The following is a 72,089-nucleotide window of genomic DNA, read 5'->3' as shown; positions in this document are numbered from 1 at the left end:
ATGCCAGGTCCAAAAGTTTCCCAGCAGAACATTGTATTGTCACAAGATGGTCAACGTTATTTACTTCTTCTGTCAGTGGTCATAATGTTGCGCCTGATCGGTGTTGAAATTAGCTGAAGAGTCTATTTAAACCACAAGGTGGTGCTGCTGTTTAATTGTTTAATTACTTAGAACATCTACTGCAGATGATGTTACAGCGTCAAGATCATGGTTATGTAGATAATGTCCATGTGGCTTCCTAAGAACTTTAGCTTTGTTTTAGATATACCATGACCTGAATGACCGATATTGATACTGTAACACTGGATGAATTCAGATAAGGAATAAAAGTTATTATGATTTGTTTTTTTTGTTTTTGTTTTTGCACAACAAAGGTCGCGCTTAAACCATTTTAAATACGACTTCTGATAGAACATTTTTATCTGAAATTTGGGGGAAAATGGCTTTTTCAGTAATGGAATAATTCATGATTATAGTGACTTCTTCAAATACTAAGGTTTTTCCCAAAATATGGCTCCTTTGTCCTTTTACTGCTTGAATTACAGCCATCTACTGTACATTTAATTAGGAGATTCAAGTACATAATTGCTGATTTAAATCCAAACGATAAATACAAAAATTAAGTATAACAACTTTGAATAGTGGTGCGTCTGCCAATTAAACAATCATTAATCAGTGTAAAATAACGTATATTTACTGCAATATGAATAAAATATACAATGAAAAAAATCCAATTCCCATTCATAGAATTGCATTGCTCACATTCGTCACATAAGAGAAAGATGGAGACTTTGTCAAGCGAGACGCCTTCATGGCCTTTTCTGCAAGTTTGTGAGCCTCAGTGAGGAGTAAGAAAACACACTGACAATAAGATGAACTGGCAGTTCTCTAACAGCTCTGCGCTAACCCAAACCAGGGCAAAGGAGAGGACATGTTGCTTGCTTCAAACAGCTTAGACCCAAAAATTGATGGAACTTCAAAAGGAATCAGTTTATGTCATCCCAACTCGTCTTGATTAAAGCTGGTCAAGACGAGGTTCAAGCTTTCTAGGATCAATGTAAGACAGCATGAATATGAGCACACACAATACTATGTATATAATATAATGTAATATCCTTTTCAAACAGCAGGAGGAGCAATTGTACCATTTTACAAGAAGGTGACAGACATCTTCCACCTGCAGCTATCACAACTCTAACATGTGCAGCTCCTAAAACTGCTTTAAACTTAGGGGCCATCCACACGGAGACGTTTTTTGGTTTAAACGCAGATGTTTTGCATCGTTTTGGCCGATCGTCCAAACAAATCCTGTAAACCCATTGCCTTAAAACGAACTTTTCTGAAACCTGGTCCCAGGGTGAAAAAATTCGCCAACGCAGCCCTTGAGTGTTCGTGTGGATGCGTGGAGGGGGAAAAGATCGTTATGGTACGTGTGGACTTGGCCTTAAAGCACTGTCTTCGTCTTCGTCTTCTCCTCCTTGAATCGTCACCTTATCGTGGTGGAGGAGTCTGAGTGTCCTAATGACCCTAGGGGCTATGCTGTCTGGGGCAATTTGCCCCTGGTAGGGTCTCCCAAGGCAGACTGGTCTTAGGCGAAGGGCCAGACAAACAACGGTTCAGAAGACCCTTTATGAAGAAAACCACTAAGAGTCCGTGTACCTGGCCGGGAGGGTTGCCGGGGCCCCACCCTGGAGCCAGGCCTGGGGCTGGGGCTCGTTGGCGAACGCCTGGTGGCCTGGCCTTTGCCCACGAGGTCCGGCCACCAGGCCCAGCCCGAATGGGAGACATGGGGTCGCCTCCCTGTAGGCCCACCACCCAAAGGAGGAGCATGAAGGGTCCAATGCATTGTGGATCAGGCAGCAGACCAAGGTGGGGGCCGTGGCGGTCTGATCCTTGGTTATGGAAGCTGGCCTCTCTGGCGGGGAAGGAGCCGGAGCTTGTGGAAGAGGTTGAGCGCTATCGACTAGATATAGTCGGCTTCACCTCGACACATAGCGTCGGGTCTGGAACCCAAGTCCTTGAGAGGGGTTGGACCCTCTTCTTTGCTGGAGTTGCTCCGGGTGAGAGGCGGAAGGCCGGGGTGGGCTTTTTGCTTTCCCCTGGACACTCTGCCTGTACGTAGGGGTTCTCCCGGGTGGACGAAAGGGTTGCATCTCTGCGCCTTCGGGTCGGGGAACGGGTCCTGACTGTTGTCTGCGCATATGCGCCGAACAGCAGTTCAGAGTACCTGCCCTTTTTGGAGGCCCTAGGACGGACGCTGGATGGCGCCCCGACTGGGGACTACATTGTCCTGCTGGGAGACTTAAACACTCATGGGGGCAATGACAGCATGACCTGGAGGGGCGTGATTGGGAGGAGCGGCCTGCCTGTTTGTCCATAACTAACACCACGTTCGAACATAAGGTTGTTCATCAGTGCTCTTGGCACCATGACGGCCTAGGTCGTAGGTCGATGATTGACTTTATAGTCGTATCATCTGACCTGCGACCGTATGTTCTGGACACTCGGGTAAAGAGAGGTGCAGAGCTGTCAACTGTCAAGATGGTCTTCAACTCCCACCTCCGGCAGAGCTTCAACCGCGTCCCGGGGGCGGTGGGGGACAATGAGTCCGAATGGGCCATGTTCCACTTCCACTTGCCTGTGTAGTATTAACATTGTTATTGTGTACATGCTGCTGGCGTAAGTATTTTGGTATGACCACCTTCCTAATATTGTGTAGGTCTGCCTTGTGCCTCCAAAACAGTTGTGACTCATCAGAGAATGGACATGGGTCTTCTGAGGGTGTCCTGTGGTGTCTGGCAACAGAATGTTGTTAGTGGGGGGCCTTTGAGGGGAGGGGCCTTTGTGGATCATCCCACAGATACTTGATCAGTTTGGGATCTAGTGAATTTGGAGGCCAGGTCAAAACCTTGTGCTTTTTTTTTTATGTTTTTTTGAGTTGCTCCTAAAAACACTTTGTGTGTGTGCATCCTGCTGGGGATGGCTGCTGCCATCAAGGAGTGTCATTGCTATGGGGTGGGGGTGCCTGGTCTGGTCTAGGTGGGTGCTACATGTCTGAGTACATCCACACCAATGAATGCCAGGTCCTAACGTTTCCCAGCAGAACACTGAATTGTCACAAGATGGTCAACGGTGTTCACTTCTCCTGTCAGTGGTTATAATGTTGTGGCTGATCAGTGTATAGCCACTAGGCTACCAGGATGATGACAACTGACTTGTTTTTTAGGCATGGATTCGGAGCACGGATGTGTTTAGTTTGCCTTAAACATATAAAGTAAGTTGTAACATTTACATTTTCATTTACACCTGTGAGTGGTCATAATGTTATGCCTGGTCACTTTGTAGTAAACTGCATAGCAACAGTTTGGTGTTCTTTGGTAGCCTAGTTTTTTCCTCTTGTGTGTCGCATTCATTCCACAAATATTATATTATCTGGATATTTAGTCTGTGGTTGTCAGTCTGTTGTGACCTTGTCAAGTTTCCTTTGTGAGTTGTGAGTTAAACATTTCGGTGAAACGGGTGCGCCGGTGCATTTACTTACACTTGGGGAGATTTCTTTTTGTCTTTAGTCGGGTTATTGTCCGGAAACTGATTCTCAAGATGTCCTCTAAAGGATTTCAACCTATCTGCGTGACCCCGGTGCGGCGGCCCACATGGCCCCCTTTGGGTGTTTGTTCTAGCGCCGACCCTGTTGGAGATCAAGATGTACTTTACAGGATAGACCTAATAATAAATGACAGACACACAACATACAGCAATAAGAACATTCAGTCTCAAACAGAACATCACACACACTTAAAATATTATTTTTGCCATCTGACCCCGTAGCCTACTTCCCTACAAGTTGAAGGCTGCAGTGACTGACTTAGTGATTCAGCTCACCTATATAGATTGACAGCAGCGTTGTGAAATGAACACATCATCTCACTCAGCCGCCTCAAGGCTGAGCAGCAACGTGACCTAAATCTAATTAAGCCCGCCAGCAACAGGCGGTCCTCTCGGGCCCTCTTCTCAACGGGACGGGGCGCTTTTAGGCGCATTTGGGCTATTTTACCACGCTCATGTTTGCACGAGCCGCCCCTGACCTACATTCGCCCGGTCCCGGCCAATCTCCGCGCGGTGCTTCGGCTTTCAGCAAACACACACACACAATCTGCGGAGAGAAAGGAAACGTGACGGGGAGGGTGGGAGGGGCGGCGGGAGTCACGGTGAGCACCGCCCTTTCCGCACGTGTTTAGCCCTCTCTGGCAAAGATCGTCTATGTGTCGGGGAAGGCGGCGGCTCCTTAAACCGAAAGCGGCACGAGTTTCCGGTAGGAGAAGGGGCGCCACTCGCTTTTGCGCATGCGCCATTCTCATACACGACCGCATTGAGCAGGGAAGGCACGTGGACTGGCTTTGACACGTTCACCTCAATTTGTAGGCTGGGTCTTTGTCTCGTTATTATTACTGGTGTAATCTGTTGTTTTCGTGCTGCACTGTGTTGTGCGACGCTATAAAAATAGGCGTTTTAATTTCAACCGATGAATGAAATAGTTTGGATAAAAACAACACTGAAACGCCTGCAACTGCTCTTAAAGATTAGATTAGGTTCAACCGTACTGTCATTGCACATGTTCAAGTACAAGGCCAAGAAATGCAGTTGGCATCCAACCAGAAGTGCAGGAGCAGTTGAGTTCACAGTATGTGCATGTGTGCAGATATATAAATAATTCAAATTAAAACAGACTGCATTCCAGTGGACATCAGGATATATTGCAGCAGGATATTTACAGTACAGAACTACAGCAATTACAGCAGGAAACTGCGATTAGTTTATACATCAACTAATCTTCATTCATCTTTACCGCTTGTTATGTGAAGGGTCACAGGGGTCTGCTGGAGCCTGTCCCAGCTGTCACTGGGCGAGAGGCGGGGTACACCCTGGACAGGTCGCTAGTCTATCGCAGGGCTAACACAGAGAGACAGACATCAACTAATGCACAAAGTATATTACCCTCACAGTTTGCTTCATTAAATGTAAATGAATTGCACTTCAGATGAACTGTATTGCCATGAACTGCATCACAAGGCTGCATCTACAGATTGTAAACATAGCTACAGGTATGTTTAATTTTCTGCATTCTTTTATTCCCCATGCAATAGATCTATCTATCTGTCTAATAATGCTCATGATATTTAAAGTAAAGTGCTTTATTTTGTCATTATACAACATACAATGAAATTTCATGGTCAGGTGGAGGGTTATATAGCGTTCTAAGAGTTGCTGTCCCCTTATTTTCTCTTTCCTTATGGACGGTTTATTGGAAATGTGAATGTTGTTTTTGTTACTCGGTTTACTACACCCGATGCATCGTGTTAATTTGAAGCAACAAAATGTGTGAAATTGAAGACAGAAATATTAAAAAAAGTGACGTGGAATATGGAGGCTTAGACACATTTATAAAGATATAGGGGAAAAAATAACAGACGGGTGGGGCTTTACTTCTTTAGCTCAACTGAAGGAAGAATATTTAAAATGTAAAGGCATGTAAGATAAGACAAGATGCCCAACTCAGAGGTTGAACCAGCCACTTTATGACTTTACATCTATTGTCATGTGCCTTAGTTTTTATTTTTATTCTGTTTATACACATTTTAGGTATATAGACATAAAGAGATTAAAAAAAAAGAAGATATATATATATATATCTTCTTTTTTATGTTTAAGTTGCTGCAGCATAGGCCTTTGAGGAGAGAGATTTCAATCCTGTGAATGTGTTGCACATGTCTGAACTGACAACTAAGCTTTGACTTTGACTTTGACTGACTTTGATAACAATATATAAGGACAGTCCACACAAGCCAAGGACAAGTAAACATTAAATAAACACAAATAGCAAATTAAACACAACAGTAGTTCTACATATGTGAGTCTACCGCCTCACATTATTATCCTCAGCCAAAAGATCTTTTCTCTCACGGTATTGAATCTCGTTACTCGCCGTCCGCAACGCAGGTGACTGCAAAAAAAGAAAGTAGGAAAAAAAGATGCCGGAGTGAGACGTCTCGCCTCCGTTTTCCCGCCCTCTCTTCGTCGCTTCCCCCGCTCACCGCCGAGCCCTGCAGCTCATTAGCATAAAATGTGTGTCAGTAGGGCAGCGCGAGCTCACATGCCATGCGCACATGCTGTAAGGCTTTTAACCAGCATTCCAATGTCGAACGAGCCCAATGTGCCATTTCCACGCGGGGACCTCGGCCAATGAAAAAGTGAGAAAGAGTAAAAAATAAAAAAAATAAAAGAGAGAGAAAAAGTGGGGGGGGCGGATGTTTTCAGAGAGAGAGGGGGGAGAGAGAGAGAGAGATCCCTGATACTCGTCCACAAACAAGCCTTTGAGGGACACACACACACACACAAAAAGAGAAGGAGGGGAGGGAGGGAAAAAAACACGGTCACATTTCTCAGGCATCAGAAAACGTGCTGGTTATTTTGGGACGCGTGTTGCCTATTGATGAGCTTTGGAGGGGGGAGTGTTTAAACTACATCCACTCCGATCATGTTTTGGTTGTCACTGTACACGGAGAGCAGCTGAACGCATAAGGGACCTCACCCACACAGCGCAGTGATCCTAGACACGGAGGAGCTCCTCAGAGTCCACTCACCGCGGGGAAATTATCCTAACAGACAAGACAGCTGATCTTATCTGCTGGTTTACTTGTCTCTCTTTTATCTTAAAACGTTTCTATTTTAGATTTTTTTCCGCCTTTTTAGCTTTTCTCTAGAGCAAACCCCAATGCCCTGTGCACCCTCTTTTCCGTCTGAAATTTGGGATATCCTCTATATGCCTTGGCAGTTCATGACTCTTTCACCTGTGTCAACGAAACTCCTCGGTTGCGAGCAGCGGCAGAAGGTCCAGCATTAAACGCCCTCAGTTTAATATTACACAGCCCGGAACAGCAATCAACCAACCAACTATGGAGAACAGCCCCGGTGGTAAGTCTTTTATTTATTTATTTATTTATTTTACTGTATACTGCATATTGCTTGAAACCGATGCGAATATGATGTCTTTTCTGTTTGCGGATATTTGGAAAGGGAGCAGGCAATGGTGCATTTAGGTGCTCATATATATATATATATATATATATATATATATATGAGTGTACCAGTGCACTACTTATAGAATAGAAATATAATATCCTTTTATTGTCACTGCAGAGAACAAGGTGTACGGTGCAATTTGATTTTATACATTTAGAATATTTTATTTTAAACTTTCATATTGTGTGATCACGTGTCCAGACGCTTTTTACTCTGATCAAATGCGTTTTATTTATTAACGTTGCGTCTAATGCCCCTTTATATGGAAGCAAAAAAGAAATCACATTTCAGATAAGCGCAGGTGAACTCTGACTCAGGTTTTTTTCTATTTTACTTTATTTTATTTATATATTTTATTAATTTCCTGGTTCTTAACTGTTGCTCGGCTGTGCAATAGCCTCGTGGCGTCTTGCCAGGTGCCCCTGGGCTGCGGACAGACAAGGTGATGGGCACAGAGAGAGGGAAGTCCTTCGCAGCGGACTTCCGACTGTTTGCATGTAAACAAAACTCACGTGAAGCGCGACCTAAAATGCTCCTCCCTCCCCTCAATTTCCCTTACCGTACACGTTCTTCCTTTTCCTTACACACAGCAGCCTGTCTCACCTAAAAACATAAAACAGATCAATAATCTTTATTTGTTGTTGTCAGATAAGGGAGGCTCACGTGCACGCCCTGATGTTTATTTTGATTCTTGATCTCTTAAATCACTTCCTGCAGTTAAAAAAAAAAAAAAAAAAAAAAAAAACGTGTTCATCGTTGATTCATTTTTTTTTTTTTATTATTCACTTTTGACTGAGTCACCACCAAACACGTGTGAGTAGGTCACACCCACTGGGTCAAACCAAAACTAACTAGAGCCAACTTTTTTTTTTTTTTCTTCTTCCACGACTTGGAGTAAACACGTGTTCCTGCCAGGGCCTGAGTCACCATCTAAACGTGGGCTGTTAAGTGGGAGCTGGTGATGAATGAGCAGCAGATCACATCACAGCCCACTCGTAAAACAATAACGCGGGTAATCAATAACGGGTTTTGAGCCACTTCCGGTGTTGGCAGCGGTGCGTCAGTGGTGTAAAGAGGAATAATGTATATGTTTTCATTTTATTTATTATTATTATTTCTTATTGTAGTTGATTTTGTCCCGAATCCCCTTCTACATCATTTATTTAAATCCATAATTTTGTTCTGCCTTATGACTAAAGGTTAAGTATATAGATGTTTTTTGGACACTAAAATGCGTCTGAGGAATAAAAAATATATGAATATCTTAAAGAATGACGACAGCATTTACATGTACATTATATTCTGTCGTATCTTTTTATCTCAGCCCGGTGCATCCTGGGTAAAAAAAAAAAAAAAAAAAAGACAGCCGTGATGTTGCGTATCATGCGCCTGATATATAAAAAAAAAAAAAAAAAAAAAAAAAAAAAAATACGCAGCTCACCATCACCACGCCTCGAGCTTGAGAACACGTGTATACAGCCTCGGCGTCCACGTGCCGCGCATGAGTCAAAGTCCCTCGCTCGGTCGTTTCCGTCTGTCGCGCGCAATCCCTGCTCGCGCTCTCGGGATTCCTCCTCCTCGCGGATAGATTGGTCAGTGGGTCAGGGAGGTTTAGTTTAGCAGACCCCCCCCCCCCCCATCCCCCGTCCACCACTCGTCCCGGTTTAACTGGTTTAAAATGTTCACTTTGGGTGATATTTTACTCGAGGTGGCCCCGCAGCGTGGGTGGTGTCTGAAAGGACACATTAACCTACATTGGGCTGCATTCAACCGGTTCTTTTGGGTGACATGGCCACCCCACTTCCTACTTCAGAGGATGAATGCCAAATAAACATTATTAACAGGCACTGGACGTGATTATCTTGTTGGTTTACTTTGTTATTTGTGATTTAAACAATGATCAAGCTGTGGATTATTGCGATTTCGTAATATTTCACAGCATATAATGCATTGTGTGTGTAATAATCGGGACTATTTATGAATGGAAAATGAGCTCTAGGTCAGTATTTTACAATCTGCTCTTGCATGGGTTTACTTTTACTTAGAAAATCAGGATTTTGAAGATTTCCCCTTTCTTTAATGCCATTATGGTGCTTTTTATTTATTTTAATTCAAAAATGTTTGCATTAAAAACATTTTTCTTTCACTATTGAGTTGTAGTATTAGTAGTAACTATCAGTCAAGTCATAGATTTATAATCATGTGATGTCTGCCTCTTGTATACGTTCAGCTTTATTGCAGATAAATATGAACAGTGTGTTGGAACAGGATATTGGTGCAGCGGTCTAATTTTAACTTGACCGGTTAAACATCAAACTGCTACTATGAGGAATGTGGGTGTACTAGTTGAATGACTAAACTGTAAGTATAGTCACCACCCCTCTTGTAGTACCTTAATGCTTGGAGTGCTGAACTTAGAGAGCAGTATTAGTCATCGGCCGGTGTAACAGCGACACAGATGCGCCCTCAACCTGCAACGTGTGCAAGCAGATAAATGCATCACATGTTCTGTTGGTTGAGGCCGGAACAGTAGGCCTAATGTTCAGCTCTGATGCCCGTCCTGTAACCAGATCCCTTGTGGTTGTCAGACGATCGCACGGCCAGCGAACTCACATTAAAAGTCCGGCTACGTCTGTTTGATAGGCATAGACTATTTCTCCCCTACAGGGTCGAGTATAAACTAAACGTTTATAAACGTTTCATCTACATATTTTCCCTCAAGCAAAAGTTTTTGGAAGCTCATAGAGAGTAAATTATGCGTGCTGTTGCCTTCAAGGGATCACTGCCTACATAAATAGACACATGTCATGAGGCCAGCTGTTTCACGTGGAACGAGGCTTACCACCCATGCACAGTTGTAAAATGTTCACATGAAGGAGGGCAGACTAGTTCAAGTCAGGAGGCGACGTCCCCCCCCCTCCCTATGCATGGTATGCGCATGGTGTCTATACAGTTCGGTGTCATGCGTGAATGCCCGGAGCGAGGCAACACATGGGAGGGGGTGTCAGAGAGGACCGGCAAAAAAAAAAAAAAAGGATGGGCGGTGGGGCGTATTGTTTATGCTGTTCTTATGGGATGTGTATCCGCAGGTCACATGTTGAAACCTGTGAGCACAGCGGGGCCCGATACATTCCCAGGGCTCGTTCTTTAGCAACCGGTCGAGTCAGATTCCAGGAAGTAGTTACGAGTCTTCAAAATATGGAATGTTTTTTACACCCGAGTGGGGCGGGGATGTGGCTGCGAATGTGGAAAGCGGTTAGGCGTGACCCTTCCCCCTGCGCAGGTGATACACAAGTCCATAAAAGCCTCACCTTTCTAGCACAGGAAATGACACAAGCAACACTAGAGCGTGCGGTGAAGTCACCGCCTGTCTGAGACACAGGCTCTGAGTACCTTGCTCTCAGTGTTGACACGTGTGAGCGGTGGAATTAAGGAGGCACTTAGAGCTACACAGAGAGGCAAGCACGTGTTTTCTCAAGGAGAGAGAGCACAAGAGGCAAGGGAGGCTTTCCTCAGATGGTTCACAGTCCACGAGAGGAAATGCGACAGTGGAGACAATCCAAGGACACCACTATATATCAGATAACTAAGCCCACACAGACATATTTTAATCTTGGTTACAAGTTTCCGTTAGAAACCTGTAAAACAAGTTGTTTGGCAGGTTATCGCCGTCTGTTAGTCACATACAAGGTTCAATCTTGATCAACACGTTTCAAGTAATCTTAGTGTTCCAGATTATGAATCGACTGTGGAGCGTGCAATTTCAGCACATGGGAACTGTGACAGTTGGCAGGCCTTGAGGCATTCAGATACCTGACACAGTAATCTAATATACCAAACTAAGAATTAAACACAAAGATAAAAGGGACCACTAAAAAAAAAAAAACTTCTTTGAATCCTTATCTAATCTAACTGCACAAAAGGTCACCTTGGAAATCATTTCAAAGTGTCAAAACGGGACGGCGGCAACGTGACCGTCGCCCTCCCCACGGTTTCTAGTGGCTCTGTGGAATGCATCAGCCCATTGTGGCAGTGCCCCGCTTGCCTTCCTCTGTGTCACAGCGTTAAAGCCTTCTCTATTCCAAACGTGATCTGCCCTAGCGCTTGTTGTGGTACTGCTGCTGTTGTCTACACGGGACTGCGCAAAGAGCCTTGTGAGCCGGGCGGGAACTGTGTCAAGAGTCCATGTGAGCTCCTGGTCAGGTGGCTGGCGGATAGATGGGTCTGCGGGCCCGGAGCCAAAGCGTAGAGGGAGGGAGGGAGGGAGGGAGGGAGAAGGAGGGGAGGAGGAGGAGGATACAGAAGGAGGGAGGGGGCAGGAGAAGGGAGAGTAGAAAAGATTCAGCTCTGAAAGCAGGCAGGCAGGGAGCTGGCTGGCTCGGGCTGCACGTGAGGGGCAGTCTTTCATCTTGCAGGGGAGGAACACTGTCTGCAAAACAAAGCTGGAAAGGGGGGGGGGAGAGTGGGGGCGTTGTGTTTGGGCGTAATGGGAAATTTCCGAGTCGGTGTGGCATCTATAAACAAAGGCCTGTGTGTGGCCTGTCTGAGACAATCATTGTGAACATATTGTCATCTATGAGGTGTGTTTATCTCCTATTCCACAGGTTCAGTTTGTGTGTGTGTTCTGATTTATTATTATTATTATTAACAGGCTATTGTGTCACTGAAGTGTAGCTTCTGCAAAAAAAAATAATTTATAGCCTCACCAGATTATTTAACCAGTAACATGCTGTGACTTCCTGTCACAGGAACAAATGTTGGCCTCATTTATTCACATAACGCTCTCCAATAGAGCTTCCAAGATGTCAAGGTAGAGCAACACAGCTTTTGAGAGTTTGCACGACACAACAGTTATCACTGTAAACTATCAGGTTAGAAACTGACGAGACCCAACCGCCTTCGTTGGTCTAGCTACAACACATTTTCATCAGATTGCTCATCAGATCAAGTTTCACTTGTCCCAACGTGGCCCGGGTTTTTCTGTGGTTTTCTGAGCGTCAGCCAAGTGAGCTCGCGGCTGTCGAGGCAGAGCATTGCTCAACACCCGCGGCTCTCACCTACATTGTGCGCGTGACGCGGACCCAGATTGAGATCAGTGAACTGAGCTTTCACCCCTCTCTGCTCCTCCAGGTGGTGTTATCTTGTACGCCGGCTCGTCTGGCAGTGCCAGTCCAAGTCCTGGCAGCCCTTCAAGTGGATACCAGACCCAGTCGCCCTCCTCCCACTCGCAGCCTTCGTCCCCAGAGGGTGTCTCCTTTCAGGAGATTGGATCCCTGAAGCAGAGAAGGGAACGAGGGGGCAGAACCGCTTCCCCCAAAATGGTCTTTCAGTTTCCTGAAGTATCCAACGCTCCAGTCGCCCAAATTACGACAGCATCATCAGCAACCTACAACCACCCCACAGTGGCCAAAAGGCCTTGTGGCTTCACAGGCACGTTTACCAGTAAGTATCCCCTCCTTCCTGTTCTCCTCTTTGTTTACCTGCCAGTGATCCGTTATTGGATTTCTGTGTCTGATAACTAATGCGTGCCTCTTTCACAGAGACCGGAGGTATGGTGCTTTTGTGCAAGGTGTGCGGGGACATCGCGTCCGGATTCCATTATGGCGTGCACGCCTGCGAGGGCTGCAAGGTGAGAACAAACAACAGTGCTGTGCCACAGTCTTTGTTTTCTGGCATGTGTGTGTGTTTGTGTGCGTGCGCGGACACAGAGTTATTCTTATTCTCCGTTCGCTTCCTCCAGGGTTTCTTCAGACGCAGCATTCAGCAGAACATCCATTACAAGATGTGCGTGAAGAATGAGAACTGTCTCATCATGCGCATGAACCGGAACCGGTGCCAGCACTGCCGCTTTAAGAAGTGTCTCTCTGTGGGAATGTCCCGAGATGGTGAGTGTCAGCATGATATGTCCTTAGATATAATAATTAGACATATAGTAGTAGCATTAGTGTATAGTATTTAACTGACATACAGGGTTTAGTGCAGGGTTACACAGAAAGCCAGATGTTAAAGCTTTATAAAATGTGTTTTTGAAAAGTCCAAATGAGTTCCTTAAATAGGCCCAGGCTTGCCTCAGTCCCCATCATAAAATCTTCTTTCCATTCCTGTCCTATTGTCTTTTGTTCCCCCCTCTTCCACCTGCCTCCCTCTCTCCGCTCTTGCAGCGCTCTCTGATTTATGGCGAGAGCAGCGTCAGAGTCCCAGTCGTCATCAGTCATCTAGAAACTGTGAAAAATATCATTTATTTTTAGGAAATTGGGCCACAAACTTGTTGATTACCCCTCGCGTCCACCGTATGATGTACAGCCCCCCCCCCCAAACAATCATTCGAGGCGTAATGTTATTCCGTCCTGTTAATCACGAGAACATACGCCCGCTTTGAATTAAGATAATATTGTTTTTTCGGCTAAGCTGCTTCACTGCGTTATTTCAGTCTCTCCGGGGGAGATATGGCTAAACTAGGTGATGATAAATCTTCCTTTTTGACCCAAAAAAAGCCAGAATGCGAGGGCTAAAAATAAAAAATAAAACATCTGCTAATTCATCAGTTTGCAACTGGGAAACTAAAAGAAAGTCGATTCCGCCCGCTTCTTCTACGTCACTCTAAACCAGATTTAAATTTTCTCTAGCAAATTCATTTTGGATCGTCCCGTTTCCCCAGCTCGCGTCTTCACCTGTCCCACCTGCCTCTCTCGCCTTTGACCTTTGCACTTGCCTGTCACTTTGCTAGTGACGTCACGCTCCCCGCTGTTAACCCAGTGACCTACTTCCACGGAAAAAGAGATAGCTAGTGTTCAACTGAAAGGCAGAGAGATAGAGAGAAAGACCGAGGAAGGGTAGGGGTAGGGGTGGTGGGGTTGGCAGAGCGGAATACAGCTGTACTATAAATAGGACTGTCAGTGGAGGTAAGGGAATTGGGAAAGAGGGGGAAGGGAGGATTGTAAAAGGCTGAAGAGGAAGATGAGGAAGGCTTTAGTGTCTGCACTGTGGCGTAACAGCTGGTACGGAGACAGATTAGTCTTGGGATTAGTAATACACAGAGATATTAGAACAAGGGCTAGTATCTCCACATTGTTGGATCTGCGTTTCGTGTATTCATTAAAGTGCTGCCAGTAATAAGTTTGCATGATACCAATGGTTGATTTCAGGAAATGCTAACAGAGGATGCTCCCTTTTTTCTTTCTTAGCTGTGCGTTTTGGGCGTATTCCCAAGCGGGAGAAGCAGAGGCTGTTGGATGAGATGCAGAGCTACATGAACAGCCTCAACGAATCGGCTTCCATGGAGATGGAGGTGTCGTCTCCTCCCGACGCCCCGTGCAGTCCGCAGAACCAGGCGAGCGAAGGGGCCGGCCCCATGCTGCAGTCCTACCGCGTCGACGAGAAGCCACTGAAAATGGCCGCCGGCAACAGCAACCTCAGCACTTCCTCATTCCAGAGCAGTTCGGCGGCGCAGGAGGCCGCCGCGTCCCATCACGCGGCTCAGGCGGAGCAGGCGAACCGGGCGACAAGCTACCACGTCTCCACAAACTTCCATCCCGCCCCCGCCAGCAGCGAAAGCTCCTCAAACGCCAACGTCGACAACGCCAAGTACACCTTCTCCTCCAATCGCAACCAATGCCCCGTCAGCGGAAACGTGTCATCTCAGTCCTACGCGGCCAATCAGAACCATTTCCCAGCCAGTGATTCCCAGAACCAGAACTCCTGTCCCTGGAAGCTGAGCGGAGGAGCCAAAGTGCTGGTGAGTCATTTTCTCCACAGTTTTATGAGTCTTTAAAAGTATATGAAATGAAATTAAATCAATTAAAAAAAAAAAAAAAAAGTCCATAATAATAATCGTCTCTTCCCGTCTTTCTTGCAGGCATGCCCGCTCAACTCGTGTCCCGTGGCTCCAGCCAGTCGCTCCAGTCAGGAGGTGTGGGAGTCATTCTCCCAGTGCTTCACCCCTGCCGTTAAAGAAGTGGTGGAGTTTGCAAAGAGCATCCCAGGCTTCCAGACTCTCAGTCAGCATGATCAGGTCATGCTCCTCAAATCTGGCACCTTCCAGGTACGTCCTTTTAAACTTGGAAGTTTTCTTCCCCCCCCTTTTTGCCTCATTTTCTCTCCAGTCTATTCTTATACTGACTTTGTCTCTTTTTTCTGTCCAGGTTCTCATGGTGAGGTTCTGCTCACTGTTTGACCCCAAGGAGAGGACGGTGACCTTCCTCAACGGACAGACGTACTCGCTGGCGTCACTCCGAGCTCTTGGCATGGGCTCCCTACTGGACGCCATGTTTGATTTCAGTGAGAAGCTGGGATCTCTGGGCCTGGAGCCAGATGAGATGGCACTTTTCATGGCTGTCGTGCTGGTGTCTGCCGGTAAGACTCAGCTGCAGCTGCAGCTACATGCGCACATGGTATACGCAGACACGTTTATGAAAGTCTAACCCTGCCTTGTCCTCCTTTTCTCCTCCAGATCGCTCCGGTATCGTGGAGGTGGGCGCTGTGGAGCAGCTGCAGGAGAATCTAATAAGAGCTATGCGTTCTCTCATCACCAGTCGCCGCCCTGACGACAGCACACTCTTCCCAAAGCTGCTGCTCCGTCTGCCGGACCTGCGCACCCTCAACAACCAGCACTCGGACAAGCTTTTAGCTTTCCGCATAGACCCTTGAGTTCAGATAGCTCACAGCTTAATGAGGCATCTGTTCGCTCATTATGCAAGCCTGACTTGCTACATTCAGTACACTGGCCCGTGCATGATGGACAGCCGATGTGGGGAGGGAGGGGGGGCTGTGCCAAGTCTGACGCTGTGAGAGAGAAGACAGGGAAATTATCAGTGAGCAGCAGCAGGAGGTGGAGGCTCCTGAACTTAAACCAATCTCTCCTCCAGTTGCTTCCAGTTGGGCTGCTAAAAAAACAAAAACACACACACAAAAAAAAAAACTATTAAATACATCAACTGTGTTCTTCCTTGAGTTTTATTCGAGTCATACCACCATCGCTACCTTTTCGTCCAGGAGTTGTTGTTCTGAAGACCAAAATAAAGAGAGAGCCTGTCGCTCCTCGCCGGACTTTGTTCTCCCATCCCAGGTCTCAAAGCCAACAAGAAGGAGGCGCAGACTTTCTCCTCAGAGAAAAAGCAACGGGAAAGATTGCTTACTGTACATTCTCGCTACAAGTGTAAAAGCACTTTCCATGCATTGAGAAACCTCTTTAATCATATATAATATAGCAATAGCCTTGTCTAACACGCCGTTTGTGTTTGCCCAGTTGAAACGACATAAGCTATTTTCACGACATGTTACCATGCGGGAAATCTTTATGAAAAATCACCCATTTGTGATTGAGAAATGTATAACATTTTTTTTTTTAAGAAATGAAACTACATTGCATTTGTATATGGTAATCAGGGAGAAATTATTGGTCATTTTTAGACCGTGTCTGATGGCTCGCGTGTTGTAAATTTTGTACATAACGATTATTCTGGGTTTGAACCGCCCTCGCCGGTTTGAAGATCCTTGGCTGTGTACATGAAGTTAGTATCGAATTATCATCACATGTAATAGATTGCTCTATAGACTGCAAGAGGAAAAAGCAGCAGTTTTTTGTTTTTTTTCAACCATGTGCTCCGAGTATGAACTTTTTACTTGGAGATATACGATTGGAATAAATGTATTTGTCAACCGACTGCATCAGCTTGTGAATATTTTGTAAATGTGTTATGGTAACACCATAGAGTACCGTTATTAAATAATGTTATATAGCATTTTGTTCTTGCCTGTGCTCATCTTTTTTAATCTTCCTCCTCAATATGAACGTCGAGGCCGGCTTGCCTGCCTGCCTGAATGCCTGCCTGCTGTGGATCCGTAACCTAGCAACAGAGGCAATCAGCCAATCGTGCTGCAGGTCTGAGAGCCATCAGGGGTTTTATTAGTAACAAGAGAAATCTCTTGATTTCTCAGTGTGCGTGATAACAAGAAGATGTAATTTCGAGGATTGTCGTGCATCGGTAAATGCAAGGCGGCTTTTCTTTGCCTAGAGCAGCGACTCTCACTGGAACAGAGACGACTGGGAGAGACGTTATGAGCCGAGATGGAGACTGCTGAATGATATATGCAAATATGCCAACGAAGCGACAGTTGTGCCGGAGGTCAAATGGGTTTTGTGTATGAAAATGCTCTTGATTGCGTACACTTAGTACCAGACAGCACAAGGAGAAGCCGTCGCCACAGCAATCAAAGTACAGCCTGTAAACGTCTTATTAATACAAATGTTTGGGAACAGGTTCAACCAACGGCGGTGGCTCTGCCCTTCAGAAGTATTCATAAACATTAGTCACTGGCATCATTTGCTTTAAATAGGCTGACACAGGCAGCACGGGCTGACGATACGGCTGATAGCAAACACTTTTGATTTAGAAGAATAGCACAGATTAGCATTCGCAGTTTCCTCATCTTTTATATATGGTTAATACAAACATCCTGAAGCTGCTGGAAGATCTCCTGGGTAATCATTAAAATGCCTCCACATCAGGTAAAATCTCTGGTAATGAAACAGCAGCATGCGTCTTCATTTACACCAAGCAATAATCAGAAGAAAAACTAAATATTTAAACAGATCCAAACTTTTATTCTCAATGCCGCATCAGAAAAATGAAACTCTTCTTGTTCCAGTTGGTGCTCTGACACATCAGCCTTCCAGTCATTTCTATGGACCATGTTGAGGTCTCCACATGCCACCTACTGTACAGGATAGTAACTGCAGGCAGGGACACATTTTAGCCAATGAGTTTAAGCCTTGGACGCCTTTTCCTCAGACGCAATAGCTACACCTTTGCAATATATATTTAAAAAATAAGCTTTACCGCACTGCCTTGGTCAATATAGCCATTGCGTGTAAGATTATCCAGTCTATCACAACCACAGCAAAAATGTTCAACCATAGAAATAGTCACAGCCACCACTAATATATTTACACTTCTCGACTTTAACCCCAATCCATGTAATAAAATACGCTCTTATAGCACAATTAAAACAAACAACAAAAAATACAGTACAAGGAATCTTCTTCCCTGGTCAATGGAGCAAACATCCAAACTATTAAGTTGCAGTCTGCTAGAGGACTTGTACTCCAAGTAGAGGAATGTTTTCTTGACGTTTGACGCCATCTAGTGGTCTTAACAAGGAACAGTTTCATAATTTTACATTTTCTTTTTCCTAGATTGTTTCTGCTGCCCCCATGAGGTTAAATATGTTTCTGCAGGTTTAGGTAAGTCTCCTCCAGGGGCGTTAAACGAACTATAAATAACAACTCCAACATTTCTTCTTTTGTTTTAGTGCAAAGCAGTACAAGTACATTATATATATATATATTTTTTTTTTACATTTAATAAACTATCCTAATACAAAACATTTTAGGAACAACCTCATATTTCTTTTTAGGTTTAATTCCGGGTCTCAGTGTCGTGTTAATGTACGCAACTCTGACTAACACTGTGCGACCCCTAGTGGACAAATTAGGAAGAGTAGTTGCTTTTTTTGAAAAATGCAGTTTTCGCACTTGGCAAATTCATACTGTGGGCCAGATTTGAATCTCTGGTCCACTCCATGCCAGGTGTACGCTCACGTGCCAAAACATTAGGGACGCTAATGAAATTAAATGTATGCAGTCTTGCACTAAATTCCCCTTTGTGAATTTTATAATATTTAGATTAAGTAGAAACAGTTTACAGTAGTGTACCTAATAAACTGGAAAGTGAGTGTAAACTTGGGTTTCATCTTTAACTCCAGTTCTTCTTTTCTGTGTCCTTCCTCAACATAATCTGGTGTTTGTGTGTCTTCATCGTCAGATGTTATGTTAATATGTTATTCACTACATCACTGCACGTACCAGGCTTTTAACTTTCATTTTCTCTCAGTCCGATTAAAGTGACATCATGCCTTAAAGCAAATCATGGGAATGAAGAGCAACCGTTTACATAAATGCTTCCCGTTGGTTCCGTTCCTAATTGCGTGCCTGTTAAAAGAAGAGACCCTTAAAACTGAATGCGAGGAAAAGCGGATCAAAGGTGACTGCTTGCTGGTAAATCTCCGCTTGTGTGTGTGTGTGTGTGTGTGTGTGCGTTCCATAATGTTCTTAACTTCATTCTCATTAATCAGGTGGGCCTAAGCAGTCGCTTACATAAAAACGTGATGTCATGTGTTTACCTGGCCTGTTTGCTTGTTGCGTTGCTAAAAATAAATGAGGCTATATGAACGAAAGCCAACTCTCCACGGTAGCATTGTTTGATTGCTCCAATTACACAAATAACATCTGGCTAAGGACTGATATAGAGTATATAAAACTAAACTCAAGATGCTGATTGCGATAATTTGGCATAATATATTTTAATTATTAATCTTAGCAAGACTCTTCCTGGTTAAATAAAGGTTTAATAGCCATGCAAGGCACCCAGAGAGCAGTTTGGTGGGTTCAAGCGACAAGGACATGGAGGGGATTCGAACCAATGACATGATGCAAATAAAAAGTAAAAACATGCAATGATTGTATCTTAAGAAAATCACATGTGCAGTGAAGGTGGAGATTGTTTTTTAATAATATCAGTCTACCACGAACATGCATGACCTGATGATCTCATATCTCATAAACCAGAAGCGCCCATTTTTACTCAAAGTGGATTAAAATAGTTACGTAATGCATATGTAATTCAGATATATAAGTCTCTCTGGTGAGCACTAGGGTGATTAACTGTCCTGGAACTCCTGTTAAGAAGCTCTGCGCCGGCAAAGAGACACAACCCCTGTTCAGCAGCAGCAGTGGTACAGTCTGGCATCATCTGCCGTGCACCTGGACGGTGCTAGAACGACCTCACTGGGCCGAGGAGAGGGGTGGCCCAGGATCAGGGTTAGAGAGAGATTAACCACACGGAGGCTTATAAAGCTCCAGTGTAATCCACGCACTGCAGACAAATTCAGAGCAACAACCACCTCACAAACCAAACGCTTTTTTCGGCACACGATTTCATCGTGTCTTGGAGCCACGCGAGAACCACATTAAACAAAAGAAGAAGGGCTGGGACATTTTCAGAGTTGGGATTCAAAACCATCAAAGAGAAACCATCTTCTTCAAACCTGTCTTCACCATCGCCAGACACATAAAGGAGCAAAAAGGGGGGATAAAACATGAAAAAGGGAAAGGTATGCTTTTAACTTTCCTGTCTTTCTTGTTACAGCCATACGATATATAATGATTTCTACAGATCTGTCTTTTTTTTATTTTTTTTTAATTTGTGTTGTGTTGGATACCTACAGTATATTGTCTAAAAATCTGCTCACATCAGGTCAAAAGTCAAAACTTTGACTCACAGGATTGTGAAGAAATCAAAAACCAAACATCGTCAGTGAGATGCCAAAACTGTGTGATTTCTAATGTCTGCGGAGTCTACAGAGTCTGCTAGTGTTATCTACACTGGCTGCAAACATGGAGCTCAACCCAGTTCTCTGAGCTAATCAAACATGGAAGCAATTTTTCAGTCCAATCTGTCATAGAAAAGTGTTTGCTCGCACTCTTAGACCGCAAAAATGTGATACAGCATACATAAAAGGAAGGTGTCTGAGTGTGAATAGAATGTCTAAAAGCAGCAGTGCTTTTGATACAGGTGAAAAAATTTAAGGAACCTACTAACTGTAACTGTTTCCCAGCAGGTGTGCAGTGACAATGAGCCTCCCACCTACCAGGAGGCAACAGCAGGTAAGAAAAATAATAGCTGCAATGTCTGTACATAACACAAACCTTTCACCAACAAAGACCACGCCTTAACTGATGCAAATAAGTTTATTGGTAGACAGGTTGCGAGAGAAATGCAAGGGTATGGGATGAAAAGGGGTCGAGGGGATGGGGTGAAAAGGGTCGAGGGGAAGGGATGAAAAAGGTCGAGGGGAAGGGATGGGATGAAAAGGATCGAGGGGAAGGGATGTAAAAGGTCGAGGGGAAGAGATGAAAAGGGGTCAAAGGGTATGGGATGAAAAGGCATAAAAGGGGATGGGATGAAAAGGGGTCGAGGGAAAGTAATGGGATGAAAAGGATCGAGGAGAAGGGATGAAAAAGGTTGAGGGGAGGGATGAAAAGGGGTCGAAGGGTATGGGATGAAAAGGGATCAAAGGGGATGGGATGAAAATGGGTGGAGGGAAAGGGATGGGATGAAAAGGGATCAGATGGGATGAAAAGGGGTAGAAGGGTATGGGATGAAAAGAGATCAAAGGGTATGGGATGAAAAGGGGTCGAGGGGAAACTAGTCAAATCAGACTTTATTTGTCAATTTAAAGATTTAGCTGAGGATCAACCCTCACATATCTCCTTCTTTACTCCTTCAGGCTATGACGAGATGGAGGCCCAGTTTGCCTGGGACGACAAGACCATCAGGAGGACGTTCATCAGGAAGGTACTGAGATCAAACGACACCAGAGTCCGCGTGTTTGTTTGTGACTTGTGATGATAACATGTAACTCACTGGAGGCTGCTAATAAATCTAGAAAGACTCCCCTTCCATTGCTCTGACACCGTGCATGTCCACCTGCAGGTCTACGCCATCCTCATGCTTCAGCTGTTTGTGACCGTGGGGATCATCAGCCTCTTCACATTTTGGTGAGTGGCGCACTCATTTTCCCCTTAAAATCTTTTTCCATTCGACCGCTTTCATCAGATTTTTACTAACCGAGTTCGTGCCGCTTTCCTTCCGCCTCTTGCAGCGCGCCTGTGAGGTTTTTCATTCAGACCCATCCCGGCTTGTACATGTCATCCTAGTAAGTGAGAACGCATCAGAACTCACGCTGCACTCTCACTGTTTTCATTTGCATCTCATATTAAGCCGTCTGTTATCCTCCTTTTCTCCCTCTTTTTTTTTTTTTTAAGCATGATGTTTTTCGCCACCTACATCGCACTGTCCTGCTGTGGAGACCTGAGGTAAAGTCTCTCTGCAGTACAATTATTCAAAAGATGTGTTTTGCTAGAAGATTGGAGATGTATGTGACAAACGGATTTTCCTTTCTACCTAAACAGGAGGCAGTTTCCCTGGAACGTCATTCTGCTGGTTCTCTTTGTGAGTATAAAAAACATCCACTGTATTATATACTAAAATCCCTGCTGTTCTTTACTAGGCATGTAGCCTAACCGTGTGCTTTTGGCATTTCCTTACAGACTTTGAGCATGGCCTTCATGATGGGCTTCATGTCGAGGTAAATACACTGAACATTTGCATGTAGAGATGCATTTTTTTTTTGTTACCAGAATGAAGGAGATCACACATATGTATATATATATATACATGTTTGCTCCTTCTGCAGCTTTTACAACACCAAGGCCGTGGTGCTGTGTCTGGGAATCACAGCTCTGGTGTGTCTCTCTGTCACAGTATTCAGCTTCCAGAGCAAGGTGAGAAGACGTGCTTCAGACGTTAACTTCAAAATGATTTTTAGACAAAAAATAAAACCGTTTCTCTCTCCCGTTGCAGGTCGACGTCACTTCCTGTCAGGGCGTCCTGTTTTCCCTGTGCATGGTCATGCTCCTCTGTGCCATCACCATCTCCATCGTCGTCCCTTTCGGATACGTAAGTTCACCGCTGTTTTCTTTTTTTTTTTTTCTAGCCCAATCCACTAAATGCACTTTCTAGAAGCGGACTTAATTAGCCGAGATTAATGCCGGGTTAAACAACAGTTGCGGGTCAGTGCCTCGGGTCCTGCTCACTGTATTTGGGTGTGGATTAACCCTAGCAGATAATCTTGGCCTGTGTTGTCTTGCTTAAATTAGCACGCCGTTATCCTTCTTAACGGGGTTTTGCAATGTTTTCTGTCTTGCACTGCAGGTTCCTTGGTTGCACGCCATCTATGCAGTGATAGGAGCCATCCTCTTTACTCTGGTGAGAATCAGACACTTCAAACAAACGCCAACGTCATACAGAAAAGTGTTTTTTTAAAAAAATGATTTAAAGTATCAACTGTTTTCTCACGTCTTTCTCTGCCACAGTTCTTGGCATTTGACACCCAGCTGCTCTTAGGGAACAAGCGCTACACTATAAGTCCGGAGGAATACATCTTCGCCACTCTCAGTCTTTACTTGGACATCATCTACCTGTTCAGCTTCCTGCTACAGATCTTCGGGGGAGGCCGCGATTGAAACTCGCCCTCCACTTTCTCCTAAGAGCGCCTGCTTCTCAGCTGCACTCGTAACACCCAACAAAATTGGATTTACCTGCATCCACACCAAGATGATATCTGGGCTGTGCAGTTTTTGATTAGAGCAGCTTTTGCGAGGCCATTTTGAACAGACCTGCTGCTGGTTTTTTGGTCCGTGTGCCCCCGACATGGTGTAGCCTGTACGATACCGTAGTCGTTCAACACTCTTGCCATACCTGTTTAGATGTTTGTGAATGTTGTGAGTGTCTGAACAGCATAGTGGGTAAAAGACAAAGTTGAGAATGATGAGCTTCCTTGGCTGCATCGCCTGCCATTCATTAGTCCATCACTGAGCCAGGAATCCAGGATTCAGGAACTCTGCACTTTCAAGCTCAGCCGGAATGAGTTTGTTTTAAAAACCTGTTTCACGAACATTATGTAGATACATTTTTACACACGTTTTTAACGCATAAATGTCATAGACAACAAGCTCAACGTTTTCTATGTCTGTACTCTGAGATGTTTTCAGGCTAACAGCTCAGCTTGAGCCTAGACGTTTTTGGGGGAATTTACCGTAAGAGTTAAATGTGAACTCGTAGATTTCAGCTGATTTAAAGCCAACAAATACAAACCACAAAAGGGAACAAGTGTAAAGAATACTTTAGTCATTAGATTTGTTTCAAATGTAATGTGGCCTTTCAGGTGGGTTGAAGAACATATGCATTGGAAATGTTCTACGTAGGGAATCAAGGACATGCTAATATATCTGACAACAATGAAATGTGTATATTTCATTCTGACATTAAAATTAAATCAAACCAACTCATGAGCTATTCTGTCTTGCATGTGAAACACCACGTGAATTACAGATAAAAAGCCATAGCGCACTCACAGATCCAGGGTTGGACTCCGGTGTAAACTGTTGTCGGCTTTTATCCACGGGATGGACTGGTGATCTGTGCGCCACTGACCTGTGCATGGTTACGGAAGGGGATTAGAGCCACTATAAAAAGAAAAGGTCAGGACTTTTATTTAGAAAATATGAAACACCTGAGAATGTTAGAATAACGAGGAAAAAAAGTCTGAATACTTTAAAGAGAGGATTCTGAGATTAAATTTAATAATGAAAAACTCAAGACCCTCCGAAATCTTTTAGTGGCCCCAATTCTCTTCTGTATACTTCTTATTGATTTCACATCTTTATTATACATGCGCTTTACATATAAATACATGACTGAATAAAATGAATGAGTGAAAATGACAATATTGCATTCAGAGAACAGTGAATTACCGACTAACAGAATTAAACAAAAAAAAAATCTGAATTCTCTTATGTCTCATTCTTCTTTCTATAAAACAAGAGTGTTAAAGCCTCCGCTGCTCTATTCTCATAGAATAAAGTTAAAAAAATCATGGCCCCTTTTAAAACGTCTTTCATTGGCCCTAATCCTCCTCCGTTTATTCTGTACTGATTGCAACTGATTAGGATTATTAAATATGGGCTTTCTAAATGAATAATCTAATAAATTTACAATGTAAACTGAGACTCCAGCTAGATAAGAAATGGTAATGGGATATATTACATTATGTTTACAAAAAAAATTAGCAGTCATGGCCTTTTTTTCTTCTTTCAGAATTCTGACGACATCTGAGATTAAAATGGATTCTGACAAAAATAAAAGGAGTCAGAGTTCTTGCGCCATTCTCATAGATTAAAGTTAAAATTCTGGTTGAATTGGTCCTAATCCTTTTACATTTGTTATAGATTAAACATCTATTATATCTATACGTGTTTTCCAAAAGATTGGTCTAACGAAAAAAATCCAATTATTGGGAATTATTCTGGAAAAAAGGAGGAAAAAAGATCATTATAATCATAACGTTAAAAATGTAATGAAATGAGTTGCATATGTTGATTTATGTTTGAGTTAAACAGACATTTTTGTAGTATTTTGGTTGAGGAAGCAGAGCCACCCTGCCTGTGTGTGAAGAGAAACCTTAACGTTACTTTTCTTTGTCAGTTTAAATCTAGTTTCTGTCTGAGACCATCACCTGCTCGCATGATTTAATGTCAGTTCTCACCTCATTCTGGTCATCTCCTTAGCCTTGCGCAAAAGAGTGAGACATGGCTGACCGCCTGCTTTAAACCTCACGGGTTAAACCATTGTCTTAAAATGGGGGGGGGGGGGGGGGATAAAAACAGAGTGAGTGTTGATTAAGTGTTTTGGTTTGAGTGTTTGTACTATTGATCTGTTGATGGGTAAGTGTATTTATGTAAATACTTATTGTTTGTGGGTTTTTTTTAAAATGGTGTTGGGTTGATGTAGATATTTAATGTTTCATGACATGTTGTCCCCCTGTATATAGACTCTTCTTTCTAATCGCTTGGATCAGGGAGGGTATAAAAAGCGGCCTGTTGCCTCAGTCAGTTGTTTGTGTTGGATGGTGTTTTATTGTGTTTTATAGTGTTTTATAGTGTTTTATAGTGTTTCACAGTGTTTCACAGTGTTTCACTGGAGTTAATAAATGCCAAAGGTTTTCCAGGGAATTTAACTTGGTCTCATTCTTCAATATGTAAAACTCTTGAAGCCTCTGCTGCTCAAACTGGAAAAACAAAGTCAGAAGTTTATGATTAAACTTTTTTGTCTTTGTTCTCAGAGGTAATAAAGGTTCAGTGTTCTGAAAAACCCCAACAACATGAAGAACAGCACAAGGTGTTGACCTGGCCTTCAAATTCACTAGATCCCAAACCGATAAAGTATCTGTGGGATGATCCACAGAGGACCCTCCCCTCAAAGGCCCCCCACTAACAACATTGTGTTGCCAGACACCACAGGACACCCTCAGAAGGACCATGTCCATTCTCTGATGAGTCACAACTGTTTTGGAGGCACAAGGTAGACCTACACAATATTAGGAAGGTGGTCATAATGTTATGCCTGGTTGATGTATGCACAAACCGTCCATACATACTGTAGTTCATTACTAGTAAACAGAGGGTTTTTGTTTGTTTTGTTTTAACTTGCAAACATCATGCACGCTTTTTTGAATAGTGAGTGTCATGTAAGTGCCACTTAGAATTCTCTTGAGCTCTTGGTGTTCAGTTCTCCAGAGCATGGACGGTTGATAAGGTTGTAATTCAGTTTTGTCCTCTTGCACAGCTGTCAATCAAGTGACCGCTCAATACCAGGCAATAAGAAGAAGAAGAATAACCACAACTCACCCAAAACATTAAAACAAGGCTTTTATTAAAAAAGAAAAAACTGACATATTCAAATTCAAAGAGAAAACCAAGGAAGAAGTAAAATCTTATCACAATCAATAAAAAAAAAAAAAAAAAAAAAAAAAAAAAGTTACAGACAAATTAGCAACTCTGGCACAGGAAGACAAAAGTAGCCGAGTGGCATTTGCAAAATAACCAAATATCAAAACCTCTTTCCTCTAACAAAACTGTACAAAATGAGTTCTTGTATAAATAAGAAAACTGTTCACAAGCAGGCGGCGAGATGAGCCCAGGGGGATTTTCAAAATGGTTTTGAAAGGACACTGAAACTTGGTTCATACAGTGCTGTGGAACAAGACCTGCGTTTAGGATGTCCTGTTCAGAAAGGAGTCACATATTAGAGTTAAAATTAAAAATCAAACTACTTCAACTACTGCCTATTGGAGCAAATATAACTATAACTATTAGTACTATTATTGTTTAAAATCAGACAAATTGCAGCACTACTATCGACCAAATGAAAATAAAAGGAGAAAATTTGAAAATCTCCAATGGACACCATCTAACCGTCTGTTTGGAAATCCTGTTTTAGCAGCAAAACCTTTTGAAACTATGAAACAAGCCATCAAATCCACATTAGGATAAAAAAAAAAAAAAAAGCGCATTTACAAATTGGTTTGGATTAAAAAAATAAGTGCAATGAATCTTTTTCTCTAAAATCCGAATTCATTCTGGATTCATGGTGGTTTCCTGAATAGCTAATTCCGCTGTAAAGAAAAACATAAATAAATATACAAACAAAACGCTGCGCTGCAAACATTTGGTCATTTCATAGTTCCAAAAATCTTGTTTGTGTGTATTAAAAGTGATGGCTAATACATGGAATATAATTTCTCTGAACATTTTCCTTCATGGTGAATCTGAAAACGTGCTAGTCACTATGTTTTCTGGACAAGTTACAAGTCATTTAAAAAAAAAAAAAAAATTAAAATAATAAAATCAAGACAGCACGCTAAAGAATCAGAGAAAATGGTGAAAAGAAACGAGCGAGTGGAAGGAAATGAAGGCTATTTACAAAATTAGCTCTTGTCTCTGCTCCTCCGAGACCGTTCACGAGTCTATTTACATGCACTCCCACATTATGTATACTTACTCATGTAACTGCTCCTTGCATTGTCCATTTTTAGCTAAACTATTTTGGTGCATTTGTGGAAATAAAAAAAAAAAACTCCTCCTCCCAGCTGCAGTCAGTGAGTGCATGTGAATGACCTTATTGCAGTATTTCTCTTCCTGAATCTATCAGAAAAGACACAACAGACGAGCGCCTCTGGAGCAGTTCATCTGAGACGCAGAGCTAAACGGTGGGCGGCTACAACATCTTTGGTTGCAGAGATTTTACGACATAGACGCATCAAAAAGTCAATAAAAACAAAAAACAAAACAACAACAACAACAGAAAGAGAATCATCAAACCGCGAGCCTCGAGAAAGACTTTATCACACTCTGCTTTTCACTTGAGTTCAAACCATAGACTGAATAAAGATGGACAGCGGAGCAGCTCCTCAAAAGTGAAGCCAAAGCAAGTAGAGCTCCCCCTGGTGTCTGGCTGCAGTATAGGTCATAAGCTCCACCCCCTTCATGTAAGTGGATGGGACTTACGGCAAACTAAAACACTAAAATACACGTCAAATAATATTTTTTTCAAGGATGGTTTCTGTCATTTTAGGTAGTTAAAGGGGAATTACTGTTTTATACAACCTGGACCTTATTTCTGCCATAAAACACGATTGTTTACTCACCCACATAACTTTGGTGTCATTTGGAGTAATAATTAGATCAGTGTATATCCATATAGTGGGAGTGACTGGGGCACCGAAACGCAGCCTCTAAATAACGCATTATCTGCCGCGAAACTCGTTCATACTGGTAGTTTTTTGCAACATGGCTGAATATTTTTCCGATTCTGTGGACAAACCATAGCAGTAGCAAATCACAGGTAAACAAGCCGACCGTCGCAGAGGTGCGCGGCGCTCAGAGATGACATCATTCATGGTCTGTAGGTCAATCAACAGATGATAACAGGTAACTCCGGACTCAACAGGGAATAGCACTAGCGTACAATTACAAAATATTGGTGAAATTAACAAGTTTTGCGGCAGATAATGCGTTATTTAGAGGCTGCGTTTCGGTGCCCCAGTCACTCCCACTATATGGAAATACCCTTTAATATAATATAATCAATTGTCAGTTGTTTGGATAATATTCGTTCTGACGCTATAGAAACAGGATGTGACACAATGGTGACTACCAGTTGCCATGCCAACTGCTCCGTAAAGTGGTCCCGTGGAACCGTGAGAGTTGTAAAAAAAAAATAATTAAAAATTAAAATTAAAAACAAGTACAGTGTATATCTAACATTTCCTTGTAACTAATGGAGGTAGAGTAAAGCATAGTATTAATTAAACAAAAACGCGAGTGAGTCTGGAGGAAGTGTGGTCGGGTCATCGGTATGGCGGCTCCGTGTGGCTCCACTCTCGGACTGTACTGATCAGACTCTGGCTCTAAAGTCGCAAGATGGCGCCGCCCGCATCCCCGGGAAAATAGTGTCTTAGCTAATGCAAGGAAATGGGGACGTACTGTCCATATTTATATACAGTCTATGGTTCAAACACGAAGGACTGAAGAAGAGCGGAAAGAGGAGGCTCCTCACAGACCCTGCAGCTAACTGGACTGACGACTAACTCGATGGCGTTCACACGAGCCTGCTGCCACTTCTGCAGTACATACACAACCCAACCCTACAAGAGATGAGGCAGTTCATCCAGAGAGGAGACATTAAGGCTTAGCTAAAAACAGTTTTTGCAGAATTTTGCACAAATTCATTCAGACTTTGCTGTCTCACTAAAGGCTGTAAGGATCGTCTTTAATGGCACTTCCATGGTCGAGTAGTGAGCAGTCCTTTGTAAAACCCTTACTTCTATTATCTACATATCTACAGTTTCAGATTCAGCATGAATCTTTTGGATCAGCACTAAATGAAGTCAAACGTTTTGGTTCAGCTCTCCGTTCTGAAAGGCTTTCTGCAAACAGGCCGGACGCGATATCAGACAGACGAGGTTTGTGGAACGGAAAAGATTCACGTGAAATTAAACGAAACAAGACAAACAAAAAAAATTGGATGTGCACAAGAAAACAGCATCAATCAGAGAAACATCAACTCTTCTATAAAAAGCTAAGATCTACAGCTAAAACTCTACTTCTAGGATTAAAAATCGTCAAGAATAAGGCAAATTAGCTCAAAAAGGTTTTCAAGTGACAGACAAGAAGAAAAAAAAAACTAAAATCTGTCAACTAAAAATCACTGACAGAGAATCAAACTCAGGTGACAGCAGCATTGTAAAAAAAAAAAAAAAAGAAAGAAGACTTCCAGCTCCCTTTCCTATCAAACAGATCATTCTCAGGGATTTTGCCAGTCTTCCATTTGATTTCCCTCATTGTTTCTGCTAGACTACATCTTAATTTAGTGACTCCGCCCCTTTTCGACGAAGGACGAATTTAACGACGCCTGATGGTTCGTCGCAACAAAACCGCTTAAAACCACTTCTCGTAGATGGGGGAGGTAACGTGGCGTTACTTTAAAACAAACAAACAAACAAACAAAAAACTATGAGCATGAACGACCTCAGTGGATTGAAAGTCGTCGAACCGTTAAAAAGCTGAGGAATAATTTTATTTATTTTTTTTTACGAGCAAAATAATAGAGCCCATTAATTAACGGGGGTAAAGATCTTAAAGTCCGTTTCACCTACAGTATTAAATAACTTCTTTTCTATAAATGTATGCTTCAATGATCTAAAAACTCTAAAAAATAGAACTTTAAATTCAAATATAAATATAAATAATTGATTGTCTTTTGTTCACTTGTGAAAGAATGATTTAAAGTAAAAAAAAAAAAAAAAAGTTAAAAATCTGAATAAAACTAAAACTATAAACAGTCGATGTTATCACCTATCTGTGCGTGAATAGAAATCTCTGCAGCAGTTACAGGAAGAAGTAGCTTTAAACGGTTTACCTCCCACGGTTAGAATGACTCGACGCCTCAGCCCAGCAAAAAAAAAAGGTTTTTAAGGTTTTTAAAAGTCTGTACAAAGTGTTGCGACCCCACCTGCCCCAACACCCACCCCCCGCTGCTGCACACAGAATGTCAAACAACAGACATCAGGAAATAAAAATAAAAGTTTGCATATTTTACAAAAAAAAGTAAAAGACACATTGTGTTTCAACTCTTCCTCGAATCACTCTGAAACGTCCAGAATGCTCAGTTAAAAATAAGAATTTGTTATATTACGTGCACAAAAATAATGCTCTGCGTCTTTTCTTCCTCTCCTACATTTTTTTATTTCACTTTTTTTTTTTAATTTTATTTATTTTTTTAAATCTTCTTTTGTTGTGTTCCTTTTATTTCAGTTATCAAAATAGATCAATGCTTCTCTGGAGAAGACGAAGAATCCCACCTTTGGTTGATCAACTCTTGAGGACGTGAGCAGAAAAGTCCAATGACGTAAAGTGTTGTCCTTTTTCTTTAAAAAAAATAAAAATAAACAAAAATACAGACACACGCACACACACACGCACAAACAAAACAAACACACACAAACTCACTCACACATGTTCCTTTTGTTATCCGTGTTCAAGTCCGGGTGCTTGGTGATGGTTATGGAGCACACATCGCCCTCGACCCCACCCTGCAGTGAAAACACAATTAGCTGGAGTTAGCATCTGAACGCTCACACACTGTTCTTTCAGTTAACTTGGAATATATCTCAGAAGGTTGTCAGTCATCCAGGTCATGGTATATACAAAAAGCGTTTTGTTTTTAAAAAAAAAGGAAACTGGACTTGTAGAGTTTTTTGAGAAGACGTTTCACCACTCATCCGAGTAGCTTCTTCAGTTTTAGTAGACTGGTGGGGAGGAAACTCTGTGAAAATAGGAAACTCTGTGGGTAACAGCTAATTTCCATTAACGGTTAACTACAGTCCACATATCATAAGTGGAGACCAAACCGTTAATGGACCGTTTCTGGTTGTTTACAGAAACAAGTCAAGCAAGTTTCTGATGGGTTACCCACAGAGTTTCCTATTTAAACCTCAAACTCCCCAACCAGAAACGTCTCCCCATTGGGGAATGATACTAGGACCCTTGTCCAGGCGCCCATAACATATCTACAATATGTATCTGCCATGCATGTCTTAAAAACTTTCACGTTTAGTGTGATGATTTGTTGAAATAAAATGAAATGGTATTTTATAGACTGTCTTTTTATAGTAATAGATTTTTACAATCTGCTCATCAGTGTCGGACGTTTCTCCTGCCAAACCCTTTAATTAAATCAGCATGCATGTAGGCTATATAACTTGAAGGACAGGGCAAGAAAAAAAAAAACTCTACCTTAGCTTCACTTGGTGTGTTGGTATGAGTAGTTTGTGTGTTCTGCAGGATTCTCCATGGCAACCTGTTGCTGTTGACCACCATTCTCCTGATGGAAGAGAAACTGAAATAAGTTAGGTTAAGTACAACCGTTTTACAAAAGGGAGCTGTTGACTTAAAACTGAAGCCAGTGCATCCTGCAGGACATCTTTACCAATTAATCTCATTCAGCTAATTACAGCTTGGACTCCTGGTCCCATTCATGTTTTTTTTCCCTGTCTCTCATTCACTCTGTTGCTCACTCCACAGGCTACCATCGCAATCACTGAGCTCCTCCTTTGAACAAATGACTCGAGGCTCCCCACAGGCTGGGAGGGCCCTCCTGCAGAGCGCTCAGTCAGGAGCTGCAACAGCACAACGCCGTTGAGCCGCAGCCAAAAGTCTCCAAAACAATCATAGAGGCTCATCGGGCTGAATAATGCGGGAGCTTCCAAAGACCCAGACTGAATGTTTGCAGAGCGTACTGTACTATTATATACTATAAAAGGAAAAATACTTGCTTGAAAGCTTGTTAGCTTAAATTTAAATCATATTAGGGTGCAAGACGCATAATATGTTTTCAGTGAGAATATGTTAAATCTGAGGTTTACTTGTGATTGCATGGCTGATGCAGATTATCAACATAACTTCGTCAGAGAAGAACAAACAGCTGGAATTAATCGCAAACCACTAAGATAATGAACTACATTAAATTAAATTAAAGCAAGACACCTGAAGACATTTTCACTCATATCTGACATGTTATAGACAACAGGATTCCTTTATTAATCCAGAAAATAATTACATAAGCAAGGAAAAAATATAATTTACTTAACAATCTGTCCTATCAGAAGTGGTGCTCGTTCTGCTGTCCGGTTCAGTTTGAGGGGGACGGGGACTTAAAACAATCACCACAATTATTTGGAACTAGGCAACTTCTTGAAATATAATTATATGTAAATTATTATTTGTCCCTATAAGAGTGCTTGTTATTAGTCACACCTTCATGGAAATTTAAAACACAAGCAGCTCACACTCATACCTCTACTGGGACATTGGAGGGAGGCACTGGGGTGTACTGGGGGATGTAGGTCCCCTGCATAGCTGTGTTGGCCGGAATATACTGTAGGGAAGAGAGGAAAGCATAAAATTGTGTGGAGTGTTCGACACAGATGATAATGTGTGCGTGTTGCGTGTGAATGGTACTGACTGTGCCCGTGCTGCCCAGGGACAGGTGGCTTAGTTGCTGTGTGAGGGGTCCCATCATGGACGTGGGCTGGATGGACATGGCGTGATCCATTGTCGGGGTGAGGACCGTACCCTACGAACACACACACACACACAGTAGCAAGGCTTAAACATCCTGGGACAAGTTTTCGTTTTGGGACACAATGCAATTCAACACCTGCTGCAAACACTGAACAACTAGAATCAGGTGATGCTGAGGCGTAAGACCTTTGAGAGACAGATGTCAGGTCTCACTCATGTTGTTGCAAGTGAAATGGTTTGGTAAATGCCAACAAATATCAGAGTACTTTTATATGCAGCACGGTTACAAGAACAAACATTTGCATGCTTCGACGTCCTCCATGCTCATCCCTCACTCTGCTGCCTTACCAGTACAGATTATTCAAAAGCTACACGGATCGATTCAATTTTATTTATATAGCGTCAGTAACGATGCAAATTGTCTCAAGATGCTTTACAAAATCTGGTCTGAAACTCCCAGAGCAAGCACGATGTGGCAATAAAGAAAAATCCCTTTTAACAGGAAGAAACCTTGAACAGGATCCATCTGCCTAAAGCCGCCCATGTAGAGATAGAAAAAGAGAGAGACGAGAGCAGGAATCAGATAAACTCTGCACACTCTCTGGACGACCATATGTGTTTGCTGGAGTCGCTCTCCTCTCTCCTCTCTCTGTCGCTTTGGACGTGACAGAAGGAATTACAATTAATTTGCATGGGACTTTGGCTCGGTCTTCAAATGGTTTCAAATGATTCAGACGCTGCTGGGTGGTTGCATTTAAACTTTGCTGCTGCTGCTGCTGCTGCTGCTGCGGTAGCTATCTGATACACCTCTGACGTTTCCAAGTATAAATGAGGGTAGATGAGGGGAGCTGGGAGCTGGTGAAGGAAGGACACTCACAGCTGGCTGCATGAGGTATGACTGATGGTGCATCCAGGACGGGCTGTGTACCTGCAGATCAGGGAGCACATTATGAGACTCATTTTTCATCTCGAGCTTTCAAACTCCCCTCAAAAGCCCTTCACATGTAAGTTTGCAGAGAAAGGTCACAAGAGGAGGCAGAGCCTGAGGAAATGCAGGCAGATTTCCCTCCTGTGTGTCTCTTAACTTACATAATGTGGACATAATGAGGGGTACAGCACAGAAACAAAAGCAACAGAAAATGAGCTATCTGTATTGATGCAGAGAGGCTAAATAAATAAATAAAATTCATTTGAACACAGAGGAATGTCCCACCTGGTAGGATGAGACAGGAGAATGCATGTAGGGCGAGAGGGAAGTCTGAGCAATCATCCGGTTTGGAGCCAGACTGTAGGGCGAGGAGTAGAAGCTGCAGAACAGACAGAGCAAAGTGAGAGGGGGACATGACGACGGGCCGCACCGTGTCAACAACCTGCAGCGTGGCAACATCTATGTGTTCCCGCCGCGCCCAGCAGAGGGCGGCCTTTAACCAGAGATGGAGCACTTTGTTTATTTTCCTGGAGGGTTGGGACTGTTTTCAGTCAGTCTGTGCATACCACTCACCCATTTTGTAAGGCTGTGGGGTCATAGGCAAGCGTCATTCCTCCCTGGGAAAACAATACAGAGGATTCAGAACCGGTGAGGTCATGCAAACACCGGCGCAGTATGTACTAATGCAGTCTGCTAGCAAAGAGCATGAACCGACTAAACCTTTAAAAGCGCTCTTACTTTAACTTCTTAAACTTTTAAGAGAACTTTAAGATGGATGAGATAAAAGAAGATTGGCCGTGTTACCGTGTCTCCGTCTCTAGCCCAGGGCCTTCCATTTTGGAGATACTTCCCCTGGTTTTGCCGCTTCTTCTGACCCCCGTCTGCAAACTTACATAATAAGGGCTCTGTGGGCACTGAGAAAGCAACGGATCAGACGAGAGAAGTGAGTTCAGGGATCACGGCAGGGGAACAAAAACACTCTGGCACTCTCAACAACAATATCAGGTTCCTGCAATACAAAACAAACATTCCACGCACCAGGCACTCCCGGCGGAGTCTTGATGAATTTGCCATTGAAATGCTGAATTATGGCCTCGCACTTCTCCGTGGACTCCATTCTGAAACACAAAGTTGAATTTAATCCCCCCTTGAGAGGCACTCTTTACATTAGGATTGGGCAGGCCAGGACTGCACCAGCTACTTCTTATTTATAGCAGGAAATGCACTCCTCGTATCATCACAGACCACCACGCAGCGCTATATTAAGGCGGGGCGCATTTGCAGTCTGACCTGGCAAATCCAACCCCGCGGCTGGTCCCGTTGGCATCTCGGAGGATGCGCGTGGAAATGACCTGGCCAAAGGACTTGAGCATGCCCTCCAGCTCTTGCTCGTCCATAGTCACTGGCAGGTTGGAGATGTAGAGGTTGGTGGGGTCCTGCTCTTGTTGCTGCGCAGAAACAAACAAAAAAACATTCACACACATTTTTTTTTTAAGCCCAGTGAGGAGATGGGACGCTGCATTTAAAATAAAGTTTATTTCCGATCTGAATGCGTCTCACTGGAGGGTTTCAAAGCGCTACTTCAGCTACTTTAGCACACACTGTGAACGTGTTTTCGAAGCCTCCGCAAATGCCTTTCACGCAGCGGAGATTTCGGCGTGGGCGCAAGTGCGAGCTGTCTTTCCATCAACACCTGCCATTGCACTTCGCACATTATTGCTCCATCATATCACTGCACCGTGTCAAGCCCATTAAGGATAACATGTTTTGAAGCAATTAGTGCCTGACCATTAAACCCAAACCGACGAATTATTTGTCACTAACGCTTCTTCCTGCCTTGCCGTAGAAGAGTCCACACGCACTCTAAATATACGATTTTATCTGCGAGGATAAGAGTCACGCATTCTGGTTGAATTTTGTTGGATGCAGACATCTCAATGGCCGACTAAGAGGCGAGACCATTCAGAGGCTCGTTTTGCGCTACCAGCTTGAAAGTGAAAGCTTGACTGTGACCGTGCAGAGGCAGACAGGAAGCCAGGCATGAAGTTAAAGAGTTCACAGAGCAACAGGAGCCTGGCAACCGGGAGAAAAAGGAGGCTGGGCTTAAAAGAAGGGGAAGGGAAAACAGAGAGTGAAGGAAGAGGATAGAGCAGAGCGAGGGCGGGAGAGATTAGTAGCTTAGATGGCCGATGTTTTGTACCGAAAGACGGAATGACAGGAAGGGAAGCAGCCGGGAGTAGTCTGGGTGATTAAAGCAGGAGGGAGACAAGAAGGAAAAATCTGGAAATGTTTACAGCTAGCAGGTGAAGTTAGTTTACCATCCTGAAAACCTCTAAAATGCATATCTTTGGAAAAAACGTACAGATATAATAACAGAAACAGCAATCACTGGTCCACAAACAGGAGAGGACATATTTGGCAAGAGTGCTGATGTGACAACTGATATCTTAAATGGATCTTTATTGCCTCTGTTCTCACCCATAAGCCACCTAGCGAACAGATAACGTCTTTTCTTTGATTGTCGACACGATTGTTGCGTAACACGCCTGCGCGAGGTCAGAGGCCAGTCGGGACTTACGGAGGAATAAAACACCCTCCATTTTCTCTTTTGTTTGCCCTGCTACGACGCACAATAGCCCAGTTATTACTCAAACAATATATTGTTGTGCACATGAAAATACTGTCGCGCCCAGCCCGAGGAAGCATGAATGGGATTTGCTGCGGTGTCGCCGCTGTGCATATTTTTTTTTTTCCGTGCCAGGCCCTAGGTGAGCCGTGTCTGTTAAGGTGTGTCTCTCTGTTGACAGATTTGCAGAGCGGCGAATGTGCGCTGACGTCTGAGTTCGAGCTGGGAGGTGCTGGGAAGTAAGAGGGGGGATCTATTTTTAACTCTGCCATTGTTCCCCTGCCCCTACGCACGCAGCTCCTCTGGGCTCGCCGCCTGCAGGCTGGGGTGGCCCGTTCAGGGACACGACGGTTCTCCAAGGGCCGTGAGTGCGAGGCGTGGCTCACTGTGTTTGCGAACAACACTCTGCAGCAGCCATGGTGAAGGCGCTAAACTGCACCTGATATTGATATTAAACTGACTTTAGACTTTCGTCGTGACCTGAAGTAACCCGGTGACTTGGAGGCTGCTGCCGTGTATATTTAGGTTTATATAGTGATTATCAACACCTCTCACTGAGCACATGTTGGCTAGATGAGTCCTGTTCGGGTGTCCAGTTGCACTTGTATTGAGATGCTCAGGATTGTGTGGCACTCTTACAGTGAACCTAGACTCCGGGTTCAGTTGCACCGGACTGGTTCAGGTTAGCTGGCAGATCTGTTACAGTTTTTTTTTTTTTACGGAGTTGGGCTGAGGGAGACCCTGCACGGTGTTTCATTGCACTGGGTCTGTTTGGGTGCAGGGCGGTGGGAGGGGGCAGCTGACACTGCGGTAGAGTGTATTAAGTGCTGGTGTCAGCCCCAGGCCTGGGCCCAGACGATGGACAATGCCAGTCCATTGTGCCTGCCCCATTGACAGTGGGTGTAGTGGCAGCCTCCCCCGGGTTCCCTCAATGGGGAGCCTGAGAGCCAGAGGGATCAGCTTAATGGGCCGACAAGAGTTGCTTTGACTGCAGACACTTGGACAAAGAGCTGGGAACAAGTGCTACAACAGGAGCAGGTTAGCAACATACACAGCCGCTCAGACACGAGGGCGTTACGGAGAAAGGAGAGAGACAGAAGGTAGCGAGGAGGAAGAAACTGGAGACAAAACGAGGACAGAGCAGAGGAAACGCTCAACAAAGGGACTAGTTCTGCTCCTGACAAGTCTAGTCTGCATCTCGCAATTGTCCATCAGTGGCACCGATTCGCCAAATGAAGTATAACAGAACACATACACGTCCCTATAAGCAGGAGTTTATTTTGCAGCCCTGCCAACGGGAAACCTGCTGCCAACTAGGCCGCCGCATGTGGCGGCTTACCTTTTACACGGCAGAGAGGATGAGCGCGTACGTGTGCGGAAAGGGGCTACAGTGGTCAAAGTTTAGCAGGTGGCTTTTTGGAGATCAATAAGGACCAGACAAGACTGGATGATAGAGCAGAACTGGGCGGGTTACAACTAATGATGACTGGTAAATCTGGAAACAAGAGAGCTGATTCTTACTTTGGCCATCTGAGCCTGGACTCCGCTAGATTTCAGAGCCGTAACAGCTTTCTGTGCAGCCGCTGGGCTGTCAAAGTCCACAAAACCATAACCTGTAAAAGAAATAAATAAATGTTAAAATGTTTTTTTTTATTGTATATGTTTAAAAATGATCAATTTTTTTTGCTGCAATTTACACAAGATCTTATACACATCTGTTAAATATGATGCTTAACGCTATAGGACAGTTAGCTTAGCTTAGTGTCAAGGCTGGAGGCAGGTGGACGCAACATTTTTTTAACAGATTAAACAATACACAAGAAATTTCTATTGTAGTTTTTCCTCTTAAGTTACAAGCCTGGGTGTATTTCTCATGACCAAACCCAAAGAATAAGTGAAAGGAACATTCACCTTTACATTTGTTGGTGGTTTTATCCAAGATGGCCTTGGTGGATACGATTTTGCCATACCTTTGGGGACAGAGAAAGAACAGAGGAAACAGGATGAGTGACAGGTGAGGTGCAACGGAGGAATCTGCTCCTACCCCAGGGCCGCATGACTACAGACGTTAACGCGAACGTTAACACGAACGCACACCCCTTCCGTGCAGTCGGTTTGTGTCCTTTTTAACGCGATCGCATGTGTCACAGAAAACTCCCGTGTCGGCCTCCACCCCTCCTCGTCTTTGTCTGCCAGAGGAAGGCTGTTGTACAGTAACTCTGCTCCTTGACGTCGTTTCGTCAGACAGGAGACAGCACCCCGGGGCCAAAAACAATTTGTTCCAGGCCCGTCCTTACCAGACACTCGCAGACTTAACACACATCCCTCCCAAACACAGCTCTGCTCTCGAGTATTTTTTTGGCCCGAATGAAGCTTAAAAGCGCCGTCGCAGACATCTCAAATTGAGACGCTGACTTTTCAAGAGAACTCGCTCAATGCTTGACGCAACTAACAAACAAAGGGAGGAATAAGACGTGTCAGACATAAGCTAGCTTTTATTTGAGTGTGCAGTTGTTGATAGAAACGCCTGACGAAAGCCAGTCAGTAAAACAGGCAGTGAATGCAATTATGACAAATATTTATAGTTTGAAAGTGAAAAACAGTACATGTCTCATTTTCGTTTGTGCTAGAAATGTAAAGACGTGGAGAATATTAGAATGCAGTGTCACAGGACGATGGATCAGCACTAGAATATAATAGACCTGCCCTTGGCTGGTGAATGCAGCCAGTGAGGGAGCCTGGTGCTCCTCTGTTTGGGCGACATGGCGTCTGGGCGGAATGTACACTGTAACCTGATGCTTCACCCCTCCAGTTCGCCTTCCTTCCCACCACGTCCTTCTCTCTCTCTCTCTCTCTCTCTCTCTCTCACTGTTTTTCCACCCTCCCATCGCAGCGCACCGCTGGGTCCTACACTCCCGCCTCGTTTCGCCGGACATTTAACCGGATGACTCAGACCTGACTTGACGGTCACAGCGGAGAGACCCGCTGTCACGAATGACACCCCAGTTTGAGGTCTGTGCCGAAATGCTATGACCTTATCTGCCCCGGGTTCCTCACGCGTATCTACACACCCGAGGCCGTGCGTGTTTCTATGAAACAAAAACAGCTGCAAATGTACATGGGATAGGGTAGAAGAGACGTTATTGTGTACTTTTTTGGCTTTACCTTGACTTGCAAGAACAGAAATCCACTATTAGAACAGGGCTAGAAGCACATTTACATTAAAACAAAAACATCCAATGCTAAAATAAAAGGGGCAGAAGATACTCCACGATGCACACTGAATTAAGATAAGATAAATAAATGTAAAAAGTGCTGTCTGCTAAGGCAGCTCTCCTTATTTAATGAAATGTTTAATGGCAATGGGGACAATTATGTCCCTATTTCAACTGCCATAACAGGCCACAACTTGATGTCTGCATTAATTGCATCAAATTCATTAATTTTATGCTTTTAGAATAACTACATATACATTTGACTCGGTAAATTTTGATCATTTTGATTCATAATGATTCACAGGACATAGATACTTATATAGACAGACCAATATTTATGATGAAAGTTAATAATTCATCATCCAAACAGCCAGATGAACTTTCCATTGTCCATGTTTATAGTTTCCCACTGTCATCTGACAGCTGCAAAGCGGCTATTAGGTATGAATATAAACACAAGCTTAATATAATTTAACTCATGCAAGTTCAGCAGGCCTCCATGAGCACAGATTCGGTCATCACATTGCGGGGATTTATATTTTTGCCACACAAAACTGTATTTGTTATTGTTCCGATTGCCTCTATTCAAGAAACTGTCAAAAGTGCCCAAAGTTTCGGGAGTTGAAACAAAGCAACACGGCGCTCATGTGTGAACAGAAGTTCCAGTCAAACAATAGGAGCTAAATTAAGAAAGGCAGACGCAGCACAACTCCACGGGTTTTCTATTTATAGCATCGCATTTTCAGAAAAAATCTCTTTTCACAGTTGAAAGCGTCAGAAGTACATGCACAGCCACATGAGACACATTTTAATCCTTCTTACTTCCCTTTTTTTCTCTGACTTTTGACTAAATTTAGTCGGAATAGAAAACGGTTGATCATCAAACAAAAAAAAAAAAGAAACCACAAAATGTTATTCAGATACAAAATCGTGAGTAATCCATAATAGACCTGGATGTAATGTAATGATTAGGTTGTATTCTCTTCATTTTCTCAACTAGCACAATACAAACTGACTAAAAATGAAAACTAACCAGATAAATGTAAATTAACTGACACTTTTCTAGAAACCAAAGAGCTTCTGGTGCAGTGTTCATCCTGTGAACAGATTGTATGCCACGTTCTGGTACACTACATATACTGCAGCAGATGTACTGATATACTTATGAGAACTAATTTCTGAATGTTTTCTTATGAAACATTATTTTAAATTAACTTTTTTTTGGGGGGGGGGGTATTGGCTGAAAATGTTTATAATAAAACACAACAGCAATCTGGATTTGGCTTATTCACATTCTCATGTGACTAGTAGGTAGTTAAAACGAGTTACTTGACTAACTTTTCGAAAACAAAGTACTTCTAAGAGTAGTTTTACTGTATAATACTTTATACTTTTACCTGACTATTCTTGTGAAGAGGAAATGCTGCTCTTACTCAGATGCACTGGGCTACACTCGGTTCATTAATGCCCTATACGCTTAGACGCCGCCGGTTAATCTACCACGTGACTGTGTTTCACCAATCAGACGTCGCGACAATGATCACATGACTTCCATTTCACCTATCAGACGTAGCCAAGCTGTCACATGACCGCACGCAAACTGTAGCTGCCAAAAAATGAGATTTGGCCATTTGTGCCTTAATTCGTTATTTATTTTTAGTCATTTTTGTTTTATCTTATTATTACTTAGAAATACCAGATTACGATCAATTACGTGAGTAGTTTTTTTTCACCAAATAATTTTTTACTCTTACTTGAGAACAGTTTTAGGCTACTCTACCCACTAATACTTGCTTCTATTTTTTTTTTCTTATTTCAGGCTCCACACTGAAAAACACGGAAGCCCTAATGATCAGTTTTTATTAAAGGCGTTACAGTGAAAAACAAAAGCTGTGTTTCACGTTTACCTCACAAAGACGCCAGGAGAGTTTAAAGGTCAACAGGCAGTGACTGCGTGACCCCGAGCTTACCTCAGCCCCTCTGCACGCAGAACATTAGCCCACCATGCTATGGAGGCCACAGGGAACTTAAAAGACAGCCCTAACCCATATATGGCCAGCTGACATTCTTTCCCAGCGGGCCATGCTACTATTTTTTTCCCCACTCATTTAAGTTTCTCCCTCAACGGTAGCCTCTAAAGCCCCCCACCCCAGTCCTCTTTCCACCTCTTTGCCACTCCACAATGACTTCTCTGTAGATGTCGTTCTTTTGCACTCAAGTTCCTGTGCTGCACAAAGCAGATGCAGATTTGAGATTTTCTGTGATTGTTCCAGCACTGACAAAACACTGTGATGCCATGCCAGTCTGCTCTGTGAATTAGGTTTTTTTTGTTTTTTAAATGGTTAAAAAACGAGAGTAGAGCACATAACGAGGGGATGGGCTGGGGTGTAAAGAATACTGTCAGGTTTTATTTTGGAAAAGCTTCTTCACAGAGTTGTGCTGCGACTGTGCCGACCCTGGAAATGACGGATGCATTACGAAAGTTCACAAATCACTTCAGCAGCACACAGCGCAGCCTTGACCTGCAGCGGCCAAAACCAGTTCGGGCACTATTATTGGATTTTATGTATGGGTGTGTGTGCGTGTGTGTGTGTGTGCTTTTGCACAGCTATCATTCTGAGGACCCGTTTTGAGTTTTACACCACCAAAGTGAGGACATTTGTACAAGTGAGGACATTTTGGCTGGTCCTCACTTCTTTACAAGGCTGTTTTTGAGGGTTAGTTTTAGGGAAATGGTTACAATTAGATTATGGTTAGGATTAGGGTAAGGGGCTAGGGAGGGCATTATGTCAATGAATGTTCTCACAAAGGCAGCCATACAAACGTGTGTGTGTGCGCGCTTGTAAGGCCAACTGTAGAGGGCAGACTGTTTGTCTAGAGGTGCGCAATTCAGCCTCACAAAAACTGCCGGGTTAAACCAGGACATGAGGAGGCAACATGCTGTATCCCTCTCTGGCCCCTCCTCTTCTTCTTTACGTCTGCATCTTTTTCATGACCCTCCACATTTAATATTTCTTCTAATTCTCTTTAAGGCTCGGGCCATTTTGCAGACAGTTTCTCATTTTCTGGTGATTGCTGAGGTTTAATTTATCCATACTGCATCCTTATTTACAAACCAATTTTCCTTCCACCTGCTTAAACATCTCCCTTTTTTTTTTTCCTCAACATGAAATTATGGCCCTAAATGGTTTAATTTCATGTGTCCGACAGATGAAGAGCGTTCTCCCCAGACATCGCAGATGTTATCCGCTCTCGAGATTCAGAATTTAACATCAAAGATGGCGATCAAGATAAAACGTGTTAAAGTTAACGTGGACTGGAATGTAACAGTGACTATAGTCAGACTATCATCTCAGACAGCATGAAGAGATAAACAAAAACAGCAAGAACAGTACATGTGGATGGTTGGGTCAAAATACACTAAACACACTGTGTAAGCAAACCGTAAATAATAAATTTTTATAGAAAAACTAAAACAAACAGCAAACAGCTCCAGTGCATCCTTTGGACATGTCTTCCCTTTACTATTGTGTTGTACTAGGACCATTTTACCCATGGCCTTTATAACCGCACAGCTGTTGGTCTGTTGAGTTGTCATAATGTATTTGTCATGTTTGTGTTAACTATTTTCTCAGGCACTATTTATCTTCAAATAGAACGAAGCAGAAGGCAATCAGGCTAGCTGAGCTTAGCATAACCATTAGCTTAGCTTGGTAGCGGTATATGTGCGCATACAGAACTGGACAAGAATACATAGTGTAACTATTTCTCAATGTTGACCCCGGCAGCAAGAATCTAGGACGTGGCAGCCCTAAGTTGTTTTTAAACAAATAAGTACATTACATAACTGTATGCAGTAACAAAGGTAACACATTAATTACTGAGCTTTAGTTTGTTGGTGGGTTTTGTATATCTGCTGATAAAAAACAAATACCACAGCAGCTTATGGTATGTGTTTTCATTGCTGGGCCCGCTACGCTTCATGTTGCCTCGTGTAGTTTACTTCTAAGGTTATAGAGGTCGTGTTCTGTAAATATTGATATGGCAAACATCCATGCACACACTGCTGCAACTATGCGAGCCTCTGACATTGAAACATTTCTATAATAAAAAAGAGGAGTATTTTATAAATTCTGTGACATTTTTTCACTAACTGTACAATAAAAACATCGCGACACCTGTCATGGAGCCCAGGAGTCAACCTGACAGCGATCCCCTGCCTCTAGCTTTATATGTCACTGACAGTTTTGACAGTAGCATTAATCGCGTCCTATAGCAAATGGTTTACACTCTGACATCGGAATTTAAACTTGTAGGTGGTCAGTCAGCTGTGTTGAGGGTCTCTGTGTACTTCAAACAATGGCGAGCATCTCATGTTTGAGATTTTTTTTTTTTGTTACTTTGACCAGAATCACTGCAACCCGGAAAAGACAGAATACATCCGAGTAGATTGTGTAGATTGGAAACAAAAGGCGGGAGAACTTTTAGAATTTTCTACTAAAAGATGTGGATGACCAAATTATTGATGTGTCATTTGCGAACAAGCCGACTCTAAGGGACGATTATTTGCAGCGAACGCGAATAGACGAACTACAGTTGCTCTGCTGAGAATCCATGTACACAGGGATTGTATTTTATTGGGCACAACATGCGGCCAATCAGATACAAGGATAGACTAGGATCATACCATTACATTAAAAACAAGAAAGGCAGTCTAGTGGCACAGGCCAGGAGCACACAGAGCGACAGAGGAATCCGGCCACCCCGGATTTAAATGCGTATTTCTGAATACCAACCTTCACTAAAGGCTTTTATTTAAAATACCATAATGTTAAAACTTTGTTATTTATTTGTTTGATTTGTTTGTTGTTCCTGTGCGTCTGTGGTTCAATTTAAAGCTTTGATTACAATGTTTAACAATAGTAACTGTATAAAAAAAAAATATATATATATATGCACAAAATTACGTCATTTATGAAAACAGTAAATAAAAATTGCTTACATAAACTATTCATAATTGCTAAATAAGTATGAAATATAAGGCTCTGAGTGAAACTAAATGAAGAGCCATTTGGAAGCCATAAGAGCCGACTCTTCTAAGGGAGTCGAGCCAAAAGAGCTGAATCTTTGAAAAGAGTCGGACCTCCCATCACTTGACCAAATGCATTTTGGACCAATCACAGCTTTTGTGGTTTATGTCTGTCGTATACTAACATTTCTAAAGAGACGCATGTGTAACTACAGTGTACCTACAGTGCACATCCGATACAGAAACATAAATGTAGCATAACGCTTGCCAAGAAACTGACTAAACATATTTCACAAAATATTAGTCCCTCCTGAGTGGTAGACTGGTATCCTTACTTGAGGTTACAGCCTTCAAAAATTTCCACTTGTTTCCCGCGCTTCTTCCAAACAGAAATCTTTCAGTAAGACATCTAATTAACCCGTTTTTTTCTAACGTTTTAAAATCACTTACGGCTGGCAGAGCTTGACCAGATCTTGGTCCGTGGTCCCCGGGTGGAGGCCGCGGATATACAGGTTGGTTTTACTCAGCTGTTCCCCTCCTCCGCCACTGCTGTTGCTACTACTGTTGGTGTTGGGACTGGGGGGCGCCATCTGGTGGCCGGAGGACACATAGGCCTGCTGAATTAAAAACAACACACACACACAAATTACTTTACACGCTAAACAGAAACAGAAATAATCGCAGAAATGCTTGATATGTCGGATAAGTACAGTTTTGCTTGTATTCAAAGTGTGAAAAGAGTGTTTAGTGATGTGGTGAGACTGAAAGCAATCCTGCATGAAACAGATAATTATGTGGGAGCTGCAAAAAATGATATCATACAGCCCTCATGTCAACACTCACCAATACCGCTTTCTGAAGGGAATGTGGGGCCTCTTGGCTGACTACTCTGCATAGGGAAAAGGGGCCTCTTATGCTTTCTCAGTGTTGGGTAACTTCATTTTTTACTCTTGTAACCAGACACACAAAAAAATCCTGTGGTGAGAAACTTTTATTTAAAGAGCTCAGACTAACTTTAAGTTAGTCCTGTGATTCAGGATTAAATAATAGACTAGATGTTCACAATGTCTGCTTTGTAGTGCAACTCGTCCTCTCGTATTACTGATATGAAGCTGACTAGCTGAAGTCTCGGGTTCAACACCGCAATGTTTATTCTCTCTAATCCTGTTTAAAATTAAAAGTTAATGAAAGTGTAAAGATGCAAACACAGGCTTCAGCAATCCACAGTGTATGCAAAATTAAGCAAAACAAAACTGAAAGGAAATTTAGAGAGAGGAAAAATGGCAGTACCTGGAACTACTTCACGACAACACAAACTATCGCATCCCAACCATTACCAAACCTCTGCTCGTTTCCAACTTTGGGTTGTTTCGTCTCATCAGTCTTCGCGGATGAAGAACCAGTGAACACTAGTTGTAAACTACCGCAGTCGACTCTGCGCTGACTCACCACCAGGAACATGAAAAGATGTTGTGCAACAACCAGTGCTTCATCTAATCTCATCTCACTGTGGGATGTAGCCTTTCCTTGGAGATATCAAACAAATGATTGTGTAACCATGCAGTTGCATTTAAAATGGGATAAATGTGGTTTCATTATTACTTTGCATGACAAGAAGAGGAGAAAAAAAAAAGTATTCTCTCTCCAGGAATAGATCCAGTGGCTGTTTTCCAAATAAGACTGAGGCAATAAATAGCAGCACATCAGACCAGACCAGGCTACAGAACTGCCAAACGCTGCGTCTGTTTGCTGTGAGAGAATGACCCCAATCACGTCGATTTAACAGCCAACTTTTATTTAATTCAGTGGTGCATATGACGGAATCAGAACAGATATGCTGTCCGACTAAGCTCCGCAGAGTGCTGCTGTGAGGCTGGAGTGTCTCATTTGAGAGACAGATTGGACAGAGGCGACAGGAGGACAATGGGCTCATTTCACGAGAGAGGGAAGGGTCACTGATCAGCCTGATGGTGTTTAGGAAAAGCCCAGCAGGAAGACACAGTCATACCAGGCCCACCAGCAAAATCAGCCAATCTCGCTAATTAGACGCCATCCATAAGGCACAGAGCCCCTCTAAGACAGACCCTCTGACCTCTAGTTTGGCAGCAGCGAGGCAGCAGCTTCAACAACAACAGACTCTTTCCTCTGAGGATGATCCGCTTTTCTACTGGTAGTAAAGTAAGAGTGCAGGTGTGTGTTCTTTAATTTCTTTCATTCCAAGGATACTGAGTCATGTCTATGAACACAGCGAATCAAAAGCAGAAGAGTGTACACTATAAATTGGACATAAGGTTCAGAGCATTTTATGGTCACTGTGAAATGTAAGTAATCCTTGATCCTTGAATCCTTAGAAATCAAGGTAAAGGGTAACGTGCGTTCACCTCTGATGTTTGATTTCTCTGTTTACACCAGCCCGAACCTGAACCAACCTAGCAGGAAAATGCAGTTTCGTAAAAACAACAACCTAGGTGTAAAAGCAGCTTAATATTAACATAAATACCTGTCCCCAAAGTCATGACACAACAAAACCTAAAAAAGCAACGCATCTTGGTCTGCATTCTCCAGGCCAATTGGTCTGTCCAAGTGCTCTCTTAAAGGGGAACTACCATTTTCTACAACCTGGACCTTATTTCTGGCATAAAATACGATTGTTTACTCACCCATATAACGTTTGTGTAATTTGTATTCCTTCGGGAGATATTTAGATCAGCGTATATCCACATAGTGGGAGTGACTGGGGCACCGAAGCCTCTAAATAACGCATTATCCGCCGCGCAACTCGTTCATTTCACCAATATTTTGTTATTGTACACTAGCGCTATTCCCCGTTGAGTCCGGAGTTACCTGATGTCATCTGTCTTCTGACCTGGATGATGTCACCTCTGAGTGCCGCACACACCCGCGACAGTCGGCTTGTTTACCTGTAATTTGCTACTGCTAGTTTTTTTTGCAACATGGCCGAATATTTTTCCAATTCTGAGGTTGCGGACGAACCATAGCAGCAAGGAATACAAATTACACAAAAGTTATATGGGTGAGTAAATGATCGTATTTTATGCCAGAAATAAGGTCCAGGTTGTAAAAAACAGTAGTTCCCCTTTAAGGGTCAGATTCTCGTAGTATGGACATTTGCTGATGTTACTGTCTACATCTATAGCGGTAATCCTGCCCAACCGAACGGTAGACTGCTAGTTCTAACTCATTGAACATTTGCTGAACATTTACACAGAGTCTGCTTCAGGCTAACTGACACCACGTCATTGAAAGTCATCAGTGTGACTGATTAAATAGTTGACTGTAAACTTGGCAAACAAGCAACTCGGCATATCGCCTGAGAACGGTAGGTCAAATCTAGGTTTGTACTTCCGCAGCGGATCTTTGCAGAGGCTTCGCCATACCCTGCAACGATGGTGAGTCACCATTGTTCTGTAATTACGCCACCAAAACACCAGTCAGCTGGAATGACTTTCTCTGTGTACTTTAATTGGAACTGAGCAGCTCGTGTTGGAGTTGAGAAATGTTGAACATCTTTAGTGAAATCACTGCTACGCAAAAAAAAGAGACAAGACACCGGAGCAGATCATTTATAGGAGGGAGAAGGAGGGAGTTTGAGCACATTATTTAATATGCTGCAAGCACTAGCTTTTTTTGTGTTTAATTTAAATAATCTGTTCAGGCTAATGATGCTACCAGGTCGAGTGTGCACTGTGGACATTTAATAAATCCAGATATAATGACAGATTTGTTTCCCCCTGCGACCAATCATTTAGTAATTTCAGTAAACCAAATAATTGCACATAATTATCTTTTGCATTTGTTTCACATCTATTGCATTAGCTTGTACATGTGCTGCCCTCTTTATGAATTTCGTCATAAATTAAGCATCGTTTCTAAAATTCCAGTCCACAAACCCCGTGCATGACACACATCCTGCGGGGCACGAGTCTGCTCGCGGGAGTTTATCTAACTTGTCACAGTGTAATTCGTGATGAATGCGTTTTCGGAGGCAGCTAATTTGTGAATGAAAGAACAGGACAGCAGAGACCTATAATCTCATTCATACACTCTTTACCCGAGTGCCAAGTCCCAGTCAAGCTCCAGAACGTACCAGAGGCATGTCATTGCGACAACACCCCTTAAATCACCGGCCTGCAGCCACACGCTTGCGTTCGCGCACACACACGTGCCACTCACACACATACGCATGCACACAGGCTGGTTCTAAAATATAAAAGCTGCAACTGTGGAACATAATATGTTGACAAGTGATCTGGGATATTAACAGATTAAACATCACCAAGAGGCGATCAGTCAGTGATTACAGAACATTTTAGAAACTGAAATAAGAAAATCATGCCGGGCTTCATTTTGATCTTGTGACTTTAAAATTCACATTGATATACAACCGATCAGCCACAACATTAAAACCACCCTCCTAATATTGTGCAGGTCTCCCTTGTGCCTCCAAAACAGTTATGACTCATCAGAGAATGGACATGGGCCTTCTGAGGGTGGGGGGGCTTTGGGGGGGAGGGGCCTCTGTGGATCATCCCACAGATACTTGACCAGTTTGGGATCTCGTGAATTTGGAGGCCAGGTCAACACCTTGTGCTGTTCTTTGTGTTTTTTTTTTTTTACTTGTTCCTAAAGCGTTTTTGCGCCTGCTTACTGCTGGGGATGGCTGCTGCCATCAAGGAGTGTCATTGCTATGGGGTGGGGGTGTCTGGTCTGGTCTAGGTGGGTGCTACATGTCTAAGTAACATCCACACGAATGAATGCCAGGTCCAAAAGTTTCCCATCAGAACACTGAATTGTCACAAGATGGTCAATGTTCTTTACTTCTCCTGTTGGTTGTTTTAATGTTGTGGCTTGCTGCTTAGTCTCTCAAACAACACAATATAAAAGCACTGGGTATTGCTTGTATATGATATCTTTTAAGAGATGCTCGCAAAATATAAACATGGACATCAAACTTATCAAATGTAACATATAAAAGAGACAAAACCATTATTTGCTGCCCTGTTCATCGTTGGCTTGTGCACTGATGCTACATTTCTCCTCCTCTGCTGGACTAGAAATAGTTTTAGGACCAACCTAACGATAGCAGTCAAGAACCTTTCTATAAATACAAGCACTTCCTGTGTTTTAGCCTAAATTTATATCAGTACTACAAAGCTGACAGGAAGTGTCGAATACACGAAGACCTCTCCTTTAATCTCACATAATATCAAAAATGCTCTCCACGGTTATATGTGTGCCGATAAAAGATTGCTCAGGCATAATGAGGCTACAGTGGCTAAATTGAGATTTATTGTCTAGCAGAACAGTGTCTAATGGTTTGATAGCACGAGCATTATCTTTCACCCACACATTTACAACGTCTGATAGGAGTCGCCACTCATTAGTGTGTCTCCTTCAACCCTTCTCCTTGAAGTCCTACTTCACCTCTGTTTTTATCTCGGCTTCTCGCTGTGCCACTTCTGCAGTCGACCCCTGTTTGACCCGGAGAATTCCATGGATTTCCTGGCTGTTGGGGGGTCTGTCCGCCTTCCCGTGTCCTGCCTGGCTGCTCCCTACTGAGACATCTGTCTTCTCCTCAGGCAGGAAAGAGACATGACTGTCTGACCAGCTGACTGACTTAAATGCTAATGCACAGATATACAGCCCGGCCCGGACGCTGCTTCCGCCTCGTATAGAATTACTCTCCTGAGCTGCTACAGCTTCACATCTGCTTCACTTTGGGGCCAACGTGAAAAATGAGTTATCACGAGAATGCAATACTTACATTCTGACCCATCAACAATCATTTGGAAGAGCGGTTTGACTGTAACCACACCATTTCCTGTTTGCCTTGTTGATAAAAATCACATGAGGAGAAGCCGAACTACTAATTCCTCATACTACACCTAATTCTGTCTCATCAACAGAGCCATATATAGGGAACAAACCATTAAAAAAGAATCTAGTTGTCTGTAAAAACGTAATTCCATGTTAGCTCTGGGTAATTTCAGGACTGCATGTCTAGTAAAATGGTGAGCTGCAGTATGGCGGCAGGCAGGAAATCCTCTGTGTCTGCTCCTGATCTTATCACGCAACCATTTGAATGAGGCACTCTGCATTCCAACCAGGTGACAGGGACACCAAACTCACGTCCAGACTCGTCCTTGAATCCTCCTTCCCCTGTGTGTCTAACCGTCCGCTTCCTTTTGTCTCGTCACAGGCCCCCCATTAATCTTCAAATTGTCTGTCTCCTAGTCTTCGCCGATCACACCTTCATACACATGCACAGCGCAAAATGCACATGCATGCGTGGCTTTCAAGCCGGGTCAGGTGGCCGGGGGCTGGAGAGCTTGGAAACAGATACCTACAAACACCGGCTCACGGCTCAGCTAGAGATCTAACAAAATGTGAGACACACCGAGTGTCTGGCATCGCTGCAGTACTTGGCATCGAATTTCTGACAGCTGTGCTTTCTCCAAGGACTCAGCCTCCCTCTCTCTACCTGCTCACCTTGGCTGGTTCATGCAGCTGGCACTCGAAACGGAGACGAATCCAAAACATCTGACACATTAAACAAAGAGACAGATAAACATATACCTGGCAAAGGGCTGCAGGGACAAAGGTGGCTGTACAGGAGAGTTCAGCCGGGATAAAGTCAGCGCAGGTCAACAGCTGGTTTTATATGCAAAGCAGTACAGCAGATAGTGTATGTCCCAGGTACAAACACGTATTTTTGGGCATATCTGATGCACATAAAAAAAAAAAAAATGGATCTTGTCTGATTCACATTGATATTTCAGCCTCAGATCGCTCAAGACAGTCCAGATGAATTACAACCCAACAGGTACGAAGGCTAAAACTAATGTTGGTATTTGAGACGCGGTTGCAGCAAGGAGTTCTTTTCCACTGACATAATCCAAGACTTACATTTCAATATATACAGCATAAACTGCCTGTCCAAGTCTCACATGCCATGCAAGCAACTAAGATTTTCAGTGACACGACGTAATTCCCCTAGTTTAAAGCCAAATTTAATTATTTTGACCGCGAGGGGAGAAGTAGCCCGGTGTAGCTACACTCTTATAAGTATATGAGATAATATGAGTCTGGTAACACGCCATTTGGATTTCATTATGGGGCGTGTTTCAACCGATACAGAAAAAAAAAATACCTCTGTTCGCAACTGGACAGTCCAGCAGCCGACCGGAGCCATTTTGTTGTAATTTTTATTTTTTTTGTGTCACTCCATAAAGTCCACCCAAACCATCTGACTGACCTGGCAAATTCCTTCCTAATGGCGCGACTTTCCTTTGCACAAAGTTTTGTGGGCTGGCTTCCAGGCTAGGGGAGAAGGTATAAATGAAATCTGAATCAAGCTGACACTCGCGCAACCCATTTCCTTAAAGCTGAGGTGGCTTTTGCATTAATAATTACCTGCTGAGCAACAGTGTTAACCCACTGGAGACATGTTTCTGGTGAAAGAGTCCAATTTTCAGGGATTTATGGATCATTGATACCAAAAGATAATTTGGTATAATCCATGACAACGATTCCATGTTACAAACTACTTCTTTGTCAGTGCAGTGTCTAGTGTTTTTGTCAAATACAATGATTTACGAATGATTGCCTTGCAGCGATGTATAAAGATTTAGAATTTGAGAAAGAAAGCATCCCTATATTGTGTAGGTCTCCCCTGTGCCTCTAAAACAGTTGTGACTCATCAGAGAATGGACATGGGCCTTCTGAGGGTGTCCTGTGGTGCCTGGCAACACAATGTTGTTATTGCTGGGCCTTTGGGTCAGTTGGTTTTAATGCTGTGGCTGATCGATGTAGTCCTCGTTATAATGGTGCCGGTTTCATTCCAGCCCATGTGATGCTTGCTGGTGAGGTTGCTGAAGTAAGGCAAGGCAAGAGAGGGTGTATATATCTTAAGTACCAGAGATACCAGAAAGTAACAACAGCAGTTGGAATTGCTGTGTTGGTGCAACAAGACGCCCGCTGCCAATGTGTGGAAAAAGCAGAGTCATGTATGGAGATATTTTGCATTTGAGTCCGATGATCTTGGACTAGCTATAGACAAACAAACGTCGGTATGCAAACAGTGTCACAAAGCATTTGCAGTGAAAGACGGAATAACCTTGCAATAACCTAAACAGCTCGTAGACGGACAGTTGGATGTGAACGCGGAGTCCAAAGCGAGCAAGTTCAGTTCAGTACACTTCATTCCGTGTGGTGCAGTTTATGTAATAATATGTAATAATTTGACTGAGTTGCTGGGCAGGTTCTGCACTGCAGGTTTTTAAGATCGTAGGATTAATTAGAGCCGGGAGACTCAATCACAAAGCGGAAATATATGAGCTGTAAAACAAACAATAAAAAGTAAAATGAATGAATGAAAAAGAATAGCTTTTTTTCGTGCTACAACTGGACCTCAGTACGTTCCCTTCTATGAACCTCATGTTCATGTTTAGGGAAAAAGAAACCTTGAAAGAGAAACCTTGATATTTAGCCTCGACATATATCTGTGAGGGCCATGTGTCACTTTACCTTTCAGGTTTTAGTCACGTCACTCCTGTAGGGGTATTTATGATTTAAACAAACTACGATTGTCAATGCAAAACAATTTGTGCCTGAGATCAACTTTATGACATCTAACAGATGAGCGAGGTCAAATACAGCATACGATGATCTAAATGGATGCTTGTCAATCTTCCGGTTAACGTCTAAAAGACAATATCAGCAGGTTCTTCATGTTTTGCGCGTCTGCAACAAATTGGGGATGCTTGGCGTTACTGCTGGCGAGTTTTACTTAAAGATTTCTACGTCTTAAACTGAAGCTTGTTTTGGTTATTCTCGTTGTTGTTGCTGTAAAAACACTTCAGCGTTTAGTTTGCTATACAGTTTTTGGCCGATGTCACACAATTGCTGCAGGGAAAAACTCCTCCTGTTCACCCAGATTTCCACGTAACATTCGGGTGCGCATAGTCGTGGCTAGAATGAAATTGATAATGGTTTCCACTTTTGACTACACTGACAAATTATCCATCTCAAGGATCAAGAAGGTTGCGTTTTATTTACTTAAAAATGAGCAACCTTTAAATGTCTCAACTGTTACATAAAAAATGTAAGTTAAAAGCTTGAGCTAAACACAAACTGTCAGTGTTGTACTCATTGGGGTTGTGTTCAAAGAGCAGCCGTTACAATTATCATACGAATCCATAATTCTCTGAAACCCTTATCTCGACTAACCCCGACCACTGCGCCCTTTTATTTCTCCTGAGAGGATTGTTTGGTTTATTATTCCATTTTAAGGGACCCTTTCACAATTACATTGACGTACAGATGAACAATATAATTGCCGTTTGACTTAAAATGAACCCCATTAACAAACAAGTTGCTTAATTGGAAAGAATATTAGTTCAATATGTTCAGACAGAAAAACCAGAAACATGCCATTCGTGTTAATTAGAGACCATTTTTTCCAATCAAACTCAAACTTGTTGAACGAACCAGTTAATGCTGAGAGAGAAACCATCTTCTTTTGTCTGGAAGCATTACTTTAAAATGCAAAACTGCAACGTCTGTCATAGCCAGCCGTTAAACTTGTAATGTTGTGGCAGAAATACGCTTAAAACTGAGCGCAGGGTCACATTAGGCAACGATTCAGATATGGTGACATTTGAAAGCTGCAGAGATGAAAGTGAAACGATGAAATCATTGATTTTAAAAAGCACAAGAGACCCCATTTCTGGCGTTCCTGTCGTCGATGAAAGGACTTTTTAGAGCGACCCATTGCTTCCATGTGACGACTTTTAGGCTCCAGTCAATGTGTTTCTTTCATTTCTTTTCATATACAGTCGTGCCTTGGCTCAGTCGAGTCTGTGCTGAGGCATCCACGCGCTTAAAATCACAGCAGTTAGTTGACATTTTGTTAAAAAGGGCTCCCGCCAAGAAGAGAACAAAAATGTGAATGACAAAAAAAAAAAAACGACGAGGCCCTGACTGAGACCCTTGATACCTTAAGGAGCGACATGCCGCCTCCTGTTAGTTTTCCATCCAGGAAGCTTTACACGGAAACCAACCAAATTCGATTTGAGCACATTAATTCTATTTATTTGAGGGAGGAAATGAGGCGCGGAGCAAGGGGAGGAGCGGCTGGCTTTGAGCACAACCGAAACCAAGCGCCTTTTAGACGCCCGTCCCGGTGACTGCACGCACAAAGAGCGCTTTTCTCGGACCCCTCGACGGATCTGACTTTTACTTTCGAGCAGCTCAGGTGTGGCAGAAACGTCAGCGACGGGAAGACCGAGGAGGAGGAGGAGGAGGAGGAAATGCTAAGAATCACAACACAGGAACTTGACCTCTCTCTGAACTTAAGCTCCACAAAACAAGAGGAGCTCGGGACTACTGTAGCACCTGTTCATACATCTTAGTTTGCATTTAAGTCGTTCAAAACCCCCCCTTTTTTAATTTTTAGCATTCCTGTGAGTTCAGACCGACTCTTATCAAAACGCACTGTAAAACATCTGCAGACCAACGGATCTAACCGACATTATAAGCAACAAAAATAACCGACTGATCTGTTGTTTTTTTATTTAAAAAGTGGAATCGTGGTTAATTTCATCCTCAGTTGGTTTTGTCATTTCGAAAACATGAAAAAGAGGAAGTCACAATATAGAAACAATTTTGGCAGAATTTTTGCCCGACTTAAGAAAATTATCAAAATACTGCACATCAGAATAGTTAGAAGCTGCCACTTAAACAAATTTTACTGTACATACGATGAACATACTGTGAGATATTTTAATTTCTGATTGTTTGTCAGATACTTTTGTTAAAGGAATAAAACGAAGCCCAATTACTACCCAAGGTAGAAAACATACGTTCAGTTAGACTCCAGTGAGAGAGCTTTAAATAAATGGTGAGCGTAAAAGAAGCTATTTAAGGGCATGTATGCATTTTGAAGGAGCAACACAGGAAAGCAGGAGGCGACTGCGAATCCACCTAATGCTAAATGAAAGAGCTTTTTAGCATCACTTATGGAGGGAGGACAGCCTCTGCATGACCAAACAGAATCACTCAGGAAATTGGATGGTTGGAAGTTATTTTTCTAAAAACAAAAACAAAAATCAATAGGCACAGACAGCCATTTAAGATGGAAGTAAGTAAGGTATTGGATTGGAGTGGAGTGCCTTGCGCATTTGCATTCCCCACCAACACGCCTGTTACTGAAGTGACAACAGTGAAACGCGACCACGAAAGCGCGATTCATAATTCTGGGAATGTAGTCATCGTGGTGTGGTGGGATTTTTCAAGGGGTGGGGCATATTCCGCTTTCTGATCTTAAACGAGGAGGGGTTAGAAAAAAAAAAAAAAAAAAAAACTTTGCGAACTTAACGCGGCAGCACCGGAGACAATGAAAAGGCGATTTAGGGAGCAGATAAGAGGAGAGAGTCCGGAGAAGCTCGGGAGGAAGAGGCAGAATTCATTTTGTAACATGTTCCTTCAGCCTCCCTCCCTCTCCCTCTCTCCCTCTCTCTCTCTCTCTCTCTCTCTCTCTCTCTCCCTCCCTACCCCCACTTCCACAAACACATCCAGGCACGGACGCGCTATCCCGGCCGCACGGCACAGTTCTCCCCCCCCCCCCTCTAAAAGTTGCAGCCTCTCTCTCTCTCTCTCTCCCCACCATTGACTTTTTCAAATGAGTGAGCAGAGCCATATCGACATCCCTTTTACTGTAGTACACACACACACGCACACACAGTCGGGCACAAACAAAATAAAACACCAGCAGGCGTCCAGCGTGACACAAACCGAGCGGAGGGAGGGGGGGGAAATTTCCCACCTCGGCTAAGAGCACGGACCGGGACCGTGGATTTCACTCCACCGAGTCCCAACTTAAATTTAGCTTCTTTTTTTTTCCTCCTCTCTTTTCCAAGGACACCGCAGCTCCCTGTCCTGTCACAAGCCCCCCTTCTTCTCCTTCTTCTTCTTTCTTTTTTTTTTTTTAATGTCGCGACAGACGCGGACGTGTTGCCCCGCAGTGCGAACAAGGCGGAAAAAAAACCGTGGGGGAAAAAAACCACCGAAAGCCTTTACCTTTTTGCTGTTTCTGCTGTTATAGCCGTTGTATGGGTTGATTCCTGCCCTTGGCGGTACGGAGAGCAGCATTTTTCTCGGCGCTATGTCCGGAGCGGCGAGCACAGCCCAGGCTGCCAGCTGACGTCAGCAGCTGGGGAAGTGAGAGCCTGGAGTCCCGCTGCTCGACGGAGAGTGGTGCTGCTGCTGCTGCTGCTGCTGCTGAGAGCAGGACAGGGGCCCCCGCTGCTGCACCCCCCCTCACCCCCCCACCCACCCACACACACACACACACACACACACACACACACACACACACACCCGGGCTCCTTCAAGGGGGGCCCTCACACGGGGTGAAGGGGTGGGGGGTCCACGGGGAAGAGGGGATTAGTTCAAATTCATTCACCGCCCACTGTTATTTCACTCACCAGGGGATTTGTGCAGGAATAACTGGACAAGAACCTAGAAAAAAAAGTTGTAAAATCTAATTACTGTGACAGGGGAGTCTTTCATTCACCTCTTGTCTTTTCATAAGATGATTCTGTTAAATGAAATATAGTTAAAGGGGAACTACTGTTTTTTACAACCTTGACCTTATTTCTGGCATAAAATACGATTGTTTACTCACCCATATAACTTTGGTGTAATTTGTATTCCTTCCGGAGATAATTAGATCAGCGTATATCCATGTAGTGGGAGTGACTGGGGCACCGAAACGTAGCCTCGAAATAACGCATTATCTGCCTCGAAACTCATTCATTTCACCAATATTTTGTTATCGTATGCTAATGCTATTCCCCACTGAGCCCAGAGTTAGCTGTTATTATCATCCGGGGTCCGTAGATTGACCTACAGATCCCGGATGATGTCTTCTGACCTGGATGATGTCGTCTCTGAGCTCCGCACGCACCCGTCGGCTTGTTTACCTGTAATTTGCTACTGCTAGTTTTTTACAACATGGCTGAATATTTTTACAATTCTGAAGTTGTGGATGAACCATAGCTAACTCCGGACTCAACAGGGAATAGCACTAGCGTACGACAACAAAATATTGGTGAAATGAACGAGTTTCGGGGCAGATAATGTGTTATTTAGAGGCTGCGTTTCGGTGCCCCAATCACTCCCACTATATGGATATACTGATCTGATCTAATTATCTCCCGAAGGACTACAAATTACACAAAAGTTATATGAATGAGTAAACGATCATATTTTATGCCAGAAATAAGGTCCAAGTTGTAAAAAAAAAAAAGTAGTTCCCCTTTAAATAATAATAATTTAAAAAAATTATATGAGAGATACAGTTACATCCGATTAAAAAAAAAATTGTTTGTCACAGAGAGGGGGGCAATTCAAAGCATATCTGAGCAGCACGAAGTGCAAAAACAAAACACATGGCTGTATGAATAAAGTGGATCAAGTGCAATCATGGGTAAGTGTAAACAGGAGTTACAGGGATTATATGTTTGCATGCTATTGCAGAAGTAGTATGGACAATAAATTATAATAAATTACAACAGGAGACAGTTGCAAAAAAAAAAACTCACCTCTTATCTTTTCATAAAATGATATGAGGTTAGACTTTGTTGAATAAAATGATACGGAACAGAGAGTTACATCAGATTGAAAAAACTTTATTTGATATCAAGCACATGCGAGCAGCGTGAGGTGCAAAAACACTTGTCATGTAAACACGACTGTATGTATAAGGTGGATCAAGTGCAGACAGGGTAAGTGTAAACAGGAGTTACAGGGATTATAAATTTGCATGCTTTTGCAGAAGTAGTATGGATAATAAATAATAATAAATTACGACAGGAGACAGTTGCAAAAAAAACTCACCTTTTATCTTTTTGTGAGATGATATATGGTTAGACCTTTGCAAGGTTTTCCAATACATTGCAAAAATATAGTTAAATAATAAAAAATAATAATATGAAATAGAGAGTTTATTTGTCACCCGGGGACAATTTAAGGCACGTGTGAGCAGAGTGGCGTGCAAAAACAAGACACTTTTAATAAACAAAATGTAGAATAATACATAATATATTATACTATATATGTTTGAAACTTCCCAAACCGTCTATAGAGGATGTAAACATGACTGTATGAATAAAGTGGATCAAGTGCAGACAGGTTAAGTATAAACAGGAGTTTCAGGGATTATAAATTTGCAGGTTTTGCAGAGGTAGTATGGATAATAAATAATAATAAATTACAACAGGAGACAGTTGCAAAAACTCTCCTCTAATCTTTTCATAAGATGCAAAAAAATAATATGAAAAAGAGAGTTAGTTCAGATTCAGAAAAATGTATTTGGATATTGCAGAAGTAGGATAGTAAATGATAATAAATTACAAGAGGAGAAAGTTCCAAAAACTCACCTCTCATCTTTTTATAAAATTTTATTGATTCCCCAAAGGGAAAATTTGGAAGGTTGTGCAAGACAGCGCAAAAACATAGTCAAATAATAATAATAAAAAATAATTATATGAAATATAGAGTTAGTTCAGATTAAAAAGAATAATGTATTTGGCACATGTGAGTAGCATGAAGTGCGAAAACAAGACACTTTTAAAGAAACAAAAAAAATAGAACAATACACAATATGTGCAAGAACTATGCTATAAATGTTTGAAACTTTCCAAACTGTCGATAGAGGATGTAACATGGCTGTATGAATAAAGTGAATAAAGTGCCGACAGGGTACAAAAAGTATAAAAGGGAGTTTATATGTTTGCATGCTATTGCAGAAGGAGTATGGATAATAACTTATAAAAAATTACAACAGGACAGTCCCAAAAACTCACCTCTTATCTTTTTATAAAATGATATAAGGTTAGAAAAAGGGAACATCTGGAAGATTTTGCAAGACGGCGCAAAAATACAGTAACATAAAAAAATAAATAATATGAAATAGAGAGTTACTTCAGATTCAGAAAGCTTTATTTGTCCCCGGGGGGCAGTTTAAGACACATGTGAGCAGCATGACGCGCAGAAACAAGACACTTGGAAAGAAACAAAAGAAACAAACGCACAATATGTACAAAAACGGGGCGATAAATGTTTGAAACTTTCCAAACAGGATGTAAACATGACTGCATGAATAAAGTGGATAAAGCGCAGACAGGGTAAAGGTAAACAGGGATTATTTATTTACATGTTACTGCACGCCATCATCCGAGTTTCTGACGGGTAACACCCACAGATGTTCCTATTTAAACCCCAACCTCCACCAGTCCTTTAGAACTGAAGAAGCTACTTGGATGAAACGGCTTCAAAAAAGCAGAAGAAGTCCAGTTCCCTTCATTTAATGTTGTTGTTTTTTTTGGATCTGAAACTGTTGAATTTACAAGAAATAGTTGTTGTACACGCACAAAGCAGAAGTGGTGAATATACCCCATGGACATTTTGAATATTATTAACACATTAAAGGGGAATTATTGTTTTTTACAACCTGGACCTTATTTATGGCATAAAATACAAACGTTTACTCACCCATATAACTCTGGTGTCATTTGGAGTCAATCAGAAGATATTTAGATCCAGTGGAGCGCCGCGTATATCCATATAGTGGGAGTGACTGGGGCACCAAAACACAGCCTCTAAATGACGCATTATCTGCCGCAAAAGTCGTTCATTTCACCAATATTTTGTTATGATACGCTAGTGCTATTCCCCGTTGAGTACGGAATTACCTGTTGTCTGTTTGGTTTGTTGTTCTTTGGCCAGCTGTTCCTCTCTCTGCCTCTGCATCCTCCTTTCAGCGAGTTCCTCATCCATATACTCTGGCTCAAAAAGGTAAGGACGTCCGTCACGTCCGCTCAGAGATGACATCATCCAGGTCAGAGGTCAGCAGATCAATCTACAGACCCCGGATGATGATAACAGGTAACTCCAGACTCAACGGGAAATAGCACTAGCGTATCATAAAAAAATATTGGTGAAATGAACGAGTTTCGCGGCAGATAATGCGTTATTTAGAGGCTGCATTTCGGTGCCCCAGTCACTCCCACTATATGGATATAAATATCTTCCAAACGACTCCAAATGACCCCAAAGTTATATAGGTGAGTAAACGATCGTATTTTATGCTCGAAATAAGGTCCAGGTTGTAAAAAACGGTAGTTCCCCTTTAAATAAAAAAAAAAGAAAAAAATCTTGAAGATGTTTCATCACTGAAGTCGCTTCAAGCTTCAAAAAAACCCAGTTGCCCTCTTTTTTCTGGATATATCATGACCTGGAGACTGAGAAACTCAACAGACAATTTCTGAGAATAAATTCCTGCAAATTTATAATTTTTTCATATTAAAACAGCAGAAACACGATCAACCTAATATTTGTTATACAATCATACTCAATAGTTTAATTTTGAATTCAGTTTTATTTATAGCTTACAAGTCAAAGTCAAACTTTCCCCATGATGTTTTGCAGAACCCTGAGACTGTGTGTATGGAGCAAGCACTAAGGAGATGGTGGCACGGAACCCCCCAACCCCCACATAACGGAAAGAAACCTTAAACAGAACCCAGCTCATATGAAGGGACTGATCTGTGGAGGCTGTGGACGGTTAGGTTGGAAAATGCTTTTTTTGGGGGGGGGTTAGGTGCATTTTAAGGCTAAAAACGCAAAACATGATAGACGTTTGGGCTTGTTGTCTGTAACAAGGTCACACTAAATGTGCATCAAGTCCGCCACCCTTTAACCCAGCCAGACAGAACATACCCTCTGTGTTTTTGCCGCCGTCCACCTCTTTGCTTGTGTAATCCTCCCCCTGTGTTTGCTTCCACCGGCTGAGAAGTAATCATTAAACTTTGTTCAATATGTTGGCAATGCAAACACGTGCATACGCACTGGAGGTACGGGAATCACCAGTCAGGAACAATGTTTGTAAAATCTGTGACAGTTCACACATGTCGTAACGTACTACATCACATTCATAGTTTTCTGACAGGCTCTCTTCATATTGATCAGTTTCATCTGCGCCATAAAAGTAAGAATTACAGGCGTTCTTCCAGCGAATGCTTTAAATTCTTTTTTAATTGAATGGTATTTTGCCCAAGAGGGTGAGAGCCGTTGCTGACAGCTCCAGGCTGCTGCTGCTCTCTCTGAATCATCAATCAATCTTCCAGGGCGGCTTGAGGTTTGAGGATGAGCGCGTGATTTAACATGCTTACGTGGATCTTCTTCTTTAACGGGTAAAAATGTGCGAAATCTGCTTGTCAGTGCTCTGGGTAGTCATCAAACACTTCTAACACGTCTGACTTTTTATTTTTTGTTGTTTATTTTTTTTTCACTGAGAATGTCAAAAGCGCCCCGATAGAAAAGATTTCCCGGATTTACTGAACCACATGGTTAAAAAAATAACTCACAGGGATCATGGTGTCAAAGATGTGATTCACTGCTTAGACTTGCTCACCCCCCCCCCACCCCCCAAAAATCACTCTTGAGTATGTTGTATACAAACCAAATTCTACACAGATACAGTTCTGGTTATGTGTTGAGAAAGCGCTGTGGTCCGTTTCTTGTTTGCGCCACTGCTGCAAACTCTGTCGTGGCCGAATGGCTTCCAATGAATGACACGGGTTTAGATAGATAATGGCTTGATAAAACAAGCTATTGGGGAAGAAAACATTCTATTAATTACAGTATATTTTCTGTACAGGTTAATTTTAGTGTTAACGAGTAATGTAACGTATCTAATTTACTCAACTGCTGCCTCAACATAAGTTTAAGGTATGTTGTGAATATTTAAAATTTGTGCTTCGTCTACTTTAAATTCACAATATTTCACTTGTATCTGCATATATCTCACAGCTAGAGTTAGTTTGAAGCAGATCAGGACGATTTAATGAGTAATATCAAATGCAATGAACTGTCATACACTGAATCAACCCATCTGGCGGTCTATGAATAACACAACTAAAATAAACAAGTACACTAAAGTAAAACGAAGGAAATAAACTCTAACCTTAGAAAAAATTCCTTCATTCCCTCAACCACGTCCTCTAGAAGGTCGGGGGGGGGGGGGTCTCCAGTCTATCTCAGGGCTAATAGGCGGTTTAGACCTCAGAGTAAAGTCGACGCAGAAGCTACAGCGAAAGCGCAGACCCCTAGCGCCGTAACTGACGTGCACTTCCCCAGAAATGGAACTACGCCACGCAGAGCGCAAGAGCTGTGATTGGTGCTTTAGTGTTTCCGGCTGCTTCTCCATCTCCGCAATTTTCCAACTGATTGTTTTGGATCAATAAAGATGGAAACCTTTGAGGAAAGGTTAACTGTCTAGGTTCGGCGATGCAGACATTTTTTACGACTTTTTTACGAAGAAGAAGAAACAAAAGTTAGACCGACCGGCAAAAAAGGACACAGTGCACAAGCGCACAAGTATAAATGTCTTGCACCGGCGCAGTCTGTGTGCGTAAGTTACACGTCTTGGTCCCACAGTACTCTAAAAGAGCCTTAACACACAGTCACACCTACGGCCAATTTAGAATCACCAATTAACCTCACCAGCATGTCTTTGCACGGTGGGAGGAAGCCGGAGTACCCGGAGAGAACACAGAAAGGCCCCAGTCGGTCTGGATTCAAACCCAGAACCTTCTTGCTGTGAGGAATCAGTGCTAACCACCACACCACTGTGCTGCCTGTTTAGACAAATAAATAAATAAGCGAGGAAGTGTATAAGGTGCAGTTGTCACAGACATTCAGATATGCAGATATTGTTTAGGTTGTTCAAATGTGCAAAAAGATATGTGCATATGTCACATCGTCGCCGACATGTGCGGATGAGTCAGCGAGACTGTATGAGGTACATTTTTTCTGATTATACACACACAATAAACTTTTACTTGTAATTCAGCGTTTGTTTTTTAATTGTGGTGTAGTAAAATGTCTGTGTCTCTTCCACTGCTGGTACTGTAAGATAAGTAGGAGTACAAATACTGCTTTGTGCTTCTAAGTAGAATAATATTGTGGCTTGGGCTATACCCAGAGCTTATTCTCTGAGAGTTCACCATGTCCAATCGATAATCAGCGTCAGTTACAACACTCATGCGAAGCATTTTCACACGAGACACATGGAATCTGACATTTTATAAACCGTCTAGGCCGGTGCCAGCAAGTGCGATCGGCCCGTCAGCGGCCTGAACTGAACATAACCGAAACAAAGTGGGTCAAAGGCGTCTGGAGCCCACGCCAACGATGTCCTGTGTCAGTTTCCTCTGAAGGTCGCAGACGAAGGCTGTTAAAGAGCAGACGCACATGAGAGGCACTAAACCTAAACATTTGCCATCGGAGTGCGAACGAGCAGTGTCCTGGAGTTACCTCTCACGTCTCACTCGTGGCTTCCCAGTCACAGACTCTCTACTGCTGCATTTAAACGTCTTTACACCTTCTCCTGTTGCCAGCGACTGGCTGGAATATAAATATATTTATATATCCAAACACAGACATCAAGTGAAACATGACTCTTAAAATGCAGTTTTCATTCAAAATAATCCGCGCTGGTTATATTACAAAGAGAGGATACACGCTGATGACGCAGCAAAGCACTTTTTTTAATCTCACTCTGGAGCCAGCAGTTATAAAACGAGCAAGTCGTAAGCGCCGCCAGTGACTCATGGAGAGTTTATTGCATACATAGCATATTTAATTATTCACTGTTAGCATTATTATGTCAAGGACTGCATGCAAAAAAAAAAGAAAAAAAAGGTGTAAATCATAATTTTAACACCAAAGCGTAGAGGTGACGCTTAACATGACTTTGTGTTTTTTTTTAGTTTTTTCTTTTTTTTTTTTTTAAGAGCGAGGCATCTGTTAAAAGTATAAACACAGTCTCACAACTGCTGTGGCTGAGCCGACTTCCCCCTCAGAGCCGTGTGCCTGTTTTTCAAATGAGAGAGCCGAGCTGTGTGACCTTTTCTAGACGTTAAAACTGAAGTTTGTTGCATTTTCTGTGCAGTTTGCCTGCAATTAGCTCAGCGTAAAAAAGGCACCAACACTGTATAATGCAGGAGAACACACTGAAGCAGCTAAAAACCTATGCTTTCTCAATAAAAGCCTGCTCTGCTTCCATTTGCACAATGTGTCATTTGCACATTTTCGTAAAAAAAATACCCGAACAGGTTGCAGAATTATGAGGACTTGCGTGTCCCCTGCATATTTTCAGGGAGCAAAAGCGTCTCCCGTTTCAACAGGCATCCCGCCCGGCTAGCCTCGCACACTGCAAGTCCTCTGTGCAATAAACAATAAAATAAATTGCGTGACCAGTATTTCTATGACTCGGAGCCATAAGCACGCTGTGTTCGTCCTTGTGCCGCTCCGTCCCGCCTGGCCGCCTGCGCCTCTCTCCATTCATTCGCATTTGGGAACACACCAGTGACACAGTTGCACTCAGCAGAACCTCAGTCTGGCACAGGCAGCCACTTTGACGACTCTGACGTTGTTTGGACATCAACAGCCTAGTTGCTAAGTAACCCATCCCCCTCCACCCCAAGTGTTCTAGCCTGTGAATCCATACTTATTACCTCCGGGGTAGCTGGGCCGTTGGCGTGCATGTGTGTGCTCATGTGGGCGTGGGGCGTCACCGAAATTGCCTAATGTCGCGTATTAGGGAGGAAAAGACGTTTAATCTGTCATGTGGGAGAATCTTGGAATTCATATGTTTTGAGACACAGGTCAAAGGTTTTCCCGTGAACTTAAAGCTGCATCTGGTGGTCCAGTTTTTTGCGCCCTTCGTCAGTTGCCGTCTAAAAGAACATATAAAACTCTTTTGTTTGCAGTTTCAGCATTAAACACAACCAAGTAGCAACAGCTACCACCCCAGCTATTTAAGGACAAGAGCACATGTTTGAGGAAATTCCACCCTTTGCCTGCATCGACGACCAACACACATCCACACCCAACCACACACACACACACACAACAGAATCAATGCCGTGGGGGGTGAACCTCTGTCATCAAAGTGGCCTGTTGTTCGGGAGGAAGGGGAGCCTGTGTGTGTGTGTGTGTGAAGGAAAGTGGATGTGAATGGCGTGGAAGGGTTCAGGGAGTTCACGCGTAATGGAGGGTCTCGGTCATTGAGGCTGTCGGCGCAGGGGTTCAAGGTCAAAATGCCTAACAGAGGGAGGAAGACGGCAAATCAGTGTTGAACATATGGGCCAAAAGAGGGAGCGAAAGCAGAGGTTCCATTCACAGAATTACCATTCAGACAACGTGTGCAGAGGGGCGCACACAAACAGAAACACCAGTCGAGGCCGAGCGTAAAAAAAAAAACTAAACTTTAGATTTAAAATCCTCCTACTCTTGACCAAACTCCGGCTCAGGCTTTACGCCAGGAGCTAGTTAACTGTTGACTGCACTCAGAAGCAGTTTCTACAAGCATGTGTAGCTCGGGATAAATGAACTGGAAAATCTTTATCCACGATAAACGCTTTCATTTCATTTAAATCATCCATCCAGCAATTGTAGTTTTGGTTTGCAAAATCGCCTCGGTGGTTAGCGCCAGGAATAATTTCACGATAATAAACATACAACACAATAAAAAACAGATAACCACATAATGAAGTCATAAAAAGTGGCTTAAGATTCCTTCTAGGTGCAGTTTTAAATAGACCCTCGTCATAATGAATGACACGTGCGCTTGAAATCTCGCTTCTCGGGTGAAGGACATTTTGGCGCTATTAAAGTAAACGGGAAGCAATAAAATGCTGCGTGATCAGAAGCGCAGACGGGAGAAATGGATGCGCGGCCGCTCGCTTCACGTGAGAGCAGCTACCAGCGACATGTCTGCAGAGCGAGACCACACACACTCATCAGACAATCAGTCAAGCGTTCCCTGTGGTTGGAATGTGTTTCTTGAGGGAGAGTGTGAAAGAGGAAGTTTGGGGAGGGAGGTTTGGAGGGGAACGTCTGACGAAAAAAAACAAATAAATGTCGGCAGCCCTGTGTGTACCGAGAGTAAGCCCTGGGTAAATGTAATATACCCCGTGTGTGATTGCAAATTCCGCTGAAGTCCTAAAAAAAAAATACTCAGTACGGAATATGCGTTGTTTCTCAGGGTGAATTATACACCGAACGGCCATAACATTATGACCACTGACAGGAGAAGTCAATAACATTGGCCATCTTGTGACAATTCAATGTTCTGCTGGGAAACTTTTGGACCTGGCATTCATTCATGTGGATGTTACTTAGACATGTAGCATCCACCTAGACCAGACCAGACACCCCCACCCCATAGCAAAGCCCCAACTAATAACATTGTGTTGCCAGACACCACAGGACACCCTCAGAAGGCCCATGTCCATTCTCTAATGAGTCACAACTGTTTTGAGAGGAACAAGGGAGACCTACACAGTAATAGGAAGGTGGTCATAATGTTATGCATGGTGCATATGGTGTAAATGCAAATGCATTAACAATTCTACACGCTGTTGCCCATAAAGTTGGAATAATTTTGTTTTCAGACACATTCCCTTTCCTATTCCTGTTTATACACATCAGTTACATGTTTGGAAGAGGCTGATTAATAAAGTTTTGAGAAGATCTAAACTTTATCTACCAAGACTAAATCACATTGTCGCAATCACTTCATGAGAAGAGGTAAAAAAAAATAAAAATTTTATTCCAATCGTATGGGAAAAACAGCGTATGTGTTTTTCTTAACTCCCGCATGCCGCAGTAGGAGACCATTTTGTGTAAGCGTCCAGCTCCGTCTGCTCCGGGAAAAGCTAAACAATTACATTTTAGACAAGGTACGTTGGCTCTTGGCGAAGGAAAGTGTCAGACTCCTGGCTGCCAAAATCCTCACCCTTCTTTGATCCACAACCGGCTTCACGTTAGCGCCAAACCTGCCAAGTGTTCAGCATTCAACACCAACACAGTTTTAATTTACTACTTTTTCCTTTTTTTTTTTTTCTTTTTTCGAAACAGAAGAAGGATTATCTTATCTTAAAGCTTTACAACGTGTGCAAGTCATGGTTTTGATTCGGATTTATTCCTGTTTTGTTGCATCCACCGTTGCGAAGCTGCCGTCATCTAAGGTCATCCATGTGCACCGCCTAAAATAAATAAAATAAACTCATGTTTCAGTGAACTTGAGTCTGAACGCACAGCATTGCACTACAATTTCTCTCCGTTTTATTTATTTTTTTTCTTCCTCCCGAGTGAGTTTAGTCGAGATTTTTTTCACGTAGGATGCGCGATAGATTGACGGGTCGACGAAAACAAGACTTTGAGACCTATATGCGTTAATGCTATGAGAGCTCTCCCTAACTAATCACGTTGAACTTATTTCATCCAGGGAACCATTCCAGTTTCTTGAAACGGTATAACATTTCATCCCAGGCGGTGATGAACGGACGGGTCTCAGAAAAATGACTCGCCTCAACACATCTCCAAAATATTCGGATCAAGTTCTGCAGAACCTGGTAGAAAGTTTTTATTTATTTATTTATTTATTTTCCAGATTTGTGCTAATTGTTTCATTTCGTTAATCACTTTCTTTTATTATTATTATTATTATTTTGTACTGAGTGAGCTATTTGCCTAATGCCCCAGCTGGAAGTAATCTGAGCAACAGATTTGAGCGTAAAGAGGCAGAAAGAAGGGAAGAAAGAAAGAAAGAAAGAAAGAAAGAAAGCCTGGTGATGGAGAGGGGAGGAAAGGAGAGAAGGGGGTGAGGGAAAGGGGGAGAGCGAACTAAGCGGATGGGGGAAGGGCTGTTTGTGCATGCCTCACATTCCTTAGGTGTTATCAGCATTGCCCGCTCCATAATTGTTCCTTTTGAGGAAGGAAAAAAAAAAAAATACAGAGATTGTACGACATTGTAAAGCTTCCTGCTCTCTCTCGAGTTTGAAGACTCCTGCTCAGCCGGTCAGGATCTTTGAATTAAAACGCTTTTGACTTGGCTTCGCCTGCATTGCTAAAATTAAACTTTATTAAAAGCTACCAAAAAGCTGAATGCATTTTGGTGAAAGGGCGTGCACACTTGCTCTGTTTATAAGTATTAAAAATTTGCTGTAATTCTGCTTCTTCTGCTGCTTGCAGAAGTGAGAACTAATGTAAATCTATAATAATCCTTGAGTGTCTACTCATTTTATATTTGTTAAATTAAAAAAAGGCCTCTACAAAACCTGTCCTCCCCCCTACACACATTTAGTAAATGCAATCTTAAAGAGAATTAAAGGGGCGTTTGTGCATGTCCAGGATTCAACGTTTCCTGCATGTGTGCAGATGGAATAGAGGAGAAGGATTAAGTAATTATTATTATTATTATTATTATTCCTTCAAAATGGCTGCTGCGAGTCCCTCGTACTCGTCTTCCTGCTGAAGGTAGACGCCGCATTGGTGGGAAACACACACACACACACACACACTTGCAGGACGTGATTCTGGGAACTTTGATTGATGAGGTAATCCATCTGGCTTCGAAGCAAGGGAGGGGAGGGGAGGCGAGGGAGGGAGCACCAGCGAAGGGAGGAAAAAAAGGGGAGAGCAGAAGATGAGTGATGAAGTACGTAGGTCCAAATCATGATGTAGTTCACTGACACATGTGTGCAGACTCGCAGAAGTAAATCTGCGGTCAGTGAGAAATATTCCGCCCTGATTTCGGATCCTTAATCAGAAAAAAACAAACAAAAAAAACAAACGTGCGTCTTAATATTTAACTTCCAACGAGCACCGTCGCTGACTCTTCCTCCGCCCTGGACTTCAACCTGGCTTCCATCACAGCTGCAGTAAACTGGGCGGAGGTGCATCGTGGGCCCGGGCTTGCGGATGAAAGGATGACGCATGAAATACTTGCTCCAGTCGTGACACAGACCAGATGAATGGTGTTTTCACTTACTCCGACAATAAAAATTGCGCTGGAAAGAAACTCACCCGCAGAGCAGCAGAGGTCTTTTAGCGGGAGACTAATACCCGGCAGTTGCCTGGTAGTTGAGACCGATGGTTTTCCACCCCGGGACGTAAAAAATCAATCTCACAGGGAGAGGAACAAATCAATCGGTGTCAGTCTTATCAGACAGATTTGTGAGAAGAAAAGGCGCTCTGCTGCTGCGCAAAGATGACAGTTTTGTTCACTGGCATCTGACTTTGATCGCTGATGTCTTCTTAGATATTTATAAGGTTTTAAAAGCGATATTAGGTTTGCTTAAAACTATCTCTATCCTACCTTAAACATCTTCTTTGTTCAAAATTTCGTCATTTGAAGGTTTGCTGTTGAAATAAATAACATCAAACAAGGCAAGGCAACCATGCTGGAAGGACTTTACTGGCGGTAGAGATGCACAGAACGAGCTTGAAGTTCCAGTTCAGAGGTGCAGATCAATGTAGGAGTCGCAGATGGGAAAGAAAATTGGCCGGGGATGAATGAGGTGAGGCTTTAATGCTGCGCAAAATGTCAGCGTAATGAAAGATGCGTATGTACGGTATCAGTGAGTCACCTTCTAATGGCTGCTGGGTCAGATATCACCGTAGGCCATTAGAGCTGATCTCTCTCTCTCTCTCTCTCTCTCTCTCTCTAGCTCTCTTTGTCTGTCTTTCATACAAAGTGCATGCGCACCTGACCCGAGGAGAGGGGAGTAAACATGATCCTCTGAGATGGATTCAAGTTGGATGGGTAAAATATGAGATGGAGCTGGGTTACGGAGGACTTCCTAACCACCTTCCTGACCACCTTCCTAATATTGTGTAAGTCTCCCTTGTGCCTCCAAAACAGTTGTGACTCATCAGAGAATGGACACTGTGGTGTCTGGCAGCAGGATGTTGTTAGTGTGTGTGTGTGTGTGGGGGGGGGGGGGGGGGGGGGGGCTTTAAGGGGAGGGGCCTCTGTGGATCATCCCACAGATACTTGATCAGTTTGGGATCTAGTGAATTTGGAGGCCAGGTCAACACCTTGTGCTGTTCTTCATGTTTTTCTTTTTAATTGTTCCTAAAGTGTTTTTGTGTGTGTGTCTGTGTCAGGCTGCATCCTGCTGGGGACGGCTGCTGCCATCAAGGAGTGTCATTGCTATGAGGTGGGGGTGCCTGGTCTGGTCTAGGTGGGTGCTACATGTCTAAGTAACATCCACACCAATGAATGCCAGGTCCAAAAGTTTCCCAGCAGAACATTGAATTGTCTCAAGATGGTCAATGTTATTTACTTCTCCTGACAGTGGCCATAATGTTGTGGCTGATCGGTTTATAATGTAATTTTAAAAATAATGCCTTAACAGCTCAAAAGGGCAAATCATACAGAAAGTTAACTTGGTTTGGTATGGATTGGCCTATTTTTTTTTTTTTTATTCTTTTACACATTTTTTTTTTTTTAAAAACAAAAGACATCCTGTCTGTGGAAAATATGTGGAACAGAAACAGTGTTTGTTATGATACAATATGCACAAGACGGAGGCTGAAACGAAAGTGATTTTTTAACAGGAGGTGCCGTCAGAATCTGCCGTCTGTGTAATGCTTCCATCTGCTGGTAGATTGTGAAAAACACCATCTCATGCCTGACCGAGACAGCTCAAGATCTTTCCTCTTGAAGAAGCCTGATGTTTGGGTAAACAGCTGCGTTACTAGCGGCCATATTCTCAATAACAGGTCAGCATAGCGTGCTTCGTCTCAGTGCGGTGGTACAATGCCGATCGGCGGTTCAGCGGTCCAATCCAAAGCCAAGCCTTGGTCGGATGCTTTGAGGCTGGAGGACTGGCTTGAAGTAAACACACTTACATAAAAAAGAAATGAGAATGAAATTTGTGCAACAGAGTCTGGTGACAGGATGTTGTTAGTGGGAGGACCTTTGAGGGGAGGGGCCTCTGTGGATCATCCCACAGATACTTGATCAGTTTGGGATCTAGTGAATTTGGAGGCCAGGTCAACACCTTGTGCTGTTCTTCATGTTTTTTTGAGCTGTTCCTAAAGTGTTTTTGTGTGTGTACCTGTGTCAGTCTGGGGATGGCTGCTGCTATCAAGGAGTGTCATTGCTATGGGGTGGGGGTGCCTGGTCTGGTCTAGGTGGGTGCTACATGTCTAAGTAACATCCACATGAA

General features: G+C 42.9%; 3 protein-coding genes across 3 annotated transcripts; 2 read left to right on the top strand and 1 right to left on the bottom strand.

The window, feature by feature from the left end:
• The first annotated feature begins 6,569 nt into the window (after positions 1-6,569).
• On the top strand, positions 6,570-15,820 carry LOC311486260 (nuclear receptor subfamily 1 group D member 1-like). Its single transcript, XM_084542052.1, has 8 exons — positions 6,570-6,972; positions 12,211-12,522; positions 12,621-12,709; positions 12,821-12,965; positions 14,265-14,815; positions 14,936-15,121; positions 15,222-15,432; positions 15,530-15,820. Exons 1-8 carry the CDS (start codon positions 6,954-6,956, stop codon positions 15,724-15,726), a joined length of 1,710 nt encoding a protein of 569 aa, XP_084398178.1. The 5' UTR covers positions 6,570-6,953; the 3' UTR covers positions 15,727-15,820.
• A 4,415-nt stretch (positions 15,821-20,235) lies between these two features.
• On the top strand, positions 20,236-23,538 carry faim2b (Fas apoptotic inhibitory molecule 2b; the record flags this gene model as incomplete). Its single annotated transcript, XM_084542901.1, has 12 exons — positions 20,236-20,250; positions 20,758-20,803; positions 21,427-21,494; positions 21,633-21,697; positions 21,802-21,855; positions 21,965-22,015; positions 22,112-22,151; positions 22,250-22,287; positions 22,396-22,483; positions 22,563-22,658; positions 22,914-22,967; positions 23,075-23,538. The coding sequence occupies 12 exons, from the start codon at positions 20,236-20,238 to the stop codon at positions 23,222-23,224; spliced, it is 765 nt and encodes a 254-aa protein (XP_084399027.1). The 3' UTR covers positions 23,225-23,538.
• A 7,111-nt stretch (positions 23,539-30,649) lies between these two features.
• On the bottom strand, positions 30,650-46,506 carry LOC311486708 (RNA-binding motif, single-stranded-interacting protein 2-like). Its single transcript, XM_084542666.1, has 13 exons — positions 45,430-46,506; positions 38,647-38,705; positions 38,257-38,348; positions 35,400-35,557; positions 35,148-35,227; positions 34,914-35,023; positions 34,683-34,726; positions 34,395-34,488; positions 34,059-34,109; positions 33,123-33,233; positions 32,955-33,035; positions 31,895-31,982; positions 30,650-31,191 (listed from the first exon to the last, which is right to left on the bottom strand). The coding sequence occupies exons 1-12, from the start codon at positions 45,756-45,758 to the stop codon at positions 31,902-31,904; spliced, it is 1,290 nt and encodes a 429-aa protein (XP_084398792.1). The 5' UTR covers positions 45,759-46,506; the 3' UTR covers positions 30,650-31,191; positions 31,895-31,901.
• Positions 46,507-72,089: the final 25,583 nt, after the last annotated feature.

Source organism: Chelon labrosus, assembly GCF_963514085.1.
Source record: "Chelon labrosus genome assembly, chromosome: 4".
NCBI classification, from domain to species: domain Eukaryota; kingdom Metazoa; phylum Chordata; class Actinopteri; order Mugiliformes; family Mugilidae; genus Chelon; species Chelon labrosus.
This window is presented reverse-complemented; position numbering and strand designations above follow the sequence as displayed.

What these genes read in the sequence shown, in the direction of transcription:
- LOC311486260 (XM_084542052.1), top strand. An exon ending in ACGCCTGCGAGGGCTGCAAG is followed by an intron (nt 12,710 to 12,820) that starts GTGAGAACAAAC and finishes CGCTTCCTCCAG; the next exon opens with GGTTTCTTCAGACGCAGCAT. An exon ending in TGTCGTGCTGGTGTCTGCCG is followed by an intron (nt 15,433 to 15,529) that starts GTAAGACTCAGC and finishes TTTCTCCTCCAG; the next exon opens with ATCGCTCCGGTATCGTGGAG.
- LOC311486708 (XM_084542666.1), bottom strand. Translation starts at nt 45,758, where the DNA reads ATGCAGGATTGCTTTCAGTCTCACCACATCACTAAACACTCTTTTCAC. An exon ending in CGCGGGGTTGGATTTGCCAG is followed by an intron (nt 35,228 to 35,399) that starts GTCAGACTGCAA and finishes TTTGTGTTTCAG; the next exon opens with AATGGAGTCCACGGAGAAGT. An exon ending in GGGCTAGAGACGGAGACACG is followed by an intron (nt 34,727 to 34,913) that starts GTAACACGGCCA and finishes TTGTTTTCCCAG; the next exon opens with GGAGGAATGACGCTTGCCTA.